This window comes from Hyla sarda, chromosome 1 (assembly GCF_029499605.1).
Source record: "Hyla sarda isolate aHylSar1 chromosome 1, aHylSar1.hap1, whole genome shotgun sequence".
Lineage (NCBI taxonomy): Eukaryota > Metazoa > Chordata > Amphibia > Anura > Hylidae > Hyla > Hyla sarda.
The window spans coordinates 573,936,404-574,008,492 of NC_079189.1; the positions used below are offsets into that span (position 1 = coordinate 573,936,404).

The 72,089-nt window shown below is 46.6% G+C and overlaps 1 protein-coding gene across 7 annotated transcripts; it reads left to right on the forward strand.

Annotated features, from left to right (window-relative positions):
- The first annotated feature begins 2,801 nt into the window (after window positions 1-2,801).
- LOC130294396 (acyl-coenzyme A amino acid N-acyltransferase 1-like) lies at window positions 2,802-46,167 on the forward strand. 7 transcript variants are annotated; one of them, XM_056544137.1, is made up of 4 exons: window positions 2,802-2,933; window positions 26,217-26,690; window positions 43,112-43,314; window positions 45,315-46,167. In XM_056544137.1, exons 2-4 carry the CDS (start codon window positions 26,228-26,230, stop codon window positions 45,909-45,911), a joined length of 1,263 nt encoding a protein of 420 aa, XP_056400112.1. In that variant the 5' UTR covers window positions 2,802-2,933; window positions 26,217-26,227; the 3' UTR covers window positions 45,912-46,167. The 7 variants fall into 7 exon arrangements, with proteins under 7 accessions (XP_056400112.1, XP_056400093.1, XP_056400088.1 ...); XM_056544118.1 differs by lacking the exon at window positions 2,802-2,933 and adding an exon at window positions 4,347-4,503; XM_056544113.1 differs by lacking the exon at window positions 2,802-2,933 and adding an exon at window positions 4,348-4,515.
- The last annotated feature ends 25,922 nt before the right edge of the window (window positions 46,168-72,089 follow it).

Below are 72,089 nucleotides of genomic sequence, written 5' to 3' on the forward strand. Positions count from 1 at the left end.
GTTTAAGCAGCAGGCTTCTGTGCTGGGGCTGCTGCAGGGAGGTGCAACAGGGGCCCAGGCCCCTTACTGGGGTACTGGCTGCACCCGCCCCTAACAGCAGCCCTGCATGTCGCTCAGCTCCTGCAGGTAAAGTTAGTCTGGCTCTGGTCTTAGCTAGCACCACATGCGTGTCTCCTAGCTATGCTATTGTAAGGCTGGGTTCACATCACGTTTTTTCCCATACGGGAGCGCATACGGCAGGGGGAGCTAAAACCTCGCGCTCCCGTATGCCTTTCTATGCGCTTCCGTATGTAATTCATTTCAATGAGCCAGCCGGAGTGAAACGTTTGGTCGGCTCATTTTTCCACTGTATGTGCTTTTTCTCCGGACCTAAAACTGTGGTCAACCAAGGTTTTAGGTCTGTTGTAAAAGCGCATACGGCGCAAAAATGAGCCGACTGAACGTTTCACTGCGGTCGGCTCATTGAAATTAATTACATACAGGAGCACATAGAAAGGCATACGGGAGCGCAAGGTTTTAGCTCCGCCCTGCTGTATGCGCTCCCGTATAGGAGAAAACGTGATGTGAACCCAGCCTAATTCATTTCAATGAGCCGACCAGAGTGAAACGGCCGGCTCATTTTTCACCGTATGCGGTTTTCTACCGGACCTAAAACCATGGTTGACTACAGGTTTTAGGTCCGGTAGAAAACCACATACGGTGAAAAATGAGCCGACCGGTTCACTCCGGTCGGCTCATTGAAATGAATTACATACGGGCGGCATACGGCAGGGATGCAGGAGGGCAAGCTTTTAACTCCCCCCAGCCGTATGCGCTCCCATATGGGGAAAAACGTGGTGTGAACCCAGCCTTATGCATAACCACATGTATTCAACCTAGGAGCAAACTGTCTACGATCAAGTCACTGGCCCACAGTTATCATTGTCTTTGGACTGTTTTTTGTGTCTAAAAAAGGGGCAAAAAAGGCGCAAGCAGGGTTTTTTTGCGCCTTTTTTTGCCCCTTTTTGTTTACACATTTCTGCTGATTTTGAGTTGCAATCCACTGATTTTGGCAATAGACATGATATAGAAGGGATTTATCATTGCCCCTTTTTGTAAAAAGGAGCAAAAAAAGGCGCAAAGCCACTGAAAAGGCTCTAAAACTACACCAGCCCAGACATGGTGTAGCTTTTTGGTCTATGTGTAGACAGAAATTTCAGAAAATGTGGACCTGCACAAAATTTATCAAAGCTCTTTTACCTTTTAATAAATTTGGTGCTCCTACACATTATCAGCACACACAAAAAAGGTGTAAAAAAATGCTTCACTTGCACTGCAATGATAAATGTGGGCCACTGTTCCTGTCCACACTGTGAGGATATTGGGAGAGATTTATCAAAACCTGTCCAGATGATTGGTTGCTCTGGGTAACTCAGCAACTAATCAGATCGCGTCTTTCATTTTTCAGAGGCCTTTTCAAAAAAAGTGATCTGATTGGTTGCTATGGGCAACTCAGCAGCTTTTCCTCTGGACAGGTTTTAATAAATCTCCCCCATTGTTCTACAAGGTTTCAATGTAAAAGAGCAAGAGCTTCTTCTGCATTAGAGGAGAAAGGTAACCAAGGTCCTCTCTGAATTACACAAATCTCTTTATTGGCCTATGGTCAGTGCTACTGCTGCCTGTCTGCCATGTCAGGACCACTGCTGAGTGAGTAAAGAGAAGTTTACTTTTTGCACCACAGTGAGCAACCAATGACTATCCTCATCACTAGTTTCAGTGACTTTGGACTGAGTTTCAGAACCAGAGAACATATCACATCTGCATTAGACATTACACGTGCACATACTAACAAACACCTCAAAGATTGCTAGATTCAGTAAAACTACCATAAAAGCATCAATTAAAGGGACAGTGATCAAATATCCATTCTCTTTGCGGGAAAAAAGCTGTTCAAAGTAATACAAATTTTTTTGAGAAATACATGAGAAGTTTGAGTAAAGTTGTTCATGTTTCAGAAAATACTAGTATCCAGAGGTCTCACTCCTGGACTTTGCATATGGCAACAGCTTCCTTGTCAGAAGAAAGTATTCAGGTTTACAGGGAACACCAGGTCACCAAATCACATCAGACCTATAGGTCTACCACATGGCTACCTGGTAACACTACCAATGCATGTGACATGTACATGAAAAGTATATTCCTCTTAAAGAGTACCTGTCATCAACAAAAACTTTTAATATGTTGTTCATAATCATTAATGAAGAGATATTGTAATATATCTTCATTAAAAAATATTAATATTTATACCAGTTTTTTCATTTTATACTTTTGGCCACTAGGGGTCTCTCTTCTATGCCTGGTCTGCAGGTAGCTTCCTATGCTTTTCATAGTAAGTGTACAGCTTTTAGGACTAATGCTGAAAGGGTTCTGGTCCTTCCACCGGAAGTTCAGTATTCTCAGCTCAGGACTCGCTCCCAGCCTGTGAGCTGAGAGTACTGAACTTCCGGTGGAAGGACCAGAACCCTTTCAGCATTAGTCCTAAAAGCTGTACACTTACTATGAAAAGCATAGGAAGCTACCTGCAGACCAGGCATAGAAGAGAGACCCCTAGTGGCCAAAAGTATAAAATGAAAAAACTGGTATAAATATTAATATTTTTTAATGAAGATATATTACAATATCTCTTCATTAATGATTATGAACAACATATTAAAAGTTTTTGTTGATGACAGGTACTCTTTAAAGAATAACTACGATGCTATGAGCAAATGGTTAAATATCTGCAAAATGTTCTACAGAGATCAGTCTTCTTCCAACAGGATGTCACAGTGCCAGCAATCCTAGATCACTGGTTGGTTGTTTGCCTGTACTTCCAGCATGTGATGTTCTTTGCCCTGCAGGTTAGAGTCCTAAGGAGAAATTTCTACTAATACTATACCTGCTTTTAACGGAAGGTACGTGCTGTGATTATATACATATTCTATAGCTAGAAATACTAAATCTCATAACCTATTCTGTAACTTCATATGACCTATTGTCTATAGAAGCATAACACCATCTCACACAGTAGATCTAAGAATAATATTACTATTACTAATCACTATCTGTACTGTTGACTATTGCTAATTTACTTCTGTTAGTTTTAAAGGGGTACTCTGGCGCTAAGACATCTTATCCCCTATCCAAAGGATAGGGATAAGATGCCTGATCGCGGGGGTCCCGCCGCTGGGGACCCCCGTGATCTTCCACACCACACCCAGTTAGAATCAGCCCCCGGAGTGTGCTCGCTCCGGGTCTGATTACTGGCGATCACTGGTGACAGCTGTCATGCCCCCTCCATAGGCTTGCATTGAGGGGGCGGAGCGTGATGTCACACGGGGGCGGAGCCGTGACATCACTATGCTCCGTCCCTGTGATCACCATTAATCAGACCCGGAGCGAGCACGCTCTGGGGGCTGATTCTAACGGGGTGCTGCGTGGAAGATCACGGGGGTCCCCAGTAGCGGGACCCCCGCGATCAGGCATCTTGTCCCCTATCCTTTGGATAGGGGATAAGATGTCTTAGCGCCGGAGTACCCCTTTAATCACTATAACTGCTACTGTCTGTTAATATTGTTATTTTTAATAAATTTGCTTAGGCAGAAAACGCCCCCACTGGGGAAGCAGATGGCCGCGCGGGACCAGAGACCCGCTGCCCCAGACACTGTAACTGGGGCAGCAGCGTAGAGTCTCCGGCCGGTAGTGAAGATAACGTGGCCAGGGTACTGTGCCTGGCCGCACTACATGTGGGTTAGAAATGCGTGGCCCGAAGGTTCACCGGACTGTCTCCTCCACAATGGCGCCAGAGGCCATCAGGAATACGGCCCAGCACAGCCGCGTGTAATGGTGGCTGAGGTCCTGAGAGAGGGGACCCCTGGATGAGCAAGAGAGGGAAGGGGGTTTGTACTACATACTTACCCACCGCTCCATCTTCTTATACTCATCCTGAAGTCTTCAACCAGCTTATGGCCACGCTGCATCATACCAGGCTGAGATAGCGGGGCGAGCAGGGGCAAGTGGGGGGCCCAGACCCAGGGTACAACCTCCAGGCACTGGCCATTGGCAAGAAGGGGTTAACAGTACATACTCTATGCCTGTGCCCCTTCATCACATATGGGAGAAGTAGCGCCATGCTCCTGAACCCCCACCTGAAAAAGGAAACAAAAGGGAGAAAAAAACCTGTCAGCACTGAGCACACAAAGCCTGCTCAGCTTAACCCTCTCCTGGTCGTCTGGATCACAGAGACAAAGTTTGTGTAAGTACAGTGCAGTCACTGATATACTGCCCTTAAGGCAGTGTATCATAACCAGGGTGCCTCCAGCTGTTGAAAAACTACAACTCCAGGAATGCCCAAACAGCCAAAGGTCAGGAGGACAGAGATTGAAGGACCTGTGAGGAGGATCATGTGACAGGAGTGGGCGGGGCTCAACAGGAGAGGAATGATTTTGGCTAAAGGACCTGTGAGGAGCAGAGAGAAGAGAACATGTGAGGAGCCTGGTGAGAGCTTCATGTGTAATGTCCCAGTACAGGACACGTCCTGCACTACACTTAGGCCCTGTCAGGTTGAGTCCCTCAGTGACCTGGGGTCTCCCCTACTGTTTCTGCGGTATCCCGGTACAGAACATGGTTCTGTATATGGTGTCCTGGTACCGTATTTCATACGCTACCTTTGTAGAGGTCCCCATAGTCAGAGTCCCTAGGAACGTTGAGGTCCCTCTTTTATAGTTATCCCCTTGTCACCCCTCAATTAATCTATATCTGTATAGAAATTCATATAAATATAAGTATAAATATGTATATATTTAATTGCCTACCTGTTCAGCATAGCAGGACTTGCGGGTCATGTGATTAGGCTTAGAACTCTATGGTTTTGCTACAGGACCTTTGGAGGTTCCCATGACGTGTTCGCCCACAATGCAATGTAACGGTGAGTGACAGTTGTTATGGACCAATCCAAAACGGCCGGCCCCTGCCCATATAAGGGAGCTGCGCCATCTTGATCGCTCTCTTGGGTTGCTGATTCTGGAAGAGGTAGGACCTCTGCAGCTTACAAGACAATTTACTAGGCCAAAGCCTTGCGGCCTCAGCCTATATCAAAGCGGTTATACCAAGCAATGCCCCGCTATCCTCCGCAAGATCACTGTACCTAAACGAACCCTTAAATCCAGCGGATCTATGCTACAAAATCCCTAAGAAGCTAAATTGAGCTTATCTGATCCCAAACAACTGTCAATCGCTGCTCAGCTATATCTATAGAGACTCTGTTATCTGGACTGTTACTATGGCTGAATGTACAGAAATTCTTCAGTAAAAGTTCCTGCAAGTTTTCAGTTAACAGTGGTTGTGGACAATCCTTTATTTCTGCACCACCTATTGCTCTTGGGAAGGGTGGCAATAGACCTGTCAAGATTACAGTATTTAACCCTCACCCTGGCTTCACGAGTGACAAGGGTTAACAGCGCCCTTTACTATACTGAACAGCAACACCCTAACTACCCTACACCCCACAAGGCTTTATCCCCCAACGCTACCACATGTACAGTCCTAAAGTCCCCTCAGTTGGAGTCTCTCAGGTCCTCAGGCTCTCCTGCAGGGTCCCCCTAGGTCATTGTTATGATTATTATTGTATACTAGCTGAGTACGTTGCCCGGTTTTTCCTTTCTAATCCTTGTTGGGGAGGAAAATGTTGTCATATCCCAACCTCATATCCCATCCTCATATCCCGTCCTCATACCCCGACCTCCTATCCCGACCTCCTATCTCGACCTCCTATTCCGTCCTCCTAACCTATCCTCCTATCCCGACCTCCAAACCCGTCCTCCTATCCCATCCTCCTATCTCAACCTCCTATCTCAACCTCATATCTCGACCTCCTATCCCGACTTCCTATCCCGACCTCCTATCCCGACCTCCTATCCCGACCTCCTATCCCGACCTCCTATCCCGTCCTCCTATCCCGTCGTCCTATCCTGTTGTCCTATCATGTCCTCATATCTCAACCTCCTATCCCGACCTCCTATCTCGACCTCCTATCTCGACCTCCTATCCCGTCCTCATATCCCGTCCTCCTATCCCGACCTCCTAACTCGACCTCCTATCTCGACCTCCTATCCCGACCTCCTATCCCATCCTCATATCCCAAACTGTAAGATGTGTACCAGGTATTGAAATATCTCCAGCCGTACAAGTATAAGTAACAGTATAAGTAACGTGTGCCAAGTTTCATGTTAACATCTTTAGCTGTTTGGACGTGATGCTGGAGCATACACACATACATACACACACCTTGAGTTTTATATAAATTTATTATAGGTATTGTACAGTGGATGTAAGTAATATATGAAGGTTATTAGGATATTTACCCTGTATAGGACCTTCCTAACGTCATGTGATATGTCATGTGCTGTGTGATCACATGATATACCCAGAGTTCCATGGGCACAGGTAACCACAGGCAACCAGCTACCAATGGGCTTTAGTCCAGCCCCCCTGATATTTACGGGGCTGTAGTCTACACATTCTCTCTCTTATTTCCTGGACATAAAGTCAAGTACAAGTCCTGTAAAGGTCAAGTCCAGCATATCTAGGCCAAAGCCTATAACCCTGCAGTCACATCAAATCTGTGAGTACAAGTCAAGTCTCTACTGTCCCTAACGGTAATACAGTGGCCTGCATCATTATTATTGCAACTAAAAGTCCAAGCAGACCTGAGAGGTTCCCTGGGTCCCGGTCACCTCTGTGGAAGTTGGCTGTTTGTAAAGACTGTTTATTTGCCTTCTTCTTAAGTAAAGTTCTAGTTGCATCAAAACCCTGCTTTAGACTCTCATTTAATATATGCCGTTTTGGGTTGGTTGTCAGTGGTGCCTTACACCAAACCACATCTTGGCGTCACGAACACTAGGGGTTAACAACATCTTGCCCCAGGAGTTAATACCATCTGACCCCACCACTCAGACCGCTACACCCGTGGTCCCGCCATACAACAGTGGCTCACCACATACTAATATGGCGTCACGAACAGGATACGGGTGTGTGCCTTTAACTATTCAAACATCAGGCCACCCACAGCAAGAAATAGATGTCTATCATTGCTGCAAAAGCTACTAGTCCTCCCCCTATTCAGAAATATGTTTAGAGAATTGTCCGGAATTGTCGCAAACTGTGACTGAAATTGCGCCCAAAAGTGTACGGGACATTGTCTGTGAAATTGTGCTTTCCCGGGGCGCTGAAAAAAGTAAGGGGGGGAAGTGAAGAATTTTGTATTGCTGCCATGTGTAAAATTCGGGCCGAAGCCATGCTATGTGCTCCATTACAGATTGTACCTGCAAGAGTTAAGGAAGAACCCAAGAAGCGTGCCAAAATGTTCCGTGCTGGTCTGCGTCCCGCCCCTGGGCGTGGACATCACATAGCTGTCTCTATGCCGAAGTGAAACTATTGGTATCTGCTTGTTGCCGGGAAGTCAGCGCTGCACCGATGACGTCCTTCCGGCCAGCCGCCAGCACTCTTCAGTCCGGAGATGGCAGAGAGGAGTACAGACATGGCGGAGCACATGGAGAGAGCACCAAGATGGTGCTAGTGGAGCAGAAAGTTTCCGCGGCCACAGCGCAACTATTTCTAGACTTAGCTGATCGTTTGCAGCGGTTGTCTCTTGGGGCCAAGGAGGCCTACAACCTGCCCCCACTTCCAGAGGATGAAGAATGGCCAGCCACCCCGCCAGGGGGTTCATCTGAGTCTTCAGGGGCATCACCGGTGAGGCTGTCCCCTCACCATAGGACCTGGGGATCTTGGGCAGAAATCGCAACAGAGGAGTCGGAAGTAAGTACCCCGGCTGAGGTCGCATATTCTACATCCTCTTCTACTTCCAGCCCAGATAGAGACCCCCGGCCCATAAGCCTACTGAAGCTACTGCATGCCCGCAGTCACCACCTTTACCCAAATGGGTGTTCATCAATGAGCCTGCACTGATCCGTTATATGAGGGAGCACGTCCTTCCCCTGCCAGTGAAGCCACATCCCCCAGTCCCTACAGCTCAGGCCGAGAGGGCCCGCAGAGAGGCAGAAGTTGCAGCCATAATAGAAAAACTGAGGGCAAAACATAGAGAAAAGTACGGGCCCAAGCGGCTGCCCTATGAAAAGTACCAGGAGCAGCAGCAAGACACACTAAATTTAGAGGCCCTCTACATTCGCAAATTAGATTACCCCCAAGAGGGTGAGCCACCCCTGGAGTGCTTACGCACCACAGTTATCAAATTTGACCGAGTTAGGGGGTTTGGCACTCTCCAGGACTGCAGACATGGAGGCACTAAACTTGTCAACAGAAGAGCTGTCCAAAGAGACTATCTTCCTCCAGCACTGCATTCCTTGGAAAAGGTGAAATCGTAGAGTATACTCCGGTGAGGAACCTGTGAGGAGAATGGGCAGCAGCCATCACAAGGCCAAAGAACCCCACTCAGCTGCCATTCATCTACTTTCCTTCAGACGACTGGGACGCAGATCCTATTGGGCTGAGACCAATGAAGATCCCAGACCCCCCTCTTGAGGAGGAGACCTACATGCCCGTGGCACCTGCTATGGCTCCCAAGTTCCTCAAGAGATCCAGCTCTTCGTCTTCCTTTACAGAAAATGTGCCCAGGCCTACTCCCCCTGAGGAGGTGTGGCCTGATCAGCGGGCACCAACAAAGTGTCTAGGCCTACTCCAGTCAAGGAGGTATGGCCTGATCCAGAGGCACCAACAAACGTGCCTCGGCCTACTAAAAATGTCAGAGGTTTGGCCGGACCAACGGGCACCTACAATTTCCCCAGAGGCGCAAGCTGCTGCTGTGAGCGTAGTTGTCACTGTCAGCCCGACCATTGCTCAGTCAAGATTAACCCATGTTGCGTGGAACACTCATGTTAACCCCATGGAGGGGGTCCAATCTCGCGCTCTTAGATTTATCTCTCAACCTAGGAAGCCTACAGCTTGCACAACAGCAGGAGGGTCCCTACCTGCCTCCTCGCTGTCTGATCGCCAAATGACTGCTCCATGCCTGAGATCCAGCCAGGAGTGTCACGATTCGGCTCACAGGTAGTGGATCCTCTGTGTCAGCGAGGGATTGGCGTGGACCGTGCTAGTGGACCGGTTCTAAGAGGCTACTGGTGTTCACCAGAGCCCGCCGCAAAGCGGGATGGTCTTGCTGCGGCAGTAGCAACCAGGTCGTATCCACTAGCAACGGCTCAACCTCGCTGACTGCTGAGAAGGCGTGGGACAGAAGGACTAGGCAGAGGCAAGGTCAGACGTAGCAGAAGGTCGGGGCAGGCGGCAAGGTTTGTAGTCAAGATGGATAGCAGAAGTTCAGGTAACACAGGCTTTGGACACACTAAACGCTTTCACTGGCACAAGGCAACAAGATCCGGCAAGGGAGTGCAGGGGCAGTGAGCAGATATAGTCTGGGAGCAGGTGGAAGCCAATTAAGCTAATTGGGCCAGGCACCAATCATTGGTGCACTGGCCCTTTAAGTCTCAGAGAGCTGGCGCGCGCGCGCCCTAGAGAGCGGAGCCGCGCGCGCCAGCACATGACAGCAGGGGACCGGGACGGGTAAGTGACCTGGGATGCGATTCGCGAGCGGGCGCGTCCCGCTGAGCGAATCGCATCCCCGACGGCCATGACAGTGCAGCGCTCCCGGTCAGCGGGACTGACCGGGGCGCTGCAGGGAGAGAGACGCCGTGAGCGCTCCGGGGAGGAGCGGGGACCCGGAGCGCTAGGCGTAACAGTACCCCCCCCCCTTAGGTCTCCCCTTTTCTTTGTCCGGTAACTGCCTCCCCTGGGATGAGGACACCGGGAAAGAATGGAGGGTTTCCTCAACGGCAGGCAGTACAGCAGGAGTGGGAATGGGGAGGGAGGGCAGAGGGCGAAGCCTGGCACGGGGCAGTGTGTCACCAGGAAGGGGGCCATGAGGAGGCACTGAGGCTTGCCTGACGGGACTGGGAGGGGGGGAGAGGCACTTCCTATGGCAGGCAGAGTCCCAGTTCTTGATCTCCCCGGTGGTCCAGTCAAGGGTGGGAGAATGAAGCCGGAGCCATGGCAGACCGAGGAGGACCTCAGAGGTACAGTTGGGGAGGACGAAGAGCTCAATCACTTCGCGATGGGGTCCAATACACATCAGGAGGGGTTCTGTGCGGTAACGCACGGTGCAATCCAATCTGACTCCGTTGACCGCGGAAATGTAGAGCGGCTTGACGAGACGGGTCACCGGGATGCGGAATTTATTCACCAGAGAATCCAGAATAAAATTCCCAGAGGCACCAGAGTCCAAGCAGGCCACGGCTGAGAGGGAGGAGTTGGCTGAAGGAGAAATCCGCACGGGCACCGTGAGACGTGGAGAAGCAGACTTAGAACCAAGAGACGCCACACCCACGTGAGCTGGGTGCGTGCGTGCGTTTCCCAGACGTGGAGGACGAATAGGGCAATCCACCAGGAAATGCTCGGTACTGGCACAGTACAGACAAAGATTTTCTTCCCTACGGCGATTCCTCTCTTCCTGGGTCAGGCGAGACCGATCCACTTGCATGGCCTCCTCGGCGGGAGGCCCAGGCGTAGATTGCAACGGAGACTGTGGGAGAGGTGCCCAGAGATCTAAGTCTTTTTCCTGGCGGAGCTCTTGATGTCTCTCAGAAAAACGCATGTCAATGCGGGTGGCCAAATGGATAAGTTCTTGCAGGTTGGCAGGAATCTCTCGTGCGGCCAGGACATCCTTGATGCGACTGGATAGGCCTTTTTTAAAGGTCGCGCAGAGAGCCTCATTATTCCATGATAATTCAGAAGCAAGAGTACGAAATTGGATGGCGTACTCGCCCACTGAAGAATTACCCTGGACCAGGTTCAGCAGGGCAGTCTCGGCAGAAGAAGCTCGGGCTGGTTCCTCGAAGACACTCCGGACTTCAGCGAAGAAGGACTGGACTGTGGCTGTGGCAGGATCATTGCGGTCCCAGAGCGGTGTGGCCCAAGACAAGGCCTTTCCTGAAAGAAGGCTCACTACGAACGCCACCTTAGACCGTTCTGTAGGAAACAAGTCCGACAACATCTCCATATGCAGGGAACATTGAGACAAAAATCCACGGCAGAGTCTAGAGTCCCCATCAAATTTGTCCGGCAGGGACAAGCGGAGGCTAGGAGCGGCCACTCGCTGCGGAGGAGGTGCAGGAGCTGGCGGAGGAGATGGTTGCTGCTGTAGCAGAGGCAGAAGTTGCTGTAACGTGGCGGTCAACTGCGACAGCTGCTGTCCTTGTTGGGCAATTTGCTGCGATTGCTGAGCGACCACCGTGGTAAGGTCAGCGAGACTTGGCAGCGGCACCTCAGCGGGATCCATGGCCGGATCTACTGTCACGATTCGGCTCACAGGTAGTGGATCCTCTGTGTCAGCGAGGGATTGGCGTGGACCGTGCTAGTGGACCGGTTCTAAGAGGCTACTGGTGTTCACCAGAGCCCGCCGCAAAGCGGGATGGTCTTGCTGCGGCAGTAGCAACCAGGTCGTATCCACTAGCAACGGCTCAACCTCGCTGACTGCTGAGAAGGCGTGGGACAGAAGGACTAGGCAGAGGCAAGGTCAGACGTAGCAGAAGGTCGGGGCAGGCGGCAAGGTTCGTAGTCAAGATGGATAGCAGAAGTTCAGGTAACACAGGCTTTGGACACACTAAACGCTTTCACTGGCACAAGGCAACAAGATCCGGCAAGGGAGTGCAGGGGCAGTGAGCAGATATAGTCTGGGAGCAGGTGGAAGCCAATTAAGCTAATTGGGCCAGGCACCAATCATTGGTGCACTGGCCCTTTAAGTCTCAGAGAGCTGGCGCGCGCGCGCCCTAGAGAGCGGAGCCGCGCGCGCCAGCACATGACAGCAGGGGACCGGGACGGGTAAGTGACCTGGGATGCGATTCGCGAGCGGGCGCGTCCCGCTGTGCGAATCGCATCCCCGACGGCCATGACAGTGCAGCGCTCCCGGTCAGCGGGACTGACCGGGGCGCTGCAGGGAGAGAGACGCCGTGAGCGCTCCGGGGAGGAGCGGGGACCCGGAGCGCTAGGCGTAACAAGGAGCAGTCGTGTGGCGATAACACTGATCAATGCCAGGCTGTTACCTGGCAGTGATCAGTGTAGAAGATCAGTGCGTGCAGTGTTATAGTCTCCTATGGGAGCTATAACACTGCAAAAAAAAAAAGTGGAAATAAAGTGTTAATAAAGATCATTTAACCCCTTCCATAATAAAAGTCAGAATCACCCCCCTTTTCCCAATGAAAAAAAACAGTGTAAATAAAAATAAACATATGTGGTATCGCCATGTGCCTAAATGTCCGAACTATAAAAATATATCGTTGATTAAACTGCACGGTCTATGGTGTACATGTAAAAAAAATTCCAAAGTCCAAAATAGCGTATTTTTGGTAACTTTTTATACCATAAAAAAGTGAATAAAAACGATCAAAAAGTCCAATCATAACAAAGATGATACCGATAAAAACGTCAGATCACGGCGCAAAAAATGAGCCCTCATACATCCCCATATGCGGGCGGAAAAATAAAAAGTTATAGGGGGGGAAGAGGACATTTTTAAACGTATACATTTTCCTGCATGTAGTTATGATTTTTTCCAGAAGTACGACAAAATCAAACCTATATAAGTAGGATATCATTTTAACCATATGGACCTACAGAAAAAAGAAAATTACCGGAAAATGCACTGCGTAGAAACCCCCAAAAGTTACAAAATGGCATTTTGTCTTCAATTTTGTCGCACAATTATTTATTTTTCCTGTCGCCGTGAATTTTTGAATAAAATGACTAATGTCACAGCAAAGTAGAATTGGTGGCGCAAAAAATAAGCCATAATATGAATTTTTAGGTGCAAAATTGAAAGTGTTATGATTTTTAGAAGGTGAAAAAGGAAAAAAGGAAAATGCAAAAATGGAAAATACCCTGCGTCATTGGCCACTTAAGTTAAGGACCCGGGCTTTTTCTGTTTTTTCCTTTTCAATTTTTCCTTCTTAACTTTAAAAAGTCATAACTCTTTAAAATTTTCACCTAAAATTCTATATGATGGCTTATTTTTTGCGTCACTAATTCTACTTTGTAATGACATTAAACAAAAATCTACGGTGAAACGGGAAAAAAAATCTATGTGCGACAAAATTGATGAAAAAACACTATTTTGTAAGTTTTAGGAGCTTCCGTTTTTACGCAGTACATTTTTCGGCAAAAATTACACCTTATCTTTATTCTGTAGGTTCATACGGTTAAAATGATACCCTACTTGTATAGGTTTGATTTTGTATCACGTCAGAAAAAAATCATGAATACATGCAGGAAAATGTATACGTTTAAAATAGTCACCTTCTGACCCCTATGGCTTTTTTATTTTTCTGTGTTCAGGGCGCTATGAGGGCTCATTTTTTGCACCGTGATCTGAAGTTTTTAGCGGTACAATTTTGGACTTTGGAATGTTTTTGCGCATACGCCATTGAACGTGCGGTTTAAAAAGCAGTATATTTTTATAATTCGGACATTTCCACATGCGGCGATACCACATATGTTTATTTTTATTTTTATTTACACAGTTTTTTTTTATTCTTGGAAATGCCGGGTGATTCAATCTTTTATTAGGGGAAGGAATAATTCAAAGGGTTAATGATTTTTTTACACTTTTCTTATGCAATATTATAGCTCCCATAAGGGGCTATAATATTGCATTAACTGATCTTTAACACTGATTGATGCATCTCCATAGGAATGGATCAATCAGTGTTTTCGGCGATTGATTGCTCAAGCCTGGATCTCAGGCTTGAAGCATTCATTCGGCGATCGGACAGCGCAGGAGAAGGTAAGAAGACCTTCCTCCCGTGCTACAGCTGTTCAGGATGTCACGATTATGCCGCGGCGATCCCGAACAGCTCCCTGAGCTAGCCGGGCACTTACACTTTCGTTTTTAGCCGCACGGCTCAGCTTTGAGCGCGCGGCTAGAGGGATAATAGCTCGCGGCACCGCGATCGGTGCCGCGCACTATTAGCAGCGGATCCTGGCTTCACTATGACGCAGCGATATGATGTGGGGTTGCCGTGTGACCCCGCGTTATATCGCAGGACCGGGACTCATGACGTACGCGTACGTCATGGGTCCTTAAGGGGTTAAAAATCTTAATCTTTCCAGTACTTATCAGCTGCTGTATGCTCCAGAAGAAGTTATTTTCTCTTTGAATTTCTTTTCTGTCTGACCACAGTGCTCTCTGCTGACCCTCTGTCCATGTCTGGAACTGCCTAGAGTAGAAACAAATCCCCATAGCAAAACTATCCTGCTCTGAACAGTTCCTGATATGGACAGAGGTGTCAGCAGAGAGCACTGTGGTCAGAGAGAAAAGAAATTCAAAAAGAAAAGAATTTCCTCTGTAGTATACTGCAGCTGATAAGTACTGGAAGGGTTAAGATTTTTAAATTGAAGTAATTTACAAATCTGTTTAACTTTCTAGCACCAATTGATTTAAAAAAAATAAAAATAGTTTTCCACCGGAGTACCCCTTTAATCTCCCTCTTTGTGCTTGCAAAAAGTGCATATTATGTTTTCATATAACACAGCTATATGTGCCATATGAACAAATCATCACAACTAGATCACCACAACTATTAATTTACAGGTACTGTCCAAGGGACTCGTTTATACCCACCTGTAGATTAGATTTTGTTCAGAACAATGATGGACGTTAATAAGTTTGTTTGGAATTTGACGATCTGTAAACATTTTTGTCATGGCCCTGAAAATAATGATATCTCTGTGTAGTGATGCTCATATGTCTACTGCAAGTTCATTACAGCATAAGGCTTCTTTCACATTAGTAAAGTTGCTCCATTACAAATGGACATTAATGGCTGTTTAAAAAAAAAAATAAAAAAAATTTATTCTACTTTGGTTGCCATTAACGTGCGTTATTGTAACGGAGCATAACAGAAGTCATAACGGGCAAAGAGGATCCCGTTCACTTGAATGGGATTACTCTAACATCCGTTATAAGTCCTGTTATAGCAGCCAAAGAAAGCGGGAGAAAAAGACATGTCGTGCACAAATTTTTCTCCCACTATCTTCCTAACGGACATCACCTACCGGACGAAAATGTTAGTGTGAAAGGAGCCGAACAGTGAGTCCCCCAATGATTCTATGAGTATCTTTTGCTGACCCTGCCACTGGAAGAGTTGCCGGTTTTTCCTTTGGTGAACTGGTTGCTCTCTCAGATTTGCAGAATTTACAGACTAGGTATGAATCTCGACATTTACCAGTTTTTTGAGTGGTAGAATGAACAGACGGCACTCACCAAGTGCTGATAATGATGACTTTATTCAGTGGTACAATTGCAGGAACACAGGCAGGTATGAATAAGCGACAATTGTTTCGCACTAAGACGCGCTAGCGCATCTTAGCGCAAAACAATTGTCGATTATTCACACTTGCCTGTGTACCTGCAATTATACCACAGAATAAAGTCATCATTATCAGCACTTGGTGAGTGCCGTCTGCTCATTCTACCACTCAAATAATGTTTATGGACTTTCTGCTACTTAAAGATTGAGCACCACCAAAGAGATGAGACTCACATTGAGGGGGCGTGGCCATGATGTAACGAGCGGGTGTGACCGTGACGTCACAAGCCTTCGGCGCTGCACCCGACGCTCTAGACGAAGGCCGGGTGCAGCAGGGAGATAGCAGGGGTCCCCAGCGCCGGGACCCCCACTATTAGACATCTTATCCCCTATCCTTTGGATAGGGATAACATGTGCGGAGTACCCCTTTTATGTGCCTGTCAGAGGGGGGAATCTAAAACAGAAATTTCTCAATAGAGAGGTATACTGGATTCTAAAGCTGGGAACACGTTTTCCAGTTGGTCTGAACAAGAGGCAAGATGTCATTTTACATGACTAATATCTGGTCTTGTCATATGTCCTGAATTAAATTGGGATATTTCCAACATCCCAGTTTAAACAGGTTCCTCTTCTGTCTCTGTATAATTCTTAATTCTTCATTGGCGTCGACTTCCGGGCTACTCCTCACCCATCTATATATATATTTCTCTTTCCTCTTTTTTAATATGTTAGTATTAGAGATGAGCGAATCGAATATGATGAATCCAAATTCGTTTTGAATTTCATCAAAAATTCAATTCGCAATGAATGTGAATATCACTGGGATTCTATCGCGCAAATCACTTAATTAAACTCCATTTAGTTCGGCCAGGCTCCAGGGCATCTAAAATGGCGGATCCCTTTGTGAGGACATGAGGCAAGGAATCCTGGGAAGGCGGGAACAAGGGTAAGCGGGATGACCCTGAATCACATGCAGGATGCAGCCTATCAGCAACCAGTGTCCCCTGTGATGTCACAGCCCTATATAATCGGCAGCCATATTCCGGCTAGTCACTTCATTCATTACACTGCAGAGAGATAGGACAGACAGCGCTTTGTGTGTTACACAGAAAAGCTTTTTCCAGCAGCGTTTCACCTCCTAGTCATGTCTGCATTCTGGTGGACAGAGAGCAGTGCGTTTTTCACAGAAAATAATTTTTACTGCAGCGATTAACCTACCAGTCACTGTCTACAGCATTGTATCACAGAGAGGGTTAGAGAGCTGTATGTTGCATCATACATTTGAACAAGCTGGCTCAGCTGGAGAAACCTTAACAGAGGAGGGAGGAATAAGTTTTTAGCGCAACTCTGTTTCTTTGTTCCACAACAAATCTGCTGGTTATACTAGTCTGTAGACAGTATAATACCCAGCAGTCCATTCCTACTAGTCTTTGAGAGAGTGCAATTTCTGGTTTAGTACACAGTGTGCTGCAGCACTGTTGTGTACTGCTGTTGTTGTGCAAAAATATGTTTTTTAAGCATACTGTAGCGCATTTTTCTGCCCTTATAAGTGCATACCACATACATACATCTAAGTAGTGTACTATTTTGTACCTGTTAATCTGTCAAGGACCTAGATACTGTGAAAGTACAGCCAAAAGAACACACCGCTGCTGTTCTAGACAAATGCTGTTTTAAGCGTAGTGAAGCATATTGTACTACCCTCATTAATGCACTAAGTATGTCAGGCAGAGAAGAACCAGGATGTGCACAGAGGAGTGGCAGAGGCCTAAATTCATCAGGTGCAGGCAGAGGACGCAGCGGAGTACAGGCGTGTGGCAGAGTCCCAGCGAGAGGTCTGAGCTCCCGTCAGCTAGCAGTCGTGTCTCGACCAGCAACCGTGATTGATCGGTTCACTCGGTCATCCACTTCATCCCAAGTGACATCCGACACCCCCAGTCAACAGTCGGTGTGTTCCCCAGACTCAACCCTCAGTTGACATGGCGCTCATGCTGCTGCCACCTCTAGGCTCTCTCATTGTGATGCTCTATGGCCTCCTCATACTTATGCTGCCACCTCCAGGCTCTCTCATTGTGCTGCTCTATGGTCTCCTCATGCTGATGCTGCCACCTCCAGGCTCTCTCATTGTGCTGCTCTATGGTCTTCTCATGCTGATGCTGCCACCTCCCAGGTTCTGTCATTGTGCCACCATATGGTCTCCTTGTGCTGATGCTACCACCTACAGACTCTCTCATTGTGCTGCCATGGATACTGTAAAACATAACTAAGGTGCTGGTCCCCAGTTACAGAAATTCCTCTGCATTAGACCACAAGTAAGTATTGAGGACATGCATTAGCTAAAACGTAATTTTTCTTAGGATAAAATATATGGACCCATTTTTTTTTTTAAATCTAACAAAAGGAAAGGTGTGCAAAAAACACCATGTGCCACTTACAACACCAAGTATTGATGTGATGCAAAGATCTCTAAAAGTTGGAAGGGAACAACGTATGGTCCATTGTAACATTGGGGGTAAAAACTTCCCCTGTAAAGCCCTACTCTCGCACTATTAATTCCCTTATTGGCAAGTGTTACTCATCCTCAAAAGGGCAGCCCCACACAGGAACCTCTCCCTGTTTCGTACTAAAAATCATGGCGAATGGCAGTGTTTTTAGGTGAAAATAGGGAGAGGTTTCTGTGTAAGGCCGCCCTTTTGAGGAAGAGTAACACTTGCCAATAAGGGAATTAATAGTGCAAGAGTAGTGCCTTACATGGGAAGTTTTTACCCCCCACCTGTTACAATGGACCATACATTGTTCCCTTCCCATTTTTTGCACACCTTTCCTTTTGTTAGATTCCCAAAAAATTTTGGGTCCAAATATTTTATCCTAAGAAAAGTTAAGTTTTAGCTAATACATATACTCAATACTTACTTGTGCCACCCACCTGATGCCACACATCTGATGCCAAGTTCTCCTTTTACCCACCTTACTCACCGGATACTGGGATTAACACCCACCACTCCATTCTACCACAGTGTTCCAAAGTGCAAGGCAGCTTGTGGAGCTGTAACTATGGTCAGGGACAATACATGTCCTATACGGCCCACTGGGTGAATGTGGTTCCTGCACAACCACAACAACAGGAGGACAGGACACGCCGCTTCCGCCTCCATGCTCTCAGGCCGTTGGTCCTGCGACAGTGTGCGACTCTGACTCCTCATCCTCCACCGTGTCCCATAGTCACCACAAGGAGAACTCATCTGTCTACAAAAATGTGGAGAGACTGAACTTTGTGAAGATGAATCAAGATGGATCAGCCAGGATTTCCACCCACCAATGCCTGATGCATCAGAGTAGATTGATCATGGTGCCACACCAACACTTCACAAATATGGGTAGTGCCAAACAGATTTAAGGTGCTGCTCCCCAATTAAAAACATTCCTCAGCATCAGACCTTTTTTCACCCACCTTCATCACCGGGTACTTGTATTGACACCCACCGCACCACTCTGTAACTGGGTCACTTTCAGGACTCCTGATGCTGCTGTTGCCACCTCCAGGCTGTCTCATTCAGCAACTATATGGTCTCCTCATGCTTCCGCCACATCCAGGCTGTGTCATTCAGCCACTATATGGTTTACTGATGCTGCTGGGCCTGGGACATTACCTAAACATTTTTATGGTTGCACTAGCTACCATAAATCTTCAATTTAAATTAGAAAATTCTGCTTTTAATCTTAGGGATTGTGAAGCCCTATTGTCTCCTCATGCTGCCACCAGCTCCAGGTTGTGTCATTCAGCCACTATATGGTTGACTGATGCTGCTAGGCCTGGGACATTAACTACATTTTTTTATGGTATCACTAGCTACCATAAATCTTCAATTTTAATTTGAAAATTCATCTTTTAATCTTGAGGATTTGTGAAGCCCTATTATCTCCTCATGCTGCCGCCAGTTTCCGACTGTGTCATTCAGCCACTATATGCTGAACTGATGCTGCTGAGCCTGGGACATTACCTAAAAATTTTTATGGTACCACTAGCTACCATAAATCTTCAATTTAAATTTTAAACTTCATCTTTTACTCTTAGGGATGGTGAGGCCCTATGGTCTCCTCATGCTGCCGCCAACTCCAGGCTGTCTCATTCTGCCAGATTATGGTCTCATCATGCTGCTGCCACCTCTAGGCTCTGTCATTTTGCCGCCATGTGACTGCTTGTTAGATTGTGTTTTTAGTTCAAAGTAAACACAGAGACATTAAACTTGGGAATCTAATATAAATCTTAAAGGGGTATTCCAGGCAAAACCTTTATATATATATATATATATATATATATATATATATATCAACTGGCTCTGGAAAGTTAAACAGATTTGTAAATTACTTCAATTAAAAAATCTTACTCCTTCCAATAGTTCCAAGAAGGCAGCAGCAACTCCAGTTAAAGTGTAAAAAAGCGGTGTTTATTCACACAATGTGCAGCGACGTTTCGGTTTGCTCACCAAACCATTTTCCAGCAACAAATGACATGACTGGTGGGTTTTATGGTCACCCAGGACCAATAACATAATTATTCAATAAAGTGCATATATAATTCACAGTGTACAATAGCATATAAAAAGTGCAATCTGCATACATATAGGGAATATACATACATATTCATGTGCAAAACATTATATATAAAAGTGCATATTATATTAAAAAATATATATTCCCATTAATTAGTGATCAATTGCAGCTGTGTATTCATATCAGATGGGCGGGAGGGGGAGGATCCACTCACCATTCTTGTTATGCAAGCACTGTATTCCATGAGGACGCCGTCTTGTAGCGTATCCGGTACATTACAGCAAGAACCGGAACTGGTCTCAAGACGAGGCCGATCACATGACTGGGTTGCCAGGCAACACTTCAGTATAGGGTGCGCATGCGTCCTCTCTCTTTCTGAAGCCGACCGCCATCTTGCATAGTGGCAAACACATGAAAGAGGTCTATCACATGACTAGGTTGCCAGGCGACGCTTCAGTATAGGGCGCGCGTGCGTCCTTTCACTTTCTGAAGCCGGGCGCCATCTTGCATAAGGGCAAATGCATAAACTGGCCAGGCAGCCATCTCTAACGTCTGCAATCTGCACAGGGTATAACGGCAGTGCGGCAATTCAATGTCGCACATGCCGAAACCACACAAAGCTTACCGGTGACGTTGCCATAGGCGACGAACACCGGGTGCAAAGGTGCCATGCGACGCATATTGAGAAAAATAGCCATTAAATAATTTATATGATATAAGACAGTACCTGCCCGGCAACCTAATCAATAAGTTAGCATAAACAAGAATTTTTTAAGGAAACAGTGAATAAATAAAATATTTGAGTGGTCCATCCCTTCCTCAGCACAATCTGTAGAAACAAGAGAAAAGAAAATGTGTTCTAAAAACTTGTACATAATAAAATCCTTATCAATACAGAAACTAAGTCTTGGATAATTAGGCATTATACATTTTGTGTTTTAATTTAAAATCGACATTAAGACCTTTAGGCTTGGGTGTATCTAATGCATAAATCCACCACAGCTCTCTTTTTTTGAGAGCGGCGGTGCGATTTCCTCCTCTTTTGAATGGAGGTACATGATCAATGATTGTAAACGTAAAATCTTTCTCACTATGTCCCATTTCTACAAAATGACATGGTATCGGTAAGTCTGTTCTATTCTTTCTAATTGAATATCTGTGTTGGTTGATTCTAATCTTGACACTTAATGTAGTTTCACCTACATATAAGAGGTTGCATGGACATTTAAGGACATGTATGACGTAATCAGTGTCACAAGTTAAATAGAAATTTATTCTATATGTTTTCAAAGTGGAGGTATGTCTAAAGTCGGAAGCTTTTTGCATATAGGAGCAGTTTATGCATGATAGACATGGAAACGATCCCCAGTCAGATGGTAAGAGCAAGGAGGATACGGTAATTAGTGAGCATGAAAAAATTGAGCCAGCGCTGAATAAAATGATGAAGGACTTAAAAAACCGGGCTACCCAGACAGGGTAGTTAGGGAGAGCAAAGAGAAGGTACTACCACTGGAGAGGTCTTCTTTATTGACAACAGGGGGATATACTAAGAAAGTTGACAAACGCATTGCCTTTGTATCTACTTATTCTGACGCATCGAATAAAATCACCTCCATCATGAGGAAGCACTGGAATATTTTGGGTAATTGTCACCAAAATGTTCCCGAATTTGCCAATCCTCCCCTCATGTCATATATGACAAAATGTCATATGACAAAAATGTCATGTAACAAAATGATGTCATATGACAAAAATTTGTCATATGACAAAAAAAAATGTATGTCATATGACAAAAATTTACCATTTATGTCATATGACAAAAAATAAATTTATGTCATATGACAAAAATTTACCACTAACATGAAGTAGAATATGTCACGAAAAAACAATCCCGGAATCAGAATGAAAAGTAAAAGCATCCCAGAGCTATTAATGCTTAAAGTGACAGTGGTCAGATGTGCAAAAAATGCTCCCGTCCCTAGGGTTATTATGGGCTCCGTCCCCAAGGAGTTAAAATGATACCCTACTTATATAGGTTTGATTTTGTCATACTTCTGGAAAAAATCATAACTACATGCAGGAAAATGTATACATTTAAAATTATCATCTGCTGACCCCCTGCTGGCTCATGTTTTGCGGCGTGATCTGAAGTTTTTAGCGGTATCATTTTGGTATTGATCTGATTTTTTGATCGCTTTTTATTCATTTTTTCATGATATAAAAAGTGACCAAAAATACATTATTTTGGACTTTTGAATTTTTTGGCGCGTGCGCCATTGACCGTGTGGTTTAACTAATATATTTTTATAATTTGGACATTTCCGCATGTGGTAATACCACATATGTTTATTTTTATTTACACAGTTTTTTTTTTTTTAAATGGGAAAAGGGGGGTGATTCAAACTTTTATTAGGGAAGGGGTTAAATGATTTTTATTAACTTTTTTCCCCCCTTTTTTTGCAATCTTATAGCTCCCATAGGGGGCTATAACACTGCACACACTGATCTTTTCATTGATCAATGGTTTCTCATCGAAACCATTGATCAATGATTCTGCTGCTTGACTGCTCATGCCTGGATCTCAGGCACTGAGCAATCATTCGGCGATCGGACACCAGGAAGCAGGTAAGGGGACCCTTCTGCTGTCCTACAGCTGTTCGGGATGCTGCGGTGAAATCCGGGACAGACCACCACGGCGATCCCGGACAGCCCACTGGCGATCAACTTTGAATGCCGCGTCTAAAGGGTTAATAGTGCGCGGGTCCCGGTCGTTGTTGGAGGCTGGGCCAGGAGCGGACTCAGGGCATACAGGTACGCCCTTGATCCTTAACAGGTTAAAACTCTAAAAACAAATGGAGCATATAAGGACGTTAATTGCAATGCCACATGGACTCTTTCCCCAGTTTGTCAGCCCTGTGAAGGACATGGATTCAGATGCCCCAGGAGCTGTCTCTATTGTTACTACCAGGCCTCAGTGGCCACTTCATATTCCTCTGCCTCCAGGACTGAGCATCAAGGACGGCTGTTGTTAAGAGGGGGAGATTGTGGTGGCCCAGTACAGGTGTTGCACCCCTGTACCATTGCTGCCCTGTCAAGTGGACACTATTTCAGTGATAACTGGACCCCCCTTTCATCTATGTTCCATAAACAGTACTAAGTGCCTATGTTATCCAATGTTATGTGTATATATTGTTATGTGCCTTTATATACTGTTGTCATGTACTGTAACCAAGGAAGTTACCAGTGACCAGACTTATAGGGTGACCTATGGGACCCCTCGGGAGTCTCCCTAATAAAAACCCTGGGAGGAACTAGCTAGTTCTCTTGAGATTAGGTCTCTACTGAGTGCAGGTCGTGATAGAATGTCCGGTGTCCTGAGGAGGCCTAAAGCCTACCACGCAGCAACGCTTCCACTAATCCAGTGCCCCACAGGTGAACATCAAAACCTGGTAAGCTACATACGGGGGGAAGTCAGTCAAGATCAGTCTGTATACAGTCAGTGTGAACCTGCAGCAAATTGTCCAAATCCACTATAAGTCCCAGCGAGCCCTAAAGTCTCTGAAGTCACTGGTCACCTCCTTGGGCCTAACTGAGCTGTCAAGACTATTACACCTATCTACCTCAGTAAAGCTGCTGTTGTTCCGTAACTTGTCATTGGAGACATTATTTGACCCCATGCCTAGCCTGGGGTAATAACATCTGCCCTCAACACACCCTCACCACCTATATATCATCTGCTCAGCTCCTCCTGCTCTATAACATGATGTCTGCAGATTGTATTGTATATATCATCTGCTCAGCTCCTCCTGCTCTATAACATAATACCTGCAGATTGTACTGTATTGTATATATCATCTGCTCAGCTCCTCCTGCTCTATAACATGTTACCTGCCGATTGTACTGTATTGTATATATCATCTGCTCAGCTCCTTGCTCTATAACATGATGCCTGCAGATTGTACTGTATTGTATATATCATCTGCTCAGCTCCTCCTGCTCTATAACATGATGTCTACTGTATTGTATATATCATCTGCTCAGCTCCTCCTGCTCTATAACATGATGTCTACTGTATTGTATATATAATCTGCTCAGCTCCTCCTGCTCTATAACATGATACCTGCAGATTGTACTGTATTGTATATATCCTCTGCTCAGCTCCTCCTGCTCTATAACATGATAACTGCAGATTGTACTGTATTGTATATATCATCTGCTCAGCTCCTCCTGCTCTATAATATGATACCTGCAGATTGTTCTGTATTGTATATATCCTCTGCTCAGCTCCTCCTGCTCTATAACATGATTTCTGCAGATTGTACTGTATTGTATATATCATCTGCTCATCTCCTCCTGCTCTGTAACATGATCCCTGCAGATTGTACTGTATTGTATATATCATCTGCTCAGCTCCTCCTGTTCTATAACATGATGTCTGCAGATTGTACTGTATTGTATACATCATCTGCTCAGCTCCTCCTGGTCTATAACATGATACCTGCAGATTGTACTGTATTGTATACATCATCTGCTCAGCTCCTCCTGCTCTATAACATGTTACCTGCAGATTGTACTGTATTGTATACATCAGCTGCTCAGCTCCTCCTGCTCTATAACATGATACCTGCAGGTTGTACTGTATTGTATACATCATCTGCTCAGCTCCTCCTGGTCTATAGCATGATGTCTGTAGATTGGGCTGTATTCTATACAGGGGCAGACTGACACCAGTCAGGGCCCCCGGACCAAATAAAGCAAGACAAATAAAGCAAGGGCCCCAGCAAGACTCCACCCCTTGCTTTATTTGGTCCGGGGGCCCTGAGTGGTGTCCATTTTAGGAAATGTCCAGAGCAGCATATGTTTGCTATGGGGAATTTCTCCTGCTTTGGAAAGTTCCTGACACAGACAGAGGTGTTAGCAGAGAGCACCGTGGTCGTGACAGAAGAGAAATCCAAAAAGAAAAGAATTTCCTCTGTAGTATACAGGCGCTCATAAGTACTGGAAGGATTAAGATTTTTTAATAGGAGTAATTTACAAATCTGTTTAACTTTCTGTTTAAAAAAAGTTTTTCACAGGAGTACCTGCCTTTCACCGCTCACTACATGATGGTACAATCAGATATATAACTCATCTCTGACTGTGCCATCATGTGGTGAAAGGCCGCTAAAAAATAGCAACTGGTGCATTTATAAGCCACACACTTTACTTTTTTTGCCGCCTGCTTTGGTGAGGCTGAGGCCTCTTAGATTTATTAAAGAAATAGCACAGCAGCACAGAGTATTTCTGGAGGGAACTGTAGTGAGGCAGACTGTCTGCTTCACTACAGTTCTTGCCAGAAATACTCTGTACTGCTGGGAAGTAGTGTTGCTTGCAAATATTCGCAATGCGAATTTTATTCGCGAATATAAAACTATATATTCGTAATTACGAATATTCATATATTTTTTTTTTCCACAGTACACATCACAGTGATCATCCCTCTCTGCTTCCAGCTTGTGTGGTATAAAGAAGGCTCTAATACTACTGTGAGAGACCGACGGGCAAATTTTCGCATATGCGAAAATTTGCATATACTAATTTCCGCATATGCGAATTTCACTTATGTTAATTTTTGTATATGCTTATTTTCGCGTATGCGAAAATAAAACGCAATTATTACGAATATGCAAATTTAGCGAATATATGACAAATATTCGTCCATATATTCGCGAAATATCGCGAATTCGAATATGGCCTATGCGGCTCAACACTGGGAAGCCTAATCCATCTTCTACCTGCCTTTCACCGCCCCCTACATGATGGTACACTGAGGACAAGCAGGGGTCTATACCTGAGGACAAGCAGGGCCCTGTACGATAGAGAGAGCAGGGCGGCGGGCGCAATGAACGGTGGTACAGTGAACTCCGACGTGGCACTGCTGAGCTTAGACATGAGGTCCCATCACCCCCACGGTGACGTGACCTTACGTCTAAGCGCAGCAGCACCACGCCAAAGTTCAAAGCGCCTCTCCCAGGCAGCCACTGCAGTTCTCTTACAGGGCTGCCGTGGCTGTGTGGGAGAATCAAAACAGCAGCCAGCAGCACCGTTCTCCGGGCTCGGGTGGCGCAGGCAATTAAAAAAAAAAATGTTTTGATTTAATGTGACAGGCGGCGGACAGCAGGCCCTTTTCCCGGCTGGGCCTTCAGACGACGGCCTAATGGACCTGCCGGTCAGTCCCCCCCTGATTGTATATAACAAGTTTACCAAGGCATAAAATAATAATTATTCGCCTTATAGATTTTTCAGATATGGTTATTCTATTAGTCTCGCCTGAAATCTCTTTGGTGGATGAACCAGTGAAGATCCAAGCTTCAGGACTCCCCCCTGAGAAGGTCATCACTCTACGGGCATGGCTGAAGGATGAGAAGGGGCAGATATTTCACTCTAGAGCTTTCTACAAGACAGATATGGAAGGTAATGTGGATCTAGAGACATCTCCAGCCACTGGTGGAGACTTTCATGGAGTCTGTCCAATGGGTCTATTTTGGAGTTTGAAGCCAGTTATCCCATTTCTAAGGCTGATGAAACGGGATGTGATGGGGAGTCCCTTCTCTCTTCATCTGGAGCTATATACTTTATTGGTGTTAACTCCACTTCCTGAAGATTCTCCTGCTGCCACCAAGGTCATTGAAAGATGGTATACAGCTCCCGGAGTCCAGAGAACACTAATAAGAGAAGGACGGGTACGAGGAGCACTCTTTCTCCCACCAGGTAGGTACTATAACTAGTTTCTTCATTGACTGTTACACATATAAAAAATTATAAAGAATATGTGTAATTATTGTATACCAGCGCTTCCAAATTTACCGAACGCATAGCTGCCAGGTATTATTTATGGATTCCTGTATGCCACAAAAATTTATCAAGTACAAGAAAAATAAAGGATAAATACCAGCGCTAAAATAGAAATGAACATTTATTGAACATATAAAAATGTAAAAGAGCACAGGTGTGTAAAAGGGATTAAAAGGGGGATGTCACTTTAAGTAGATGATGGTGTTCCGAAGGTGACGTATTTCCTAGATGTTTGAAGGGGCAACGTAGGTGCTGAGAAAAGAAAAAGATATATACTAATCAAGGATGACTGTATCTGTACGAGGCCAGGAGTATGTATCTATGGCATGTACCTATAATGCAATTATAGCTGTCGAGGGTCTTATGATCCCTCCGTTTGGGGAATGGACATAGATCACGGTGAAAGCAATGTGAACCTATGTTAACATATGGTAAAAATCTATTGGATATATGCTGTGGAATTGTAAAAATAGTATCACAGTGTATGTTTATGATATAATACCTGCTCAGAGGAAACAGGCTGTGTAGCGATCAGAGGGAGCAAGTTGATTGAAGCTGCAAAGATTGATTTCAGAGGAATCTACAGATACAGTGAGTATATATTTGTGTGATTGTTATTTTGATTGTTGTGTTTATTGTGTTTTAACGGCTCTTTTTAGATGGAAGTCCTTGTGGGTTTATGAAGCGTTTTTTTCAATAGTACTGCTTATGCTCCAAAAAAAGAATTGACAATAATGACAGTAGATTAATGAAGAATGTAGTATTGTTTACGGAACAGATATTATAGATACTTTGCCCAGCACTTGCATGATTTATAAGAAATAGAGGGCATTTATACAAATGTCGGTTGGTGAAATGCACTGCTGCTATGAGGATTCACTTTATGTTTATTTTCCTGCGAATTGTTTAAGCAACAGTTACTTTATGCGACTTATTTATAGTATTGAAGAAAGCTGTATAAAAAATAAAGGTATCGGTGCGCTGTTGCAGTGCTCTGTAGTCGCACCCGATTTTTGCGAGGAAAAAATAAAAAAAATAAATGGATGTGCAAAAATTGGAAAGCGGTGGGGCGATGTAGCTGACGGTGTGCCCTAAAGAATAAGGGGTACCTGATGGTTGATCCTGGGGTGATTGTCCGGTTTGTTCGGAGTCCCGGGGATCTTCCTGTGCAGTGATCCGAACGGTCTGGGAGACAGCCCCGGCCAGTGGCATCTCTACCAGATCCCGTTCAAGCTGCTCGGTAAGTAGTGGATGATCCTGAGTTCGCGTATGCAAGTGACGTCACTACTGGTGCAAGAGAGGACCAAAAAGCTCCGACACGTTTCGGAAACTAACGGTTTCCTTCATCTGGGAGTGCTTGTTGGTCTGGGATCACCCTCCTTATATGTCCGCAGCTGGTAGGTGGATTTTTAGTGAAAATGTTTTTTTATCATTATATTACTGGCAGTATAATAATTGGTATGGGGAAGATTAGGTGTATCGTTAAACTTGTATTACTCCCTTTTGAGAAGTTCTACTTATTTGTTGTCACGATGCCGGCTGGCAGGTAGTGGATCCTCTGTGCCAGAGAGGGATTGGCGAGGACCGCGCTAGTGGACCGGTTCTAAGTCACTACTGGTTTTCACCAGAGCCCGCCGCAAAGCGGGATGGTCTTGCTGCGGCGGTAGTGACCAGGTCGTATCCACTAGCAACGGCTCACCTCTCTGACTGCTGATGATAGGCGAGGTACAAGGGAGTAGACAGAAGCAAGGTCGGACGTAGCAGAAGGTCGGGGGCAGGCGGCAAGGTTCGTAGTCAGGGTGGATAGCAGAAGTTCTGGTACACAGGCTTTAGACACACAAAACGCTTTCACTAGGCACAAGGGCAACAAGATCCGGCAAGGGAGTGCATGGGAGGAGGTCAGATATAGTCAGGGACCAGGTGGAAGCCAATTAAGCTAATTGGGCCAGGCACCAATCATTGGTGCACTGGCCCTTTAAGTCTCAGGGAGCTGGCGCGCGCGCGCCCTAGAGAGCGGAGCCGCGCGCGCCAGCACATGACAGCAGGGGACGGGAACGGGTAAGTGACCTGGGATGCGATTCGCGAGCGGGCGCGCCCCGCTGTGCGAATCGCATCCCCAACGGCCATGACAGTGCAGCGCTCCCGGTCAGCGGGACTGACCGGGGAGCTGCAGGGAGAAAGACGCCGTGAGCGCTCCGGGGAGGAGCGGGGACCCGGAGCGCTAGGCGTAACAGTACCCCCCCCCCCTTAGGTCTCCCCTTTTTTTTGTCTGGTGACTGCCTCCCCTGGGATGAGGACACCGGGAAGGAATGGATGGTTTCCTCAATGGCAGGCAGTACAGCAGGAGTGGGAATGGGGAGGGAGGGCAGAGGGCGAGGCCTGGCACGGGGCAGTGTGACACCAGGACGAGGGCCATGAGGAGACACCGAGGCTTGCCTGAGTGGACTGGGAGGGAGGGAGAGGCATTTTCTGTGGCAGGCAGAGTCCCTAACGACCTTAGGGGGACCGGATACAGGAGGAACCACAGGGTCACGGCAGGGAGTACTGGGAACCGGTTTAAGGCAGTCCTTGGAACAAGAGGGACCCCAACTCTTGATCTCCCCAGTGGACCAGTCCAGGGTTGGGGAATGGTGTAGAAGCCAGGGTAGTCCAAGGAGAATTTCGGAAGTGCAATTGGGAAGGACCAAAAATTCAATTTTCTCGTGATGAGGTCCGATGCACATTAGGAGGGGCTCCGTGCGGTAACGCACGGTGCAATCCAACAAAAAATGTTCGGTACTGGCACAGTACAGACAAAGATTCTCTTCCTTACGGCGATTCCTCTCTTCCAGGGTCAGGCGAGACCGATCCACTTGCATGGCTTCCTCGGCGGGAGGCCTAGGCGCAGATTGCAGTGGAGACTGTGGGAGAGGTGTCCAGAGATCTAAGTCTTTTTCCTGGCGGAGCTCTTGATGTCTCTCAGAAAAACGCATGTCAATGCGAGTGGCTAGATGAATGAGTTCATGCAGGTTAGCAGGGATTTCTCGTGCGGCCAGAACATCTTTAATGTTGCTGGATAGGCCTTTTTTAAAGGTCGCGCAGAGGGCCTCATTATTCCAGGATAGTTCAGAAGCAAGAGTACGGAATTGTATGGCGTACTCGCCAACGGAAGAATTACCCTGGATCAGGTTCAGCAGGGCAGTCTCAGCAGAAGAGGCTCGGGCAGGTTCCTCAAAGACACTTCGAATTTCCGAGAAGAAGGAGTGTACAGAGGCAGTGACGGGGTCATTGCGGTCCCAGAGCGGTGTGGCCCATGACAGGGCTTTTCCAGACAGAAGGCTGACTACGAAAGCCACCTTAGACCTTTCAGTAGGAAACTGGTCCGACATCATCTCCATGTGCAGGGAACATTGCGAAAGAAAGCCACGGCAAAACTTAGAGTCCCCATTAAATTTGTCCGGCAAGGACAGGCGGAGGCTAGGAGTGGCCACTCGCTGCGGAAGGGGTGCAGGAGCTGGCGGAGGAGATGATGGCTGCTGAAGTTGCGACTGAAGTTGGTGCACAATGGTGGACATTTCCGACAGCTGGTGGGTTAGATGGGCGATCTGTCGGGATTGCTGGGCGACCACCGTGGTGATATCAGAGATATAAGGCAGAGGGACCTCAGCGGGATCCATGGCCGGATCTACTGTCATGATGCCGGCTGGCAGGTAGTGGATCCTCTGTGCCAGAGAGGGATTGGCGAGGACCGCGCTAGTGGACCGGTTCTAAGTCACTACTGGTTTTCACCAGAGCCCGCCGCAAAGCGGGATGGTCTTGCTGCGGCGGTAGTGACCAGGTCGTATCCACTAGCAACGGCTCACCTCTCTGACTGCTGATGATAGGCGAGGTACAAGGGAGTAGACAGAAGCAAGGTCGGACGTAGCAGAAGGTCGGGGGCAGGCGGCAAGGTTCGTAGTCAGGGTGGATAGCAGAAGTTCTGGTACACAGGCTTTAGACACACAAAACGCTTTCACTAGGCACAAGGGCAACAAGATCCGGCAAGGGAGTGCATGGGAGGAGGTCAGATATAGTCAGGGACCAGGTGGAAGCCAATTAAGCTAATTGGGCCAGGCACCAATCATTGGTGCACTGGCCCTTTAAGTCTCAGGGAGCTGGCGCGCGCGCGCCCTAGAGAGCGGAGCCGCGCGCGCCAGCACATGACAGCAGGGGACGGGAACGGGTAAGTGACCTGGGATGCGATTCGCGAGCGGGCGCGTCCCGCTGTGCGAATCGCATCCCCAACGGCCATGACAGTGCAGCGCTCCCGGTCAGCGGGACTGACCGGGGAGCTGCAGGGAGAAAGACGCCGTGAGCGCTCCGGGGAGGAGCGGGGACCCGGAGCGCTAGGCGTAACATTTGTGTTTAGGAAAAGGAAAAAATGTTAATGAATTATTTTTTAATTGTGGGCCACGGTGTCAAGGGTGAAAATACAACGGGTTTAAGCCCGGGACATCTGGGAGATGTTGTCCCTCCCTCTCCAGTGAGGTATGATTTGTTCCATTGCAAAAAATATGGATCCTTTCATGTTAGAATTGCCCATCATTTTAAAGTGATTTAAGAGGGGGTGACTCTCAAATCCATGGTTTATGTTATACAAATGTTCAGAAATTCTCTGATATAATAATCTTTTTGTTACATAGTTACATAGTTACATAGTTAGTACGGTCAAAAAAAGACATGTCCATCAAGTTCAACCAGTTCTCCTAATGTAAAGTTTTTCACAGGGGCATTTGATTGCATAGGTTACCCCCTTTGTGTTTTTCTGAACTTTTGCTAATAATGCCCCTATTGTTTTATCATTCTTGAGGATATCCCAGTGGTTCATAACAATTTTTTTGAACTTGTTACTTTGCTGGCTAATTGACTTTGAAGAAATATTTTCTGAAAAATCCACCTCAAAATCAGTCTAAACCGGTTTATATAAAAATACAACCCTCACTAAAAAATCTAAATTCTTTCCTCAAAACGAATATTCTGAATCTTTCCACACTTTTGAAGCAATGGTCATCAGGGACCTACGGAAAATCAAAATAAATCACAAATACACTAAAGGAAATTTAAAAACCACAGAACAAAAAGCTTTAAAATTGGTACAAACAAATAATAATATTGTGGTGCGCCCTGCCGATAAGGGCGGGAGCATAGTAGTTCTGAATCAGGAGAACTACCACACAGAATGCCACACAGACATATGGGAAATTAAAAAACAACCCCACCGAGTCTTTTAAAAAAGACTTAAAAACACTACTCTTGAAAGGGTTCAATTTGGAAATCATCAATAAAAAAGAATTTGAGTACCTTATGACAAACTCACCTCAAATTCCTATATTTTATCAAATCCCCAAGATCCACAAAGCAAAGGACAACCCACTGGGGAGACCAATAATTTTGGGGGTCAATTGCCTTACTGCAAATTTGTTGCATTATGTGGATCTACAACTCCAAAAATGCGTTACTAAACTCCCCGCATATCTAAAAGATACCACACATGTTTTGAAGATTCTAGGAGATATCAAGGGGCAGAGAAATTACATCCTGGGGACCCTCGATTTCACATCTCTGTACACCATAATCAAGCAGCAGAAAGGAACGGAGGCGGCAGAACACTTTCTCAAACAGGATAATGATATCCCTATGGCGCAAGTACAATTCATAGGAGACTGCATCCAGTTAATTCTGGAACATAACTATTTTAAAAATGAGGACCAATTTTTTATTCAAAAGTGGGGGACCGCAATGGGGACCAGTTTCGCACCTAGCTATTCAAACTTGTATGTAGGTCACTGGGAAGAACAAGCTATTTTTACTGGTGACACGCCGCATGGGAACCTGGAAGCGTTTTATCGACAATGTGGTTTTTATTTGGAGTGGAACGGTGGAAACACTAGAAGAATTTTTAAAGGATATTAATAAAAATGCTTTTTATTTAAATTTCACGGCTACCTATAGTCATCAGGAAATAATTTTTTTTAGATTTAACCATTACCATCACCGAAAATCAAATAGTCACTAAAATCTACCACAAACCCAAGGATAGCAACAGCTAAATTCACTGAAATACCGTATTTATCGGCGTATAACACGCACTTTTAAAACTTTAATTCAAGGCAAAAAGTCTGCCTGCGTGTTATACACCGATAAATCTTTTTGTCACTGATCTAAAGTGGCCGCAGCAGCGGCTGCTTGTTAAGGATTAGCAGCCTGGCCGCTGCCACTTTAAATCAGTGACCAGCGCGCGGCTCCCCCTTTGTTTTTTTTTTACATTTCCTTCTTTTCCCCTCTGCTTTTTATCATATTGTTTTTTTTCATCTTCGTTACCTAGCCGCGCTCGCCAGGCCAGGCCCGGTGTCGGCTGCGGTCAGTGAAGCCGGATGAGTGATGTCCTCTGCTAGCTCCGCTGCACAAGATCAGGGACGTCACTCATTCAATGCTGCTGCCGCTGTGACTATTCTAAGGTGGCTGCGGTTGGGCTGCCAGCGGCGACCACACTGACCAGCGGCGGATGCAGCGAATGATGAGTGACGTCCCTGATGCTGTGCAGCCGGCAGATTACGTCACTCATCCAGCTTCACTGACCGCAGCCCGCAAGACCCGACACCGGACCTGTCCTGCCGAGCGCGGCTAAGTAAGGAAGATGGGAAAAATGTATATATCAAAAACGGAGGGAAAGGGGATGATGAAAAGGGGGCATGATGTGAGGGGGGCAAGATGAGAGGGGGCATGGTGAGGAGGGGGCATGATGAGAAAGGGGCAAGATGAGAGGGGGCATGGTGAGAGGGGGCATGATGAGAGGGGGCATGGTGAGAGGGGGACATGATAAGAGGGGGGCATGGTGAGAGGGGGGGCATGATGAGAGGGGGGCATGGTGAGAGGGGGCATGATGAGAGGGGGGCATGGTGAGAGGGGGGCATGATGAGAGGGGGCATGGTGAGAAGGGGGCATGATGAGAGGGGGGCATGGTGAGAGGGGGGCATGGTGAGAAGGGGGTATGATGAGAAGGGGGCATGGTGAGAAGGGGGCATGGTGAGAAGGGGGTATGATGAGAAGGGGGCATGATGAGAAGGGGGCATGATGAAAAGGGGGCATGGTGAGAAGGGGGCATGATGAGAGGGGGCATGGTGAGAAGAGGGCGTGATGAGAGGGGGCATGATGAGAGGAGGGCATGGTGAGAAGGGGGCATGATGAGAGGGGGCATGATGAGAGGAGGGCATGGTGAGAAGAGGGCATGATGAGAGGAGGGCATGGTTAGAAGAGGGCATGATGAGAGGAGGGCATGATGAGAGGGGGCATCATGAGAGGAGGGCATGGTGAGAAGAGGGCATGGTGAGAAGAGGGCATGATGAGAGGAGGGCATGGTGAGAAGAGGGCATGATGAGAGGAGGGCATGATGAGAGGGGGCATGGTGAGAGGGGACATGATGAGAAGGGGGCATGGTGAGAAGGGGGTATGATGAGAAGGGGGCATGATGAGAAGGGGGCATGATGAGAGGGGCATGATGAGAGGGGGCATGGTGAGAAGAGGGCATGATGAGAGGGGGCATGGTGAGAAGGGGGCATGATGAGAGGGGGGCATGATGAGAAGGGGGCATGGTGAGAAGGGGGCATGATGAGAGGGGGGCGTGATGAGAGGGGGGCATGATGAGAAGAGGGCATGATGAGAGGGGGCATGATGAGAGGGGGGCATGATAAGAGAGGGGTGGGGGAATGATAAGACAGTGGGGAATGATGAGAGGGTAAGGGGGGTGGGTGGGTGTAAATGTGGCACACGGGCTGATAAAAGGGGAGGAATGATGTGGCACTGGAAGGGGGGACCAAACTGAAGTTCAGGCAAAATCAAAGTTAGAGGGATGATATGGCATTTAGTCTTTCATTTATCTTATATGTATTTTTTTTTTAACTTAAATTTCCCTATTAAAATCTTCGTTACCTAGCCGCGCTCGCCAGGCCAGGCCCGGTGTCGGCTGCGGTCAGTGAAGCCGGATGAGTGATGTCCTCTGCTAGCTCCGCTGCACAAGATCAGGGACGTCACTCATTCAATGCTGCTGCCGCTGTGACTATTCTAAGGTGGCTGCGGTTGGGCTGCCAGCGGCGACCACACTGACCAGCGGCGGATGCAGCGAATGATGAGTGACGTCCCTGATGCTGTGCAGCCGGCAGATTACGTCACTCATCCAGCTTCACTGACCGCAGCCCGCAAGACCCGACACCGGACTTGTCCTGCTGAGCGCGGCTAAGTAAGGAAGATGGGAAAAATGTATATATCAAAAACGGAGGGAAAGGGGATGATGAAAAGGGGGCATGATGTGAGGGGGGCAAGATGAGAGGGGGCATGGTGAGAAGGGGGCATGATGAGAAAGGGGCAAGATGAGAGGGGGCATGGTGAGAGGGGGCATGGTGAGAGGGGGCATGGTGAGAGGGGGCATGGTGAGAGGGGGACATGATAAGAGGGGGGCATGGTGAGAGGGGGGGCATGATGAGAGGGGGGCATGGTGAGAGGGGGCATGATGAGAGGGGGGCATGGTGAGAGGGGGGCATGATGAGAGGGGGGCATGGTGAGAAGGGGGCATGATGAGAGGGGGGCATGGTGAGAGGGGGGCATGGTGAGAAGGGGGTATGATGACAAGGGGGCATGGTGAGAAGGGGGCATGGTGAGAAGGGGGTATGATGAGAAGGGGGCATGATGAGAAGGGGGCATGATGAGAGGGGGGCATGATGAGAGGGGGCATGGTGAGAAGAGGGCATGATGAGAGGGGGCATGGTGAGAAGGGGGCATGATGAGAGGGGGCATGATGAGAAGGGGGCATGGTGAGAGGAGGGCATGGTGAGAAGAGGGCATGATGAGAGGAGGGCATGGTTAGAAGAGGGCATGATGAGAGGAGGGCATGATGAGAGGGGGCATCATGAGAGGAGGGCATGGTGAGAAGAGGGCATGGTGAGAAGAGGGCATGATGAGAGGAGGGCATGATGAGAGGGGGCATGGTGAGAGGGGGCATGATGAGAGGAGAGCATGATGAGAAGGGGGCATGGTGAGAAGGGGGCATGATGAGAGGGGGCATGGTGAGAGGGGGGCATGATGAGAGGGGGGCATGATGAGAAGGGGGCATGATGAGAGGGGGGCATGATGAGAGGGGGCATGGTGAGAAGAGGGCATGATGAGAGGGGGCATGGTGAGAACGGGGCATGATGAGAGGGGGGCATGGTGAGAAGGGGGCATGATGAGAGGGGGGCGTGATGAGAGGGGGGCATGATGAGAAGAGGGCATGATGAGAGGGGGCATGATGAGAGGGGGGCATGATAAGAGAGGGGTGGGGGAATGATAAGACAGTGGGGAATGATGAGAGGGTAAGGGGGGTGGGTGGGTGTAAATGTGGCACAGGGGCTGATAAAAGGGGAGGAATGATGTGGCACTGGAAGGGGGGACCAAACTGAAGTTCAGGCAAAATCAAAGTTAGAGGGATGATATGGCATTTAGTCTTTCATTTATCTTATATGTATTTTTTTTTTAACTTAAATTTCCCTATTAAAATGGGGGTGCGTGTTATACGCCAGTGCGTGCTCGAATATGTAAGAAAAAGAAACAGACAAAAAGCGCACTAATGTGCCATGATTCTGCTTGAGCAGTGGTGAAACGGTGGAAAAAGAAAGGTGTTGCGCTCACCTGAGCGTGTTGTGTCCGAGGCACAACACCATAATCGGCTTTGGTCCCAGGTCTCTAGGGACATGTGATCTTGAAAGGGCTGCTGGCACCTCACCGTCCCGGGAACCGGTCCTGGGCGTCTGGTCAGTAGAAGCAGGGAGAGAGAATCGAAGATCCTCGGAAAAACGTGGTGCTCCAAAAGCGCTCCTTTACAAGGTAAGGATAACCATGGGATGCAGTATGTTGGCCGAACTTCACAAAAGTTGCATCCAAGGTGATTGCTTGTCGGTGGTCACAGCGCCCACGGCCGATGGGGTTTCAGCTACGGAACCTGTCAATCACTAGGAGGAGACGGTCTGCTGTCCTGCCATGAACATCTAGCTGTTGCTGTCTTCCCTGCACCCAGCCAACTTTCAATAAAAATGCAACTTTTGTGGAGTTCGGCCGGTATTGTTACGCCGAGCGCTCCGGGTCCCCGCTCCTCCCCGGAGCGCTCGCAACATCCTCGCATTTGCAGCGCCCCGGTCAGACCTGCTGACCTGGTGCGCTGCAATACCTCTCTCAGCCGGGATGCGATTCGCGATGCGGGAGGCGCCCGCTCGCGATGCGCATCCCGGCTCCCGTACCTGACTCGCTCTCCGTCGGTCTTGTCCCGGCGCGCGCGGCCCCGCTCCTTAGGGCGCGCGCACGCCGGGTCTCTGCAATTTAAAGGGCCACTGCGCCACTGATTGGCGCAGCTGGCTTAATTAGTGTGTTCACCTGTGCACTCCCTATTTATACTTCACTTCCCCTGCACTCCCTCGCCGGATCTTGTTGCCATTGTGCCAGTGAAAGCGTTTCCTTGTGTGTTCCTAGCCTGTGTTCCAGACCTCCTGCCGTTGCCCCTGACTACGATCCTTGCTGCCTGCCCTGACCTTCTGCTACGTCCGACCTTGCTCTTGTCTACTCCCTTGTACCGCGCCTATCTTCAGCAGTCAGAGAGGTTGAGCCGTTGCTGGTGGATACGACCTGGTTGCTACCGCCGCTGCAAGACCATCCCGCTTTGCGGCGGGCTCTGGTGAATACCAGTAGCAACTTAGAACCGGTCCACCAGCACGGTCCACGCCAATCCCTCTCTGGCACAGAGGATCCACCTCCAGCCAGCCGAATCGTGACAGTAGATCCGGCCATGGATCCCGCTGAAGTCCCACTGCCAGTTGTCGCCGACCTCACCACGGTGGTCGCCCAGCAGTCGCAACAGATAGCGCAACAAGGCCACCAGCTGTCTCAACTGACCGTGATGCTACAGCAGCTACTACCACAGCTTCAGCAATCATCTCCTCCGCCAGCTCCTGCACCTCCTCCGCAGCGAGTGGCCGCTTCCGGCCTACGATTATCCTTGCCGTATAAATTTGATGGGGACTCTAAGTTTTGCCGTGGCTTTCTTTCGCAATGTTCCCTGCACTTGGAGATGATGTCGGACCAGTTTCCTACTGAAAGGTCTAAGGTGGCTTTCGTAGTCAGCCTTCTGTCTGGGAAAGCTCTGTCATGGGCCACACCGCTCTGGGACCGCAATGACCCCGTCACTGCCTCTGTACACTCCTTCTTCACGGAGATTCGAAGTGTCTTTGAGGAACCTGCCCGAGCCTCTTCTGCTGAGACTGCCCTGCTGAACCTGGTCCAGGGTAATTCTTCTGTTGGCGAGTACGCCATCCAATTCCGTACTCTTGCCTCCGAATTGTCCTGGAATAATGAGGCCCTCTGCGCGACCTTTAAAAAAGGCCTATCCAGCAACATTAAAGATGTGCTGGCCGCACGAGAAATCCCTGCTAACCTGCATGAACTTATTCATCTGGCCACCCGCATTGACATGCGTTTTTCCGAAAGGCGTCAGGAGCTCCGCCAGAATATGGACTTTGTTCGCACAAGGCGTTTTTTCTCCCCGGCTCCTCTCTCCTCTGGTCCTCTGCAATCCGTTCCTGTGCCTCCCGCCGTGGAGGCTATGCAAGTTGACCGGTCTCGCTTGACACCTCAAGAGAGGACACGACGCCGCATGGAGAATCTGTGCCTGTACTGTGCCGGTACCGAACACTTCTTGAAGGATTGTCCTATCCGTCCTCCCCGCCTGGAAAGACGTACGCTGACTCCGCACAAAGGTGAGACAGTTCTTGATGTCAACTCTGCTTCTCCACGCCTTACTGTGCCTGTGCGGATATCTTCCTCGACCTTCTCCTTCTCTACTATGGCCTTCTTGGATTCCGGATCTGCAGGAAATTTTATTTTGGCCTCTCTCATCAACAGGTTCAACATCCCGGTGACCAGTCTCGCCAGACCCCTCTACATCAATTCTGTTAACAATGAAAGATTGGACTGTACCGTGCGTTACCGCACGGAACCTCTCCTAATGTGCATCGGACCTCATCACGAAAAAATTGAATTTTTGGTCCTCTCCAACTGCACTTCCGAAATTCTTCTTGGATTACCGTGGCTTCAACGCCATTCCCCAACCCTTGATTGGTCCACAGGAGAAATCAAGAACTGGGGTACTTCTTGTTTCAAGGACTGTCTTAAACCGGTTCCCAGTACTCCCTGCCGTGACCCTGTGGTTCCCCCTGTAACCGGTCTTCCTAAGGCTTATATGGACTATGCTGACGTGTTTTGCAAAAAGCAAGCTGAGACTTTACCTCCTCACAGGCCTTATGACTGTCCTATTGACCTCCTCCCGGGTACTACTCCACCCCGGGGCAGAATTTATCCTCTGTCTGCTCCAGAGACTCTTGCCATGTCTGAGTACATCCAGGAAAATTTAAAAAAGGGGTTTATCCGCAAATCCTCCTCTCCTGCCGGAGCTGGATTTTTTTTTGTGTCCAAAAAAGATGGCTCCCTACGTCCTTGCATTGATTACCGCGGACTTAATAAAATCACGGTAAAGAACCGCTACCCCCTACCTCTTATCTCGGAACTCTTTGATCGCCTACAAGGTGCCCACATCTTTACCAAACTGGACTTAAGAGGTGCTTATAATCTCATCCGCATCAGGGAGGGGGACGAATGGAAGACTGCATTTAACACCAGAGATGGACACTTTGAGTATCTGGTCATGCCCTTTGGCCTGTGCAACGCCCCTGCCGTCTTCCAAGACTTTGTTAATGAAATTTTTCGTGATCTCTTATATTCCTGTGTTGTGGTTTATCTGGACGATATTCAGATTTTTTCTGCCAACTTAGAAGAACACCGCCAGCATGTCCGCATGGTTCTTCAGAGACTTCGAGACAATCAACTTTATGCCAAAATGGAGAAATGTCTCTTTGAATGTCAATCTCTTCCTTTCCTAGGATACTTGGTCTCTGGCCAGGGATTACAAATGGACCCAGATAAGCTCTCTGCCGTCTTAGATTGGCCACGCCCCTCCGGACTCCGTGCTATCCAACATTTTTTGGGGTTCGCCAATTATTACAGACAATTCATTCCACACTTTTCCACAATTGTGGCTCCTATCGTGGCTTTAACCAAGAAAAATGCCAATCCCAAGTCCTGGTCTCCCCAAGCGGAAGACGCATTTAAACATCTCAAGTCTGCCTTTTCTTCTGCTCCCGTGCTCTCCAGACCTGACCCATCTAAACCCTTCCTATTGGAGGTAGATGCCTCCTCAGTGGGAGCTGGAGCTGTCCTTCTACGAAAAAATTCTTCAGGGCATGCTGTTACTTGTGGGTTTTTTTCTAGGACCTTCTCTCCGGCGGAGAGAAACTACTCCATCGGGGATCGAGAACTACTGGCCATTAAATTGGCACTTGAGGAATGGAGGCATCTGCTGGAGGGATCAAAATTTCCAGTTATCATATACACTGATCACAAGAATCTCTCCTATCTCCAGTCTGCCCAACGGCTGAACCCTCGCCAGGCCAGGTGGTCGTTGTTCTTTGCCCGTTTTAACTTTGAAATTCATTTTCGCCCTGCCGACAAGAACATTAGGGCCGATGCCCTCTCTCGTTCCTCGGATGCCTCGGAAGTAGAGCTCTCTCCGCAACACATCATTCCTCCTGACTGTCTGATCTCCACTTCTCCAGCCTCCATCAGGCAAACTCCTCCAGGGAAGACCTTCGTTTCTCCACGCCAGCGTCTCGGGATTCTCAAATGGGGACACTCCTCCCACCTCGCAGGCCATGCGGGCATCAAAAAATCCTTGCAACTCATCTCTCGTTTCTATTGGTGGCCGACTCTGGAGACGGATGTTGTTGATTTTGTGCGGGCCTGTACTGTCTGTGCCCGGGATAAGTCTCCTCGCCAGAAGCCTGCTGGTCTCCTTCATCCTCTGCCTGTCCCCGAACAGCCTTGGTCACTGATTGGTATGGACTTTATTACAGACTTACCCCCATCCCGTGGCAACACTGTTGTTTGGGTGGTCGTTGATCGATTCTCCAAGATGGCACATTTTATTCCTCTTCCTGGTCTTCCTTCAGCGCCTCAGTTGGCAAAACAATTTTTTGTACACATTTTTCGTCTTCACGGTTTGCCCACGCAGATCGTCTCGGATAGAGGCGTCCAATTCGTGTCTAAATTCTGGAGGGCCCTCTGTAAACAACTCAAGATTAAATTAAACTTCTCTTCTTCTTATCATCCCCAATCCAATGGGCAAGTAGAAAGAATTAACCAGGTCCTGGGTGACTATTTACGGCATTTTGTTTCCTCCCGCCAGGATGACTGGGCAGATCTTCTACCATGGGCCGAATTCTCATACAACTTCAGAGTCTCCGAATCTTCTGCTAAGTCCCCATTTTTCGTGGTGTACGGCCGTCACCCTCTTCCCCCCTCCCTACTCCCTTGCCCTCTGGTTTGCCCGCTGTGGATGAAGTGACTCGTGATCTTTCCACCATATGGAAAGAGACCCAAAATTCTCTTTTACAGGCTTCATCCCGCATGAAAAGGTTTGCCGATAAGAAAAGAAGAACTCCCCCCATTTTTGCTCCCGGAGACAAGGTATGGCTCTCTGCTAAATATGTCCGCTTTCGTGTCCCCAGTTACAAACTGGGACCACGCTATCTTGGTCCTTTCAAAGTCTTGTGCCAGATTAACCCTGTCTCTTACAAACTCCTTCTTCCTCCTTCTCTTCGTATTCCCAATGCCTTCCATGTCTCTCTCCTTAAACCACTCATCATTAACCGCTTCTCTCCCAAACTTGTTTCTCCCACTCCTGTTTCCGGTTTTTCTGACGTCTTCTCCGTGAAGGAGATTCTGGCCTCCAAGACGGTCAGAGGGAAAAAAAATTTCTTGGTGGATTGGGAAGGCTGTGGTCCAGAAGAGAGATCCTGGGAACCTGAGGACAACATCCTAGACAAAAGTCTTGTCCTCAGGTTCTCAGGCTCCAAGAAGAGGGGGAGACCCAAGGGGGGGGGGGTACCACCGACAAGCAATAATCTTGGATGCAACTTTTGTGAAGTTCGGCCAACATACTGCATCCCATGGTTATCCTTACCTTGTAAAGGAGCGCTTTTGGAGCACCACGTTTTTCCGAGGATCTTCGATTTTCTCTCCCTGCTTATACGCCAGTGCGTGTTATACGCCGATAAATACGGTAGTTGTCACCTCCCCCTCTGGATGCATAATATACCCCACAGCCAGTTTCATCGAATAAAGGGAAACTGCACCCAGGAGGCGGATTTCCAAGAAGAAGAGTATACACTAACACAAAAATTTATAGAAAAGGGATATAAGAAAGCCCAACTACAAAAAGTCAAAGAAGATATCATGGAAATAGACAGGAATAAACTATTCCTGCACAAAGAAAGCATAGACAACTGGGAGAAACTACTCCTAACCCTATAGGAGAGGACAACTCACAAATTACAGTAAAATCTTGGAGATTGCTATCCCCCTAATTACTACATACAGCCAGCAAAGTAACAAGTTCAAAAAAATTGAACTGTATGTTTGCTCTCGGTGTCCTAGCCGCTGGCTATTAATGGCCCTGTTTCACTGCATTTGATACAACAAGAAATAAATGAAAATCTGCATGGACGTTATGGTGATTGCGGCTGATTTTCTTCATTGCTATCTATCTACACATATAAAAAGACTATGTAGCGAAACTGGAATAAATTGAGACCAGGGCCAGCCTTATGTTGAGTAATGTCTGGGGCGGTAGCTGCTGGTGTACTGCTATACAGTGTACAAAGTACCATATCGTTCATGGTTATATGTAGTTTGGTGCCCAGAAAATACTCTTTATGGTTGACTAAATAACCATTTAATTACTGCCGCCATCATAAGATCCAATAATAAAATAATATGCAGTAGAGAAGCTATGTAAATACCTTCAAAGATTGCTAAACGAATACCAACATTCAGTGACCAAATAACCCCTCCATGCCTTAATCTAATGGCACTGATATATAATATTGATAAACAACGGATATTACGATTGGTGGTGGTCAGAGGTAGCAGAGGTAGTAGTTGCATCGGGGCCATGGTGCCTATCGTGGCCCCAAAGCACATCTTCCCCATAAGAGACCAGTATTATAATTTTGCATTGAGGCCCAGAAGCTCCAAGCTATGCCTCTGGTGGAGGTCGAAGGCCTTGGCTATCTGTGGAGCTCTCTTCAGTATGGGCAGCACACAGCATAGCCCCAAGGCCATCTCAAATTTTTCTCACTGTCCTTTTTAAATATGGTTGAAATAATATTTCCATCATGTCGTCTCAATAGGTGAAGGGCCCTTTCCTGGAGTTATTGACATGTTTGGAGGTGTCGGTGGTCTGATAGAATTCCGTAGTAGCCTCCTGGCTAGCCGCGGTTTTGCCTCTCTCGCCTTGGCTTATTTTGCGTATGATGATTTGCCTGGTTATCTCGGTGAAATGGATTTAAAGTATTTTGAAGAAGCCGCTCAATTTCTGTGTGCTCATCCAAAAGTAAGTTAGAATTCTTTTTTTTTTTTTAGAAAATGTCAAAGGTCCAAAGGGACATAAACACCTTTTACTGTATGGTGACGGCACTGAAAACAGTGATCTCCACTGACATGAGTTGGATAAAGGAAAAATCTGAAAGTGTTACCTCTAGATCTTAAATATCTCATGCTCATCTTTGTATGTGTTTTGGACAATTCCTTTAAAATAGAAGAAGCTGTCTCCCTCCCAATCTGCATAGATCGGTGCACAAAGAGGCAGCTGATTCTTGGCAGTACACTTGTTGCGGCAACTGTACAACACATAGCAAGCATTTTCTGATGAATGGGACTTGTTCATGCAACCAGCTGGCTGCCATACAGTTGCCCTGGTAACTGTATTGTCCAGCATCAGCTTAGACTTTCTGCACTGATCTGTGCAAACGGTGCGAGAGCAGCTTTGAGCTTAAACTTAACAATAAACGTGACGTCACACGGGGCGGAGGCGTGACGTCACACGCCGTCAGCCTTGTGGTCGTCGGTAATCAGACCCGGAGCGAACACACCCCGGGGACTGATTACAAACGGGGTGCCGCGTGCAAGATCCCAGGGGTCCCCAGAGGCGGGACTCCCGTGATCAGGCATCTTATCCCCTATCCTTTGGATAGGGGATAAGATGTCTAAGCACCTGAGAACCCCTTTACAGGAGTACTCTGGTGCAGAGTATTCCTGCTCCGTCCTATCAAAAAGCACTAATAAGATTTGTGATCATGGCAACCTGAATTATTTAATGTTTTTTAGGAGTTGGCCACATGTCCCCTTTAGTCCCTTGAGGACAATTTTTTTTTTTTTGCATTTTCCTTTTTTGCTTTTTAAAGGAGTACTCTGGTGCAGAGTATTCCTGCTCCGTCCTGCCCGGGCTGCAAAAAAAATGAAAATAAACTATCCCTCACCTTCCTGGGTTCCCGCGGAGCGCCACTACAGCTGATTGGTTATCCAGTTCATCCTCTTCATACTTAAGGGGTAACGAAGCGTCACATGGTGCTCAGCCTATCGCCAGCCGAGGCAGAACATCGCGGCAGCCGGCGATAGGCTGAGCGCCATGTGACGCTTCGTTACACCCGGAAGTATGAAGAGGATGGACCGGAGGACCGATCATCTGTAGTGGTGCTCCGCGGGAACCCAGGAAGTTGAGAGATGGGTTTCTCTTTTTTTGCAGCCCAGGCAGGACGGAGCAGGAATACTCTGCACCAGAGGACTCCTTTAAAAAGCAAAAAAGGAGTGGGAGTGACAGACGATGGGTAGCATTATACTTTCAGGGGGTGCAAATGTTGTACAGTGAGGGGTATATATATGTCTTTATAATCACCTGATTTTCACTCCCTTTATTAAAATTCAGTTCACACCCATCTCACTGATTCCCTGAATTGTCAGACAAACTATACACCCTCATATCTTGGTAACAGATGGGAAAATCAAGAAACTAAGAGTGATCAGGGCGCTTGTAGCTATTTAATGATAATGCTAGCTCTTTTTTGGAGGGTTGGTCATATTCCCTATCCGTGAGCCAGAGCAGATATGAGTACTGCATTTCCCCTGTGACAGACGTTGTTGGGCAAATATATACGCAGGAGAAGCTAATGGTATAGAAGGGTTAGTCTTAATAGGACAACCCATTTAACACTATTTAAAGGGGTATTGCACTGGCCAGCGTTCGTAAGTAAATGCTCCGGCTGCGGGGGTCGGCCACGCCCCTCATGACATCACAGCCAAGCCCCCTCAATGCAAGTCTATGGGCGTGGCCATGATGTCATGAGGGGCATGGCGGATCCCCGCAGCATGAAAACAGCGTTCGGAGCATTTACTTCCAAACACTGGCCAGTGGAGTAGCCCTTTAATTGCCAAAAGACAAAAGCATTGCCACTGAACTGCCGTGGATCAAATTAGCTCAACCTATAGTGCCCCAGAGGATAATACACATATGCTGTAATTCAATGAACCAATGTCACAACATATTCTACCTTTCAGGTGTCAAGTGATGGAATTGGAGTGGTCGCTATATGTAAAGGAGCTGAGATAGCTTTGGCCATGGCGTCTTACCTGCCTCAGGTTGCTGCTACAGTATGCATCAATGGAACCAACGCTGTGAATGGTAACAGCCTTATTTATGGTGATCTTGCTCTGAGCGGAATACCCTACAAAGCAGAAAGATTTTTGATCACAGACTTCGGGTCCCTCTCTCTTTTAAACTTTTTGGATGATCCAGGAAAACCAGAACACCAGGACTCTATACTTCCCCTGGAGAAAGCCAGAGGTCCCATCCTCTTTTTAGTGGGAGACAAAGACGAGAATTACAACAGCTTGTTTTTTGCTAGGGAAGCAAATGCCAGGGCAGTAAAGTACGGCAAAAAGGATGTGTACTTGCGATGTTACCCAGGAGCGGGACATCTTCTAGAGCCTCCGGGTTCCCCCTTCTGTTCAGCATCACAGTCCACATTCTTTCCACTTCCTTTGACTTGGGGTGGGGAGCTCGTGGCTCACTGCAGAGCACAGGAAACTAGTTGGAAAGAGCTTCAAGAATTTCTCCGTAAAAATGTTAGGTGCTCACGACGGAATAAATTATGATAATTTTAATCTATTAGGGGAATCTACAATCCAGCATTCTATGGTGAGAGTTCACAATGGGCATTGCTGTACATACCATTAGCTATATTGAATGTACCGCATGTGAATGCCTGTATATTTGAGCTATGTGGCGGAGGGGCGTATCGGTCTGCTAATGACATCAGAGCTCAAGTGAGATCCCCTTTAAGCTGAAATATAAAATGAAAACATTGCAGTTTTATTTTTATCTATTAAAGATTATGTTATATTGTTTTTCTCCCAGTTGTTTTATTTCATCACAGAACAATGAATAAAAGTTTACATCATAATTTGAATAGCAAAGTTCATTGTCAATTATGAGCTGACATTTTACTCAACTTAACTTCCTCAAGCACCATGACACAGATGTACACATAGCTCATCAATACCAATTACCGATACTTTTTATAACCCAAATCACTTCCTGTCACGTAACCATCACATCTCTCCGCCCACCTCTCCTCCATATGCTCATTGAAGATACAATAGTTGCCCCCTCTAGGTCGACCCCCCTGGAGACAGCTGCACCATGTAGGTAAGACGCCCCTCCCCAGATGGATGCCCCATGTAGGTAAATTCCCCATGGATAGTTGCCACCTGTAAGCAGACTTCCCTGCATAGTTGCCGCCTTGCTAAGATAAAAAAAAACACTCATACTCTCCTTTCCTTTCCTTCCCCATGCAGTCCACAGTGTGTTCTCTCTTCTTCCTTTTTCGCTCTGCAGGTGCACAATGACATCACTCATCTATGCTGGAGCACAGAGGAAGAAACATTTAGCCTCTTGTGGCTGCTGACATAATGCTGAGTGATTGAGATGTTGAGGAGCCTATGGCTCTTCACTCTGCCAAACTTAAAACCGTGCACTGCATTTTCCTATAAGCGCATCACTAGGATGAGTTTACAGTTAAAGGCGAGACATGTGGGAGTGGAATGGAGGGACACAGTTTATAAGCACCCACTCAACGCCCCCTTCTTCCTCCGCTCCCCTGTAGTGGGTATCTCAATAGGTATTGGGATTTTTGCATGTGTACTCTATATTATCTTTATAACCCCACCTTAATCTCTGCATGTTCATCATCTTTAATTCCCCATCCTAAGCCCCCCATCTTTATTACCCATCTTAACCCTTGCATCTTCATCATGTTTATTACCCCACCCTTCAACCTCGTTACTGAACTTGTGGGGGTGGAGGGGTTATGATGTGCAAATAAAATTGACAATTGCACTGCTTATGATCCTCACCTCCACCCTCAGATCTTCATAATCTGGAAGTCATAAGCAGCATCTTTATCATTGAAGAGTACCTGTCATATGCCACAAAAAAAATCTAAATGTTATATGTTACTTAGTACCTAATCCTGATCATGTATGTATCATTTTTATGTTTTATGTGTTTAGTACCTATATTTCTCACACAAATACCTTCTATTTGTTGCTCACTTGGTTTGTCATTCTGTGCTTTGGAGGGGGGGGGGGGGTGTCTCTTACTCTGCATAACTCTTCACAATGTCTTCATCCAATCACTGCAGGCTTCACCGTAACCCCCTCCTCCCCTTTTCATGCTGTGTCTGATAGGACTTTTATTTATTTTTTTATCTTCTTTATTGAAGATTTAAAGGAGTATTCCAGGATTTTTTTTATTTGATTATGCTACAGGGGCTGTAAAGTTAGTGTAGTTCCTAATACAGTGTCTGTACCTGTCTCTAACGTCTGGTCTCGTATCCTTATGTGATCTTTGCTCTGGAAGTTCATTTGAAGTAAAAAAGAAAACTTCAACAGGAAATACTGAGGTTCACAAAAAGAAAGCCACAGCTTTATGGTAATCTTACAACATAGCCAATTAACCCAAAGACAAGCGCAGATCCTTCCTGAGCATGTCCATTACTGTCTGCCAGGTAGGTGCTAAAATCACCTTATGGTGGATTACCCCTTTAAGGAGTGAGAAAATTCTGAGGTACAATTTAATTTTGGTAAGTCATCTTTCCTAATATTGGAAGTTTGAAAGATGGCTGCCCTTTACTTACTTTATTAGGATTAGGAGCAAGAGATGATTGTGGTGCCAGCTGTACAAAGCATGTACGCACCAGAACTTGGTTTAGGGTGTTGGCTGGTGGGGGTGGTTGGTTTAGGGTGTTGGCTGGTGGGGGTGCTCAGGAAGGATACACTCAGGAGCTTTGCGCTTCAAGGTGTTGCTGAACACTACACACCATATGCTGAGATCTTATATCAACAACCACATTCAGTCAATTCAGATGGTGGCATGCTAGGATTGTTTACTCCGATGGAAATTTTTTTTTTTTTTAAATCAACTGGTGACAAAAAGTTAAACAGATTTGTAAATTACTTCCATTTAAAAATCTTAATCCTTCCAGTACTTATCAGCTGCTGTATGCTCCAAAGCAAGTTGTGTAGTTCTATCCAGTCTGAACACAGTGTTCTCTGCTGACACCTCTGTCCATGTCAGGAACTGTCCAGAGCAGGGACAAATCTCCATAGAAAACCTCTCCTTCTCTGGACAGTTCCTGACATGGACAGAGGTGTCAGAAGAGAGCACTGTGGTGAGACAAAAAAGAACTACACAACTTCCTCTTGAGCATACAGCAGCTGATAAGGACTGGAAGGATTAAGATTTTTATATAGAAGTAATTTACAAATAGTTTTCCACCAAATACAGTAGGGCAAAAAAGTATTTAGTCAGCCACCAATTGTGCAAGTTCTCCCACCTAAAAAGATGAGAGAGACCTGTAATTTTCATCTTAAGTATACCTCAACTATGAGAGACATAATGGGAGAAAGAATACAGGAAATCACATTGTAGGATTTCCAATGAATTCATTGGTAAATTCCTCTGTAAAATAAGTATTTGGTCACCTACAAATAAGCAAGATTTCTGGCTCTTACAGACCTGTAACTTCTTCTTTAACCCCTTAAGGACCCGGGGATTTTCCGTTTTTGCATTTTCGTTTTTTCCTCCTTACCTTTAAAAAATCATAGCTCTTTAAATTTGGCACCTAAAAATCCATATGTGGCTTATTTCTTGCGCCACCAATTCTAATTTGTAATGACGTCAGTCATTTTACCCAAAAATGTACGGCGAAATGGGAAAAAAAAAATCATTGTGAGACAAAGTAGGAAAAAAAAACACACCGTTTTGTAACTGTTGGGGCTTCCGTTTCTACACAGTAAATTTTACTCTATAGGTCCATACAATTAAAATTATATATCAGACAGGAGGCTCATATCTTATGCATTAATCTTTCTTTATTAATGCCCATAGCAGAATATTCATTATTCAATTAAATGAACAGAAAACTTTAAAAAACTACATATCCCAGCAGTCCTTGGGGCACAATAGCCACTCCTAATCCAGCAGCCCCTATATAAGGACTGCCCCCACATATAACTTCCTCTTTCTTTCTGCTCATAGCAGCATACAGATAAGTGCTTGTTTTATTACTGTCAGTGCTAACACTACCTGTTCGATTGAGAGGAGGCGCTCAATCCTTATACGCCTCGACCCACAATTATCTCATTTAGCCGAGACCGAGCCTGGTCCGTCGGCGGAGGGGATGCTGTTTGGCGACAGCCTAATAAGGGACATAAACAAATTTGTCGGGCTGTTCACTAGCTTAGATAAAGCCCAGACGTCCCTTAAGAAAGCAGGGACCAATAAAATTTTTGCCAGGGCCGGCAGAGGTAAAGGCCGATCTGCCGGCCGTACTTCAACCTACAGGCCACAGAACAGACATTCTGTTCAATTCCAATATCAACAAACTCCTCCCTCCTACACCATGCCGGTGGCTCAACCAGCACCGTTTTTCCCACCCCGTGGCAGACCCTGGCGCGGACGCGGTGGACGTGGATACCCCAGATCCAGACCCCATACCGGTGAGTACTCTCTATATTCCACAGTCTCCTGTTCCAATGGGGGGACGTCTGAAATTTTTTACCCACGCCTGGTCTGCGATTACGGCAGACGCGTGGATCCTGTCTACAATAACAGGGTTCGTCATAGAATTTCAATCCTTGCCGATCATGGGCATGATTCCAACCCCTATCAGGTTTTCAAACCAGAATGTCGTTCTCATCGACAACGAGATAAGAGATCTCAGGGCCAAACACGCCATTCGGGAGGTGGACTGGTCCTCCCCAGGTTTTATGAGCAATCTCTTCTTAGTGAAGAAAAAAGGGGGCGGTTACCGGCCAGTGATCAACCTTCGAGATCTCAACCAACATGTCACCTATCGACATTTCAAAATGGAAGGAATTCATTTCCTCCGGGATCTCCTACAGCCAGGAGATTGGCTTGTGAAAGTGGATTTGAAGGACGCCTATCTCACCGTCCCTATCCATCCCGAATCCCAACCTTTTCTCCGTTTTCTCTGGAAAAACCGTATGTGGCAGTTTACTTGCCTTCCGTTCGGCCTTTCGTCCGCCCCATGGTGTTTCACCAAACTCATGAAACCAGTGGTGGCGTCGTTGAGGAGCAGAGGGGTACGTCTGATCATTTATCTGGACGACCTCCTTATCATGGCCCATTCCAAAACACTGGCCGCTCTTCACATGGAGTGGACGTTGTCGCTTTTGCAAGACCTGGGATTTATAGTCAACCGAGACAAGTCGGTTCTGATCCCGGCCCAGGAGATGGAATTTCTGGGTTTTTTGGTGGACACCAATCAAGCTGTCCTCCGCCTTCCCAAATCGAAACTAGCCCTGATCCGCAAAGAAATCAGGGCGGTACTGCGCAAAGGTTTCTTATCCTTGCGAGTCCTGGCGCGCCTAGTGGGTCTCTTGGCAGCCTTCATCCAGGCTATTTTTCCAGCCCCATTACACTACAGAGCCCTGCAGAGACTCAAGATCATGCACCTGCGACAAGGTCTCAGATATGCGGACGAAGTACCTCTCTGTCAGGCGGCCACCGAAGAGTTGCACTGGTGGCTGCGTCATGCCGTCGAGTGGAACGGCAGAACCATTTTCAACTCCAGTCCAGACATCATCATAGAGTCGGACGCGAGTCGTCGGGGCTGGGGAGCTCGTTGTGGCACAGATTCCACAGGAGGGACGTGGTCCGTCACCGAAGCTTCCTTACATATCAATGCCTTGGAGCTTCTAGCGGCATTCTTTGCCGTCAGGAGTTTTCTACCTCATACGAACAATTGCTGTGTATTATTACGCATGGACAATGTGGCGGCGGTTCAGTACATCAACCGCCTAGGGGGCACCAAATCCAGAATCCTTGCGGATCTCGCGAAGGAATTTTGGCATTTCTGCCTAGCCCGCCACATTATTCCGATAGCGGAATATATTCCGGGGGTTTCCAATTCGGTAGCCGATTGGAATTCCCGCTACCTCCTAGACTCCAGCGATTGGCGGTTGGATCGTTCCATTTTCCTTCAAATAAGGCAGCTTTGGGGTCCGTTACATGTGGACCTCTTCGCTTCTCGCCTCAATCACCAGCTACCACAATTTTTCAGCTGGAGGCCGGATCCGGAAGCGTCTACGGTGGACGCTCTTCGCCAAATTTGGCCGGAGGGAATACATTATGCATTCCCCCCATTCCAGATGATCTCCTGGGTTCTCCTACATACTGCGAACCTGAGGGCGACAGTTGTCCTGATCACACCCTGGTGGCCGACGCAACCATGGTTCCCTCTCCTCCTGGGGATGGCCGTGGATTACCCGAGGCTGCTGCCACACTTCCCGCAGCTCCTCACCAATCCATCCAAGGGTCTCCACCCGATGGTAGTGGAGGGTCACCTACCTCTCCTGGCGTGGTTGGTTTCGGGGTCCCAGACGAGGATAGCGACCTTTCAAGATCGGCTAGGGATCTTCTCGCCTTGGCCTGGGCCCCTGGGACTAGATCGGCATATCGATCAGCCTGGAGACTCTGGGTTTGTTGGTGTGATCGACGGCAGGTTGATCCCGTATGTGCGCCTGTATCTATAGTGGTGAACTACTTGGCAGATTCTTTCGAGTCTGGCAAATCCTTTAGTTCCATCAATGTGTACCGATCAGCTATTTCCGCTTATCATTGCCCAGTGGACTCTTTGCCGGTCGGTAAACATCCGCTAGTCTGTAGACTTTTGCGCGGCATTAAATGTAAATGCCCTCCACGGCCTAGGTACCAGGCGACCTGGGATGTCTCCAGGTTGCTTACCATGTTTACTTCGTGGGAAGACAATAACGCCCTTCCCTTGAAACTGCTCTCGTATAAATTGACTGTCCTTTTATGCTTGGTTTCCATCAAGCGTGTCTCGGACGTGAGGGCTTTGGACATCTCTCGGCGGCAATTCTCGCCTCAGGGGGTCAAGTTCTCGGTGGTCCGTAGGACAAAGACGGGTATCCAATCGGTTTTTTACCCGTTTTTCCCTGCACATCCACAGATATGCGTTGTCCGTTGCCTGCAGGCATACGAATCGCGTACGGCTGATTTGCGCTCTAGGGATTTCTCCCAGCTTCTGGTTTCTTATGTTAAACCACACTTCCCGGTTACTTCCGCTACTCTAGCGCGCTGGGTGCGGTCGGCCATGGAATTGGCGGGCATTGACGTATCCCTGTTTGGTGCTCATTCATCCAGGGGTGCTATGGCTACTAAGGTGGTCACCTCAGGGGGTTCCCTATCTGATTTACTAATGGCAGCCGATTGGTCTTCCGAGACCACTTTTCGCCATTTCTATTTCAGACCAGAGGAACATGTCTCCATGTCTGTATTAGGATAATTGTAGTTTAGATTGTTGCATGTTAACTTGCTAGATTGTCAGCTTTGAACTTGCATAAGATATGAGCCTCCTGTCTGATATATAAATAGAGATTTTCCTAGCTTGTGACGGAAAATATAAGTTATATGAAGACAGGAGGCGAGTATCTTCCCTCCCTGCCCACCCTATTACGTGTCTTTTGTTCTGTTCTCAGGTTACTGAACGAAGGTGTTGGAGCCAGGTTGGCGGTTGACATGTTCGAACTAAGGTTCGGTTTTCTGATCCCTGTTGGGTCGTCATCTGTTCCCAGAGATTGGAGTTCTTCAGCTCCCGTTGGAGCGAAGTGGCGTCCTGTGAGCCGGAGGGTCGGTCGGAAGAGGACTCCGCTTCCTGTGCGCCAGTCGGTTCTAGTGGCCGATCGCTGTTGGTGTCCGGGGTCCGGTTGACCTGTTGGTCGAAGATATTTTTCTTTTCTAGGATCCTCGTTACGACGTGGTTGGAGTTGGCGCGGTGGCTCTCCGATTCCCAAGACATCGGGCCGGCTGGCTGCTGTGTCGGAAGGTCGAGATGCTATCCGGGGGACATCCTTAGTTCCGGTGCGGCGGTGTTGTCGCATGAAGAAAGAGGAAGTTATATGTGGGGGCAGTCCTTATATAGGGGCTGCTGGATTAGGAGTGGCTATTGTGCCCCAAGGACTGCTGGGATATGTAGTTTTTTAAAGTTTTCTGTTCATTTAATTGAATAATGAATATTCTGCTATGGGCATTAATAAAGAAAGATTAATGCATAAGATACTCGCCTCCTGTCTTCATATAACTTATATTTTCCGTCACAAGCTAGGAAAATCTCTATTTATACCCTACTTATATAGGCTTGATTTTGTCGTACTTCTGGAAAAAATCATAGCTATATGCAGGAAAATTTATACGTTTAAAATTGTCTATCGACAATTGTTTGTCTATCGACAAACAGTTGTTTATCGATATTCTTTTATAATTCGGACATTTCCACATGCAGCGATACCACATATGTTTATTTTTATTTACACAGATTTTTTTTTTTTTATTGGAAAAGGGGGATGATTCAAACTTTTATTAGGGAAGGTGTTAAATGATCTTTAGTCATTTTTTTTTTGCAGTGTTATAGCTCCCATAGGGGGCTATAACACTGCACACACTGATCTTTTACATTAATCAGTGGTTTCTCATAGGAAACCACTGATCGATGATTCTGCCACTTGACTGCTCATGCCTGGATCTAAGGCACTAAGCAGTCATTCGGCGATCGGACAGCATGGAGGCAGGTAGGGACCCTCCGGCTGTCATGTAAGCTGTTTGGGATGCCGTGATTTCGCCACGGCGATCCCGAACAGCTCCCTGAGCTCACCGGAATTGTTTTACTTTCACTTTAGACGCGGCGTTCAACTTTGAATGCCGAGTCTAAAGGGTTAATAGTACGTGGCACCGCGATCAGGGCTGCACGCTATTAGCCCCAGGTCCCGGACGTTGTTAGAGGATGGGCCCAACTCGCTATGACAAGGGGCCAGACTCGAGTGGACTCATGATGTACCGGTACGTCATGGGTCCTTAAGGGGTTAAGAGTCTCCTCTGCCCTCCACTCGTTATTTGTATTAATGGCACCTGTTTGAACTTGTTCTCAGTATAAAAGACACCTGTCTATAACCTCAAACAGTCATACTTTAAACTCCACTATGGCCAAGCCCAAAGAGCTGTCGAAGGACACCAGAAACAAAATTGTAGACCTGCACCAGGCTGGGAAGACTGAATCTGCAATAGGAAAGTAGCATGGCATGAAGTAATCAACCGACACTGATAATCTCCCTAGATCTGGGGCTCCACGCAAGATCTCCCCCCCTGGTGTCAAAATGATCACAGAAACGGTGAGCAAAAATCTCAGAAGCACACAGGGGGGACCTAGTGAATGACTTGCAGAGAGCTGGGACCAAAGTAGCAAAGGCTACCATCAGTAACACACTACGTCGACAGGTACTCAAATCATGCAGTGCCAGACGTGTCCCCCTGCTTAAGCCAGTACATGTCCGGGCCAGTCTGATGTTTGCTAGAGAGCATTTGGACGATCCAGAAGAGGAATGGGGGAATGTCATATGGTCAGATGAAACCAAAGTAGAACTTTTTGGTAAAAACTTAACTCATCGTGTTCGGAGGAGAAAGAATGCTGAGTTGCACACAAACTACACCATACCTACTGTGAAGCATGGGGGTGGAAACATCATGCTTTGGGCCTCTTTTTCTGCAAAGAGACCAGGAAGACTCATGCGTGTAAAGGAAAGAGTGAATGGGGACATGTATCGTGAGATTTTGAGTGAAAACCTCCTTCTATCGGCAAGGGCATTGAAGATGAAACGTAGCTGGGTCTTTCAGCATGACAATGATCCCAAACACACTGCCTGGGCAACGAAGGAGTGGCTTCGTAAGAAGCATTTCAAGGTCCTGGAGTGGCCTAGCCAGTCTCCAGATCTCAACCCCATAGAAAACCTTTGGAGGGAGTTGAAAGTCCGTGTTGCCCAGCGACAGCCCCAAAACATCACTGCTTTACAGGAGATCTGCATGGAGGAATGGGCCAAAATACCAGCAACAGTGTGTGAAAACCTTGTGGAGGCTTACAGAAAATGTTTGACCTCTGTCATTGCCAACAAAGGGTATATAACAAAGTATTGAGATAAACTTTTGTTATTGACCAAATACTTATTTTCCACCATCATTTGCAAATAAATTCTTTAAAAATCAGGCAATGTGATTTTATGGATTTTTTTTATCATTATGTCTCTCATAGTTGAGGTATACCTATGATAAAAATTACAGGCCTCTTTCATCTTTTTAAGTGGGAGAACTTACACTTGGGTGTAATATCCGTTTATTTGTTTTTGTATTTTTCTGCTTAGATGTGTATTCACACACTAGTTTGTTCAGAGCTGTTTGCTATTCCACCTGGATAGGGAATAGTTAATGCTCTGAGCAAATGAGAATTTAGGTGGAGTTATTTAGCCAGAGTTCTCCTGCATTCTGGTGCTGGTTATTGAGTGCAATACTACTATGTCTGTTTGTGCAATACACTTCCAAGTCTGCTTTAGCTTGTACCTTGTATTTATCTTGTGATATTATCTGAGTTTTAGCCATGGCTAAATAGTCTTCTTCATTTTAGCTTTTAGTCTGTGTTACATTTGTCGGTTTTAGGATTATGTCTGTTTAGCTTTGTCTGTGTTCACACTGTGTCTGAGTCTTGCTTGTTACCAGTGTACCCTGTATATTTATATCTTGTTTGGTTTTCTGGAGTCTATTAAGACTCATTCGGTTCTAGTCTTGTATCTTGAGATATATCCTGTCTAGTATCCGGACCACGTTGTAGAGTTTGGTGTTCTTGTATCCTTTTTTATGAAGTCCAGTTTGTATGTTCTGTTTTCCAGTGTGAACAGTGTTCTATGTTACCTGTTCAGTTTAGTGTATTGGCTCTCAGTTCTCCTGTTTATCCCCTGCATCTCCTGGATTCTGCTGTATACTCATATCATGCCTAGTCTTGTTCATTTTATCATGTCTGCTGTTTATCTGATATCCGGTTTATGAACTGTTTGATAATTCACTATATTCTGCTCTGTTTGTGAGTTTATATTCTGCCTTATTAATATATATGGTTGTGTAGTTGTTTCTGGCCTGCAATGTATATTATGTGTTTTTACGGCACTGCACTTTAGCGCAGGAAGGGACCAGCTCCCAGTTGTTGATCCATTGTTTAGGATGGATGGGCAAGTTGGCAGGGAGACATGTTTTAGATTCAGTTTAGGGCTCACTCTCCCTGTTCCTCCGGTCGGTCCTTGACATGGGGGCTGACTAAATACTTTTTGCCCCACTGTATGTCACCTTTTAAATTTTACCTCCGCTTTAGCTGTCTCTAGCCACAATGAAAAGGTTGCCTTACCGTGGAATTAATTTGTGGCTTGTTTAACTCCTTAAGGACGTAGGACTTACCTGTATGCCCTACGCCCAGTCCCGGTGTTTAAAACGGGGTCACACCGTGACCCCGCATCACACCGGGTTGGTCCTGGCTGCTAATCATAGCCGGGACCCTGGGCTAACAGCGCGCAGCATCGATCGTTGTGCCGCACGCTGTTAACCCTTCAGACGCGGCGATCAAAGTTGACCGTCGCGTCTGAAAGCAAAAGTTAACGCTTCCCGGCAGCTCAGTCGGGTTGATCGGGACATCGCGATAAAAACTCGATGTTCTGATCAGCTGGGACGCAGGCGGAGGTCTCCTTACCTGTCTCCGCGGCGTCCGATCGTCGATTGATTGCTCCAAGCCTGAGCTACAGGCTCGAGCAATCGAGCCCCTATCTGACTGATCCGTGCAAAGCTATGGCTTTGCAGGGATCAGCATAGGAGATCAGTGTGTACAGTGCTATAGCTCCCTATGTGAAAAAAGTGGAAAAAAAAAAGTCAACAAAGGTCATTTAACCCCTTCCCTAATAAAAGTTTGAATCACCCCCCTTTTCCCATAAAAAAAAACCAGTGTAAATAAAAATAAAAATAAACATATGTGGTATCGCCGCTTGCGAAAATGTCCGAACTATAAAAATATATCATTAATTAAATCGCACGATCAATGGCGTACGCTCAAAAAAAATTCCAAAGTGCAAAATAGTGTATTTTTGGTCACTTTTGATATCATGAAAAAATTAATAAAAAGCAATCAAAAAGTCTGATCAATACAAGAATGGTACCGATAAAAACTTCAAAAAATTAGTCCTCATTCCGGAGTCCTGTACGCGAAAAATAAAAAAGTTATAGGGGTTAGAAGATGAGAATTTTTAACATATAAATTTTCCTGCATGTAGTTATGATTTTTTTCCGAAGTACAACAATATCCAACCTATATAAGTAGGGTATAATTTTAACCATATGGACCTACAGAATAAAGATAAGGTGTTATTTTTACCGAAAAATGCACTGCGTAGAAACAAAAAAAAAAAATTAACAAAATGAAAATTTTCCTTCAATTTTGTTGCACAATGAATTTTTTTTCCATTTCGCCGTGGATTTTTGGGTAAAATGACTAATGTCATTGCAAAGTAGAATTGGTGGCGCAAAAAATAAGCCATCATATGGAATTTTATGTTCAAAATTGAAAGCGTTATGATTTTTAGAAGGTGATGAGGAAAAAATGAAAATGCAAAAATTGAAAAACCCTGCGTCCTTAAGGGGTTAAGGTCAATGCATTAAGTTTTAGATTTTAGAAAAACAGACTTTTCAAAAATTAGATTGGTCATAAATGAGTCCCTATCAGACTGGAACGGATTACATTGAGCCCAGGAGAAATTGGACTACTTAAAAGATGCATTATTGGCAACAGAAAATAGCATTAGACTTGTTAGTAAAAGCATAAAAAGGAAGAGACCACTGTGGTACTCAGCAGAAGTGGCCAAAATCATAAAAAACTAAAAGCTATCATTTAGTAATTATAAACCAACCCAGAGCAATGAACATAGGGAAATCTACAAAACTAGGCAGAAAGAGGCCAAGCAAGTTATAAGAACTTCTAAAGCGCAGGCAGAAGAAAAACTAGCTTGTGCGCAGTACTGGAGACCGTACCTCCAGAAGGATATAGATACTCTAGAGAGAGTTCAGAGAAGATACTAAACTAGTACATGGATTGCAGGATAAAACTCACCAGGAAAGGTTAATGGACCTTAACATGTATAGCTTGGAAGAAATAAGAGACAGAGGGGATATGATAGAAACTTTTATATACATAAAGGGAATCAACACGGTAAAGGAGGAGATCATATTTAAAAGAAGAAAAACTACCACAAGAGGACATAGTATTAAATTAGAGGGGCAAAGGTTTCTCCAGTAATATCAGGAAGTATTACTTTACTGAGAGAGTAGTGGATGCATGGAATAGCCTTCCTGCAGAAATAGTCGCTGCAAATACAGTGAAGGAGTTTAAGCATGCATGGAATAAGCATAAGGCTATCCTTCATATAAGATAGGGCCAGGGACTATTGATAGGATTCAGATATATTGGGCAGACTAGATGGGCCAAAAGGGTTCTTATCTGCCAACACATTCTATCTTTCTATCTTTTAACCAAAAGGCGCAAATAATAAATATCATCCACTGCTTCGAAAAGTGCCCACAGCTGGATTTCACAGTCCGTTTTAAAAAAGGGCACATAAAAAAAGGTGCAACAAAAAGGCACCTTAACACACTGTGCCCAAAAATGTGCCTTTTTGCCACAACAAAAATGGCATAAACGCAATAGTAAATGTCCCCCACTATCATTGGGAAAAACTTTTGACGTGTCATTAGTTTTGATCGGCGGGGGTCTAAGTATTCTGATTGTTCATACTCAGTGCGGTATGTCTCTGCCAACATGTTTTCTGTGTACTTGTCGCTAAAATGTCGCCATTGCGACAAACTGTGCAACTCTTTGATGTACGCCGGCCTGAACGATTTCTCTCAGAACAGATGTTTAGCACAGGTTCTTCCTTTTACTTTGCAATGGTCGGCGATTTCTAGAAAAAAAAAGTCTCAGATTTGTCGCACAGCCTTCAATTACACAAAAAAACTACATCAGACCAGACCTGGCTTACAAAACTGTCTTTCAAAAAGTCACACAAAAGTTGTAGAGAAGAGGGTCATACAAAGTGGTGTTCTGAAGAGAAATCTAACAAAAACATGTCAGTGTGCTGAGCTTTTTGCCAGTCACAACAATGTCCCACTTTGGTTGGTTATAGGTGGCACCGGGGTAGCGGTGTAAGGTAAGTTAATGTTTATTATTATTTTTATTCCAGCAGCCTGAGCAGAAGGGATGAAAAATGTTTTCAAGGGGAACTCCTGTGGAAAACAATTTTTTTTTAAATCAACTGGTGCCAGAAAGTTAAACAGATTTGTAAATTACTTCTATTTAAAAATCTTAATCCTTCCAGTACTTTGCTCCAGAGGAAGTTGTGTAGTTCTTTCCAGTCTGACCACAGTGCTCTCTGCTACCACCTCTGTCTATGTCAGGAACTGTCCGTAGTACAAGCAAATCCCCATAGCACTGCTCTGGACAGTTCTGAAAAGAACTCCAGAAATACAGCTTCCTCTGTAGAATACAGCAGCTGATAAGTACTGGAAGAATTAAGATTTTTAAATAGAAGTAATTTACAAATCTGTACAAGTTTGTGGCACAAGTTGATTTAAAAAAATGTGTTTTCCAACTAAGTACCCTTTTAACAATCGGTAGTAATTGCTTCTTGGTGCTATTCATGTATTGGAATTGTATGATGCATAAAAGTGCTCCTGTACAGTTTCTCAGGATGCGGAGGATATGTTTCTATGAGGAAAAATTTGAAACATATCACAATATCAAATTAATATTATATATACATACATCATTTTTGCTATCATACAATTGTAATACATGGCTAGCACATGAAAACATTACTAATCTCTTAGGCTGGGTCCACACTACGTTTTGTCCCATACGGGAGCGCATACGGCAGGAGGGAGCTCAACGTTCGGTCCGGTCGGCTCATTTTTGCGCCGTATGCGCTTTTACAACCGGACCTAAAACCGTGGTCAACCACGGTTTCAGGTCCGGTTGTAAAAGCGCATACGGCGCAAAAATGAGCCGACCGGACCGAACGTTTCACTCCGGTCGGCTCATTGAAGTGAATGACATACGGGAGCGCATACGGTCACATACGGGAGCGCGAGGTTTTAGCTCCCTCCTGCCGTATGCGCTCCCGTATGGGACAAAACGTAGTGTGGACCCAGCCTTAGAGAGATAGGGCTGTGAGAATGTGTGCGCACCAAGTCTGTGAGCAATCCTTGTATGCCTGCTCATCGTTCGCCGGCCTAGCAACCTTGTTCCGTCCAGCAAAATTTCCCGAGCCTGCGCGCTGAGGTGCTGGCAATGGAAGTGCGGCAGTGAGAAGCAAGTTGGGCACTTTAGATTGTCTACCCTCTGACTGAATGGGTGTTAAGTAATATATAGGGTTGCCACCTTTCTTGCTAAATAATAGCAGCCGTGCTAATTTGCATAATTACATATGCGTGACATCATATATATATTGATTCACATATACAATATGTCTACTTAATGTTTCCATCATAAAGTTGACATGTTTTTACTTTTGGAAGACATCAGAGGGCTTCAAAGTTCAGCAGCAATTTTCCCATTTTTCACAAAATTTTCAAAATCGACATTTTTCAGGGACCAGTTCTGTTTTGAAGTGGATTTCAAAAGGTTTGTTAAACCCTTTAGGTGTTTCATAGGAATAGCAGCAAATTGAAGGAGAAAATACAAAATCTTATTTTTTTACACTCGCATGTTCTTGTAGACCCAGTTATTGAATTTTTACAAGGGGTAAAAGGAGATAAATCTTCCTAAAATGTGTAACCCAATTTCTCTCGAGTAAGAAAATACCTCATATGTGGATGTCAAGTGTACGGTGAGCGCAGTAGAGGGCTCAGAAGGGAAGGAGCGACAGTGGGATTTTGGAGAGTGAGTTTTTCTGAAATGGTTTTTGGGGGGCATGTCACATTTAGGAAGCCCCTATGGTGCCAGAACAGCAAAAAAACAAAAAACACATGGCATACTATTTTGGAAACTACACCCCTCAAGGCACGTAACAAGGGGTCCAGTGAGCCTTAACACCCCACAGGTGTTTGACGACTTTTCGTTAAAGATGTGTAAATGATTTATTTTTTTTTCACTAAAATGCTAGTTTTCCCTTAAATTTTAAATGTTTACAAGGGGTAATAGGACAAAATGCCCCACAAAATTTGTAACCCCCATCTCTTCTAAGTATGGAAATACCCCATGTGTGGACGTCAAGTGCTCTGCTGGTACACTACAATGCTCAGAAGAGAAGGAGCGCCATTGAGCTTTTGGGAAAAAAATTATTTGGAATGTGAGTCAGGGGCCATGTGCGTTTGCAAAGCCCCCCGTGGTGCCAGAACACTCAGTATTTTCCAACCAGTGTGCCTCCAGCTGTTGCAAAACTACAACTCCCAGCATGTACTGATCGCCAAAGGGCATGCTGGGAGATGTAGTTATGCAATAGCTGGAGGTACACAACTACAATTCCCAGCATGCCGAGACAGCTGTTTGGACATGCTGGGATTTGCAGTTTTGCAACATCTGGAGCGCTACAGTTTTAGAGAACACTGCAAAGTGATCTCCAAACTGTGATCCTCCAGCTGTTGCAAAACTAGAAATCCCAGCATGCCCAGACAGCAAACACCTACGATCCCGTAATGACCCAGAATCGCGCAAATCGCAAGTGTGAATTCACGTGCGATTTGCCGCAATCGCCGACATGGGGGGGGGGGGTGATGACCCCCCTGGACATTTGCATGGGATGCCTGCTGAATGATTTCAGTAGGCATCCCGGTCCGATCCACGCCCGGTGCATGTCATTCATGGGACCTTAAGTACCAGGGCGTCCTTAAGAGGTTAAAAGGACCGACGTTCCCGAGCTTCATTTAAAGGGACAATTCAGTTTGCCAACATGTCGGATCCAGCAGTAGCAATACCGCTTCCAGGACCTGCTCCACCACCGGATTCTGCTCCAGCGTCACCTGCACCCCCTAGTCAGCAAGATGGTGGTGCTCCAGTGGTTTCCTCAGAGGAACCAGCACAGCCAGCAGGGCAGGTCCAACCTGATTCATCTCCAGCTGCTGCACTGCCCTCCAGGACACCTGCTGCAGCACCTATGTTTCTGGGGAACCCTGTTCTCCCACATTATAGTGGTGACCCGTTTACACTGAGGGACTTCAAGGAGAAGATATCCAGCCTCTTCGCTTTTTATGCTTTCTCCCCTCATCTACAGGTGCAGTTACTTACTGGACAGCTGCAGGGACCTGCATTTGAGGAGGTACACACATGGCCATCGGCCGACAAGGCTACAGTGGAGAAAATCTTTGAGGGGCTCTATCAAGTGTTCGAGTCTCACTCCCCCTCTGAGGTACGTCTAAGACTGTATGAGCAACGTCAGAAACCAGGTGAGACTCTTCGGGCCTATGCTGTAGCCCTGAAGAACGCATTCGAAGCGGTACAAAAGCTAGATGGCATCACGCCCGATCAGGGTAACCGGTTGTTGATGGACAGATTCATAGATGGGGCCCAGAATAAGTGGGATAAGGCCCAACTCAGGATGCTGGCGGCTCAAAACCCCGATATGGCTTTCCCCGCCTTCAAGAGGTTGGCCATTAAAGTAATTGAGTCAGGGTCCGAAGCAGAGGAAGTTAGGCCCCCTTCTGCTGAGTCATTGGGAGCCCCTTCCCCGGCCGTAACCACACCCCAGCCTGCCGCTGTCTCGCCTCCCTCTAGTCCTTGGGCTAATGACTTACAACACGTAAGGCAGGACATTGATCAGTTGGCTAAAGCTGTTAAAGAGATGGTGGGCAGGGCTAACTCCCCTTCATCCAAAGAGACTGCCCCTCGTCCTACCCGGCCACCTAGTGCCCCCCCCCCCCCCCTGTGCGGCCCCCTGGGACTCAACGACCTGTTTGCAGTCATTGTAACAGGACTGGACACTGGAAGAGCCAATGTTGGGCTTTAAACGGGCATCCCCTGGGGTCGAGGACCGCACCCTGGGAGTAACCACTGAAGGTCCGGAATCAACCAGCACCAAAAGAGGACTCTCAATGTATGTTGCTCCCTGCCCCTATGTACAAATTGTGGTAGAGGGGGTTAAATTGCAAGCCTTGATCGACACTGGGTCCCAGGTGTCCACTTTTCCTCAAGGGGTGTTTTACAAGTATTGGGGTCCTGAGATGTTATGTGAGCCAAATGACGTGGACTTTCAGGTGATGGCATGGAATGGGAAACCAGTACCCAAGCATGGCTACTGGGAATCCACAGTGCAAGTAGGGAATCATGTTCTTAGGGGACAAGGTGTTATTGTTACTAGTGTTGTTGATGAACACGCAGCTGAGTTTATTCTGGGAATGAACATCATGAGACACTGTTTTGACGACATAGTTAACTCCTTGCATGCTTCTCTTCCCTACATGTCACCCTCAGGCCGGAGAGCCGCACAACACCACCTCAGGACACTCCAAGCTGAAAAAAGTTTGTCAATCCTCGCGGAGAAATCTGCTGGGTGAGAATCCAAGACATACGAGCCGTTACCCTGCAGCCGCAGACATTATTATCTGGTGCCGCGCCCGACCCGGGGTGAAGAACCAAGATTATCAGGCACTCTTGGAACCTATGCAACTAGAAGACTTCCCTTTGGTACGTGCAGCTAGAAGCCTTGTAACTGTGCGAAATGGGAGAGTTCCGGTTTGAGTGGTTAACTTCTCCCAAGCAGTCACCAGACTAACCAAGTATTCTCCTATTGCTCAGTTACACCATCTAGACCCCCGAGACGTGATGTCAAAGCCACAAGTTGCAAGACAATGGACTGCTCAGACTGCCCCAGGGGCCAGCAAGGGCCCTGTGGACCTTTGGTGGACTCAGTTGCAGATAGGAGATGACGATACTCCCCAGGACCAGGTGGGAGGAGTCATTCAGGTGGCTGAACAGTTTCAGGAAGCCTTCAGTAAACACCCCACCGATTTTGGCCAGACCACGATGATCTAGCATCGGATCCTAACTGGAGATAGTCCCCCCATCAAGGAAAGGCACCGGCCGGTCGCCCCTGCGATGTACCAGACAGTGAAAAAGATGCTGCAGATGAAGGAAGTTGATGTCATTCGGGAGAGCCAGAGTCCCTGGGCTGCTCCCTTAGTCCTTGTCAAGAAGAAGGATGCATTCAATTTTGTGTGGACTACAGGAAGTTGAATGATGTAACCCACAAGGATGCCTACCCTCTACCTAGGATAGAAGAGTCCCTTACTGCTCTGGGATCCGCAGCCTATTTTTCTACACTAGACCTGACTAGTGGGTACTGGAAAGTACCCATGGCCGAAGAGGATCGAGAAAAAACGGCATTTGTGACCCCGATGGGGCTCTTTGAGTTCAAAAGTATGCCCTTTGGACTTTGCAACGCACCGGCTACCTCTCAACGGTTGATGGAGAGGTGCCTTGGGCACTTGAAATAGAAAGATCGTCCAGCTCTCCACCGCCGCCTCAGTGCACGGACTCGTGCGGACACCACGAGGACGAACAATTGAAAAGTAGAACAATGTCCAGCACAAAGCACGATGCAAGAAGAAATTTATTGTAGATACACACAGCAAACAGCAACACGGATCATGGAGTAGAGTGACGCGTTTCAGCAACCTTAGTCGCCTTAGTCATACCTATGACTAAGGCGACTAAGGTTGCTGAAACGCGTCACTCTACTCCATGATCCGTGTTGCTGTTTGCTGTGTGTATCTACAATAAATTTCTTCTTGCATCGTGCTTTGTGCTGGACATTGTTCTACTTTTCACTTGGGCACTTGAACTTCCAAAGTGTTCTTCTTTATCTGGATGACGTCATTGTCTACTCCCGGACATATCAAGAACACCTCGATCATCTCAGAGAAGTCTTCCAAGTTCTGATACAACATGGCCTGAAAGTCAAGCCCTCTAAGTGCCATCTGCTGAAGCCTAAAGTCCACTATCTGGGACATGTCGTCAGTGCCCAAGGCGTACAACCTGATCCTCATAAAGTGAGTGCCATGAAAGATTGGCCTACGCCTAGAACTGTACGTGACGTCCGGAGTTTCTTGGGGTTTGCCGGCTATTATAGGCGGTTCATCCCTCATTTCGCTCAAATTGCCGGGCCCCTGACTACACTGTTATGGGGGATTGCCAAAGAGAACTACAATGGAAGACCAGTGGGATAAAGACCAAGAAGTGGCTTTCCAGGCCCTGAAGCATCTCCTTACTGAACCTCCCATCCTAGCGTACCCCGACTACAGCCAGCCATTACGGTTGTACACTGATACCAGCTTCCAAGGTTTGGGGGCCATTCTGTCGCAGCTACAGGATGGTAAGGAGAGAGTTATAGCCTATGCCAGCCGACATCTACGGGGCGTGGAAAGGTATGATGCTAACTACAGTTCCTTCAAGCTCGAACTTCTTGCTTTGGTCTGGGCGGTTACTGAAAAATTCAAGGACTATTTGGCAGCCACTCCCTTCACGGTTCACACAGACAACAATCCATTGGCCCATTTGAACACTGCCAAGCCGGGGGCCATTGAGCAACGCTGGGGCTCTCGACTGGCAAACGACGATTTCAACATCAAGTATCGCAGTGGGAAGACCAATGTTAACGCAGATGGCCCCCAGTGAAGAGCCGCCTATATAAGATGTGTGGGAGGATGTGGAGATGCCGCCCTTTTACCAGAGGTTCGCGAGTCAGAGCACTCTGACAGCTCAAGAAGGTGACGGCCCTGGGCCCCTCAAGGTTTCAGAAGATCTGTATACCTGGAAAACCCTGCAAGACGAGAGCCGGGTCATGGGGGATCTTCTGGACTATCTATTGCAGAAGAGAGTGCCGACGAGGCTCCGGAAGGCGCAAGGGAACTTGGAGTTGAAGCAGTTATGGCGACAGAGAAATCATCTGTTCCTCCACAAAGGACTGCTATGCTGAAATTCCTTAGACCCAGTCTCTGGGGAACGCCTGCATCAGATTTTGGTCCCTCGAAGGGATGCCGCCATGGTTCTAAATGCCTATCACTACCAGTCGGGACACTTTGGGGTCCACAAGACCAAGGCTACTATCCGAAGGAGGTTTTATTGGGTGGGGATGCGTGGATATATTGAGAAGTGGTGTGCCGAGTGCACCATCTGTAATGTCACCAAAAATTCTCGCAAAGATGCAAGAGCCCCGCTACATCCCATCCGTACTGAGAGGCCTAGCCAACTGGTTGCTCTGGATCACGTGAAGCTATCCCCTACTCGATCAGGATATACCTATGCCCTGACCATGGGGGATCATTATTCCAAGTGGGTTGTCATGGTGCCCGTCAAGGATCTAACTGACAGGACGGCCACCCAGGTCTTCTACAGCCATTGGGTCCAACCTCTCGGGTGTCCTGAATCGGTCCTCACTGATCGGGGGACCACGTTTGAGGCTCAGCTATTCCAGGAACTCTGCCAATTTCATGATTGTAAGAAGCTCAGGACCACTGCATATCACCCTCAAGGGAATGGGCTGTGCGAGAGAATTAATCAGGTGTCCATTCACATGCTAAGAGCAGCATCTGTTTCAAAGCACGAAGAGTGGCCCCGACTCCTGCCTGAACTGTTGGAGATCTACAATAATACTATCCACTGTTCCACCGGGTACACTCCCTTCTTTCTGATGATGGGCCGACACGGTCAACTGCCTAAAGATAGAGCCTTTGGGTTGCAAGCACCTTTCAACAACTCTCCTCAGGCCTCTCAAGACTGGGTTTCTGAGCATCAAAGGAGGATTGAAGAAGCTAAGGATATTGCGGAGAAGAAGATGGGCGAGGCTCAGTACAGACAGCAAAAGGATTATAACCGGCATGCATCCGCTCAACCACTGCAACTTAGGGATAGAGTTTGGCTCAGAAAGTTTCCTTGGTCACACAAGCTGGATTCTCTGTAGGAGACGGAGCACTACACTGTTACGGCAATGTCATATCCCGACACGGATGTCTATAAAGTACAGAAGGACGGGTTTCAGCCGCAGGTAGTCCATCGAAATAGGATAAAACTGTGCATGAAGGATGACTTGCCCGAGCCGCCTCCTCCAGCTCCTCTAGAAGCAAGGCCGACAAGAGAGTATGTTCCTGGAGAAGGAATTCACCCCGCTATGGACGTTCCACTGTTCTCCTCCCGTTAGCCTGCAATGTTCTTTGGAGTACAGTGTCCGGCTGTAGCTCAACCGACTTTGGTCGCCTCGCCTGGCGCTGAGTGCACTCCAGTGACTTTTCCAAGTATTCCTGTACCAGCTCCAAGTACTCCAGGACTCCCCTCACCAAGCCTCATGGGTCACACTAGTCCTGCAGAAGATATGACTGTTTCTAGTCCTCAAGAGGGTCCCTCAAGGACCGAAGTTGCCAGAGAGTTGTCATTTGAGGAAGTTCCTGAGAGTCAAGAAGTGGTGTTGCGTCGTTCTCAAAGGTCCACTCAAGGGAAACTACCCCTAAGGTATCAAGACTGACCTCTCACATAGTACTACACACATAGTACCTAAAAAAAAATCCCTTAAGTGTACTTACCTCACTTAAACTTAGTACACCAAACAACAAAAATATCTCACCCAAGTAAATGCTTTGGGAATTGTAGCTAATGTTATTTCCAATTCCTGCCACTGTTATGTACACTAATTCTCTTTTCTCTTCTACGTGTGCAAGATGCCCTGCCTGGCCAGTAGGTGCTCTTGCGAGCTACAAATAATACACGTAGCAAAAGGTAACCTAGGTAAGGTTTATCTGTTGTGTTCTAGGGATAAGAGCGTGAAGCCAATAGACCCTAGTAGCCAGTTTTATTGGTAGAAAGCCTTAGGCAAGCCAGTAAAGTTTACAGTGTACTAAACAGATAGCTAACATGGCACAAATGTATAGTGAGATTTAAATTGTCTAGTGAGCTTAGGAAAAATGTTAAGTAGGATGTATCTCATGTGAATAATTTCATCCTGTTACTAAATTCATGAACCAACCAATCCTGTTCATGAGTTTACCCAAACAAATGTATGTTCCTCAAAAAAAAAAAAGTTAAGTAGCTTAATAATGTTGTTACCCGACCTTCACTTTGTCCCTCTGTCTTAGGGGACAGAATTCGAGGCCGACTTATTTTAAGTAAGGGGGTTTGTGGTGTCCCGGTACCGTATTACATACCGTACCTAGTGTAGAGGTCCCCAAAGTCAGAGTAACTACGCTCAGGTAGGGTCCCTCAGGTGGGACAGCCCCTAGTCACCTCTTCTTAAGTCTAATTGTGTAATATTAATATATGTATATATTTAATAATAGTATATATCTAGGATAATGTATAGTACTTTTAGCGTCGCAGGACCTTCGGTCATGTGACCATGATACTCTCCTCTATGGTGTGTTGGACGACCTTAGGAGGTCCTTGGGTCATGTGTTACCCACAAATCTTTGTAATGGTGATTGACATCTGTAATGAACCAATTAGCACTAGTCCAGCCCCTGCCCATATAAGGGAGCTGTTGCCAATTATCGCTCTCTTGGGTTGCTGCTCTCGTGGATGCCGGACTAGTAGGACGGTTTTGCTCAACTTTCAAAGACACGCTAGGCCTCAAAAACCTCCTGGCCTCAGCAGAACCAAAACCGTGAGTTCTAATCTACCCCCGCTAAAGCTAGCGTGACTACTGGACTGCAACTAATCCCCTAAATCCAGTGGAACAGCGCATAATACTTAAAAATCTCTAAATTGCTAAAGTCCCAAACTTTGTCAATCTCCAAAGAAAGCACTTGTATGAATAGAGAGTGTTCCGTTATTGAAGCTTGCAGAAAACCTTCAGTAAAAGTTATACCTGTTTCTATTATTCTCTACCTCCCTATCGCTCTTGGGAAGGGTGGCGATAGGACAAGCATTTCTGAGGAGCCCACACCCTGGCGTCACGAATAGCAAGGGTTAACAAGCACCCTTTAATTACCGCACAGCTACACTCCCCACACCCTACATCCCCCAGGCTATCACAGAAGTCAGATAGTCTTTTTGTTCATTTTGCAGGGCCTTGCAAGGGAAACAAAGCTGCAAAAGATTCCCTTTCTAGATGGATCTGTCAGGCTATATCCTCTGCATACTTATCGGTAGGGCTTTCTCCTCCAGATAATATAAGAGCACACATCACTAGGGCTATAGCCTCCTCTTGGGATGAAAGGAGAGGGGCTTCTATTGAGCAGATCTGTAAAGCGGACACCTGGTCGTCGCCACACACTTTTTTCGGCACTACAGGCTTAACTTAGCTGATTAGTCTTCTCTCTTTTGGACGAAAGGTCCTCCAGGGGTTGGTCCCACCCTAATTCTGGTACTCTGGTATTGTCTCTGGTGGTGCTGTCGGGGTTGGGAAGCCGGCAATTACTCACCGGTAATTCTGTTTTGTCGTAGTCACCACAGCACCACAGCCTTCCCACCTCTTTATTTCTGTGCACTGGGTTTCTTCCTACACGGGTGAGAGAAATAATCTAATAGTGATTGATTGTACATTGTTATGTTTTAGATAGGAGAAAAGGAGTTATTTTCTTCTACTATTATTCTATAGTATGTTGTTAGCCTGACGTGATAGTGTCAGTTATTTAGTAATGTTTAATAGGAAGCTATTTTAAATAAAATTTTAATATGAAGGCTCTTAATGGGTCTAGGTAATTTACTGAGGCTAGGTAGGGCTTTGCTTCCTTTTATGATCTAGGTTTCCTGTCCCTGGGGGAGGAGTCCTATGTAAAAAGGAGAAAACAACCAGCGCTCAGGAGGGCATCAATTTTGGAAGAAGGAAGTACAATACATATGAAATTCTGACTTACTCCACTTTGGGGGGATGCAAAATAAATCTACATACCCCCATCCAGGATAGCATGTAATAATGTTCTTTTATCTCCAATCAGTCATATGAACAGAGGAATCAGGTTACTGCTTATATTCATGAACTTTAATGCAACGCATTTCTGAGGTTAAAAAGGCATCCGCCACCTCCTTCATCAGGTATGACATAAATAATATTAACACTGTTTAAATAAGATATTAAATATTAAAGTTATAAATAAATAGAAGGGCAGTGGGTGTATGCGACACTTTCCAGCCATATAAATGGCCGGATCATCACATACACCCAGTGCCCCCATTTCATACACATCACATGTAATGAGTCTCAGTAATTCACTGAGGCTAGGTAGGGCTGTGCTTCCTTTTATGATCTAGGTTTCCTGTCCCTGGGGGAGGAGTCCATCTCTCTGGTGGCGCTGTTGTGACTACGAGGAAACAGAATTACCGGTGAGTAATTACTGGCTTTCCTGTTTGACTTTTCTTTTGACTCCAAATCCCACAATTCCATCTTCCTCCCTCCCACACATCAGCCACCCCACCCATTGAAACATAAATGAGCTGCATCCATTCGAATCAGTGTGGTTTTCAATCAGGGTGCCTACAGCTGTTGCAGATTGATCTCTCTCCCACCAAACGATCGCTCCACCCATTGAAGCAGACAGGCTCCCTGTCATCAGCTGACTAGTGAGTCAGGTCTCGGCCACATTGCAACCTGGGAAAAATCTGAGACAACAGTCATTTTGTATGTTGGTAAAAATAAATATTGGAGTGAAAATCACATAAGAATTGTGAGAAAACTGTCAAAAACAGGTACAGACACTATATTATGAACTACACTAACTTTACAGCCTCTGTAGCATAGTCAAATAAAAAAAATTCCTGGAATACCCTTTTAATCCTTCCAGTACGTATCAGATGCTGTATACTACAAAGAGATGTGAAGTTCCTTTGTTTTCTCTGCTGACACCTCTGTTCGTGCCAGGAACTGTCCAGATTAGAAAACCTTTCCAGCTCTGGACAGTTCCTGACACAGACAGAGGTGTCAGCAGAGAGCACTGTGGTCAGACTGGAAAGAACCACACAAATTTACCTGCAGTAGATCTGTAGTATACAGCAGTACTAGAAGGGTTAAGATTTTGTAAATAGAATTAATTTACAAATCTGTTTTAAATTTCTGGCACCAGTTGAGTTGAGTTGAGTTTTTTTTTTTCCCCACCGGATTTCCCCTTTTTACATACATTACATATGCAATTTGCGTACTGTTTAAGCAGCAGGCTTCTGTGCTGGGGCTGCTGCAGGGAGGTGCAACAGGGGCCCAGGCCCCTTACTGGGGTACTGGCTGTAACAGCAGCCCTGCATGTAGCTCAGCTCCTGCAGGTAAAGTTAGTGTGGCTCTGGTCTTAGCTAGCACCACATGCGTGTCTCCTAGCTATGCTATTGTAAGGCTGGGTTCACATCAAGTTTTTTCCCCATACGGGAGCGCATACGGCTGGTGGGGAGTTAAAAGATTGCGCTCCCGTATGCCACCCGTATGTAAGGGCTGGTTCACATCACGTTTTCTCCCATACGGGAGCGCATACGGCAGATGGGAGCTAAAACCTCGCGCTCCCGTATGCCTTTCTATGCGCTCCCATATGTAATTCATTTCAATGAGCCAGCCGGAGTGAAACGTTCGGTCGGCTCATTTTTCCACTGTATGCGCTTTTTCTCCGGACCTAAAACTGTGGTCAACCAAGGTTTTAGGTCTGTTGTAAAAGCGCATACGGCGCAAAAATGAGCCGACTGAGCGTTTCACTGCGGTCGGCTCATTGAAATGAATTACATACAGGAGCACATAGAAAGGCATACGGGAGCGCAAGGTTTTAGCTCCGCCCTGCTGTATGCGCTCCCGTATAGGAGAAAACGTGATGTGAACCCAGCCTAATTCATTTCAATGAGCCGACCAGAGTGAACCGGCCGGCTCATTTTTCACCGTATGCGGTTTTCTACCGGACCTAAAACCATGGTTGACTACAGGTTTTAG

Bases quoted from the DNA above. Each gene is read 5' to 3' on its own strand.
- LOC130294396 (XM_056544113.1), top strand. From the start codon at position 4,458: ATGATTTTGGCTAAAGGACCTGTGAGGAGCAGAGAGAAGAGAACATGT. The intron at 4,516-26,216 runs GTGAGAGCTTCA...TTCGCCTTATAG, and splicing joins GAGAACATGTGAGGAGCCTG to ATTTTTCAGATATGGTTATT. The intron at 43,315-45,314 runs GTAAGTTAGAAT...TCTACCTTTCAG, and splicing joins TTCTGTGTGCTCATCCAAAA to GTGTCAAGTGATGGAATTGG.